Source organism: Anoplopoma fimbria, chromosome 24 (assembly GCF_027596085.1).
Source record: "Anoplopoma fimbria isolate UVic2021 breed Golden Eagle Sablefish chromosome 24, Afim_UVic_2022, whole genome shotgun sequence".
NCBI lineage: Eukaryota > Metazoa > Chordata > Actinopteri > Perciformes > Anoplopomatidae > Anoplopoma > Anoplopoma fimbria.
The window spans coordinates 8,684,843-8,756,931 of NC_072472.1; the positions used below are offsets into that span (position 1 = coordinate 8,684,843).

The 72,089-nt window shown below is 39.1% G+C and overlaps 2 protein-coding genes across 2 annotated transcripts; both read right to left on the minus strand.

The window, feature by feature from the left end:
* Positions 1-2,904: 2,904 nt before the first annotated feature.
* On the minus strand, positions 2,905-38,079 carry sh3pxd2b (SH3 and PX domains 2B). Its single transcript, XM_054625576.1, has 14 exons — positions 37,714-38,079; positions 34,755-34,835; positions 25,840-25,915; positions 19,733-19,809; positions 14,699-14,790; positions 10,578-10,603; positions 10,202-10,237; positions 8,408-8,539; positions 7,924-8,025; positions 5,171-5,288; positions 4,726-4,937; positions 4,577-4,623; positions 4,335-4,460; positions 2,905-4,184 (listed from the first exon to the last, which is right to left on the minus strand). The coding sequence occupies exons 1-14, from the start codon at positions 37,783-37,785 to the stop codon at positions 3,051-3,053; spliced, it is 2,331 nt and encodes a 776-aa protein (XP_054481551.1). The 5' UTR covers positions 37,786-38,079; the 3' UTR covers positions 2,905-3,050.
* A 3,709-nt stretch (positions 38,080-41,788) lies between these two features.
* LOC129113868 (myeloid protein 1-like) lies at positions 41,789-45,135 on the minus strand. The gene is made up of 3 exons (XM_054626351.1): positions 45,023-45,135; positions 43,889-44,037; positions 41,789-41,955 (listed from the first exon to the last, which is right to left on the minus strand). Exons 1-3 carry the CDS (start codon positions 45,133-45,135, stop codon positions 41,789-41,791), a joined length of 429 nt encoding a protein of 142 aa, XP_054482326.1.
* Positions 45,136-72,089: the final 26,954 nt, after the last annotated feature.

Below are 72,089 nucleotides of genomic sequence, written 5' to 3' on the forward strand. Positions count from 1 at the left end.
TGTTGAAAAAGTCATCAAAAAGTCATAGTATAGTATGTCGAAAAATATAGCATGTTGAAGAAAGTCATTAAACAGTCATGGTATAGTATGTTGAAAAAAGTCATCAAAAAGTCATAGTATAGTATGTCGAAAAAAGTCATAAAAAAGTCATAGTATAGTATGTTGAAAAAAGTCATAGTATAGTATGTTGGAAAAAAGTCATAGTATAGCATGTCGAAAAAAGTCATAAAAAAGTCATAGTATAGTATGTCGAAAAAAGTCATAAAAAAGTCATAGTATAGTATGTTGAAAAAAGTCATAGTATAGCATGTTGAAAAAAGTCATTAAACAGTCATGGTATAGTATGTTGAAAAAAGTCATCAAAAAGTCATAGTATAGTATGTTGAAAAAAGTCATATTATAGTATGTTGAAAAAAGACATAGTATAGTATGTCGAAAAAAGTCTTAAAAAGTCATAGTATAGTATGTCGAAAAAAGTCATCAAAAAGTCATAGTATAGCATGTTGAAAAAAGTCATAGTATAGTATGTTGAAAAATGTCATAGTATTGCATGTTGAAAAAAGTCATAGTATTGCATGTTGAAAATAGTCATAGTATAGCATGCTGAAAAAAATCATTAAAAAGTCATAGTATAGTATGTCGAAAAAAGTCATAGTATAGCATGTTGAAAAAAATCATAAAAAAGTCATAGTATAGCATGTCGAAAAAAGTCATAAAAAAGTCATAGTATAGTATGTTGAAAAAAGTCATAGTATAGCATGTTGAAGAAAGTCATTAAACAGTCATGGTATAGTATGTTGAAAAAAGTCATCAAAAAGTCATAGTATAGCATGTCGAAAAAAGTCATAAAAAAGTCATAGTATAGTATGTCGAAAAAAGTCATAAAAAAGTCATAGTATAGTATGTCGAAAAAAGTCATAGTATAGCATGTTGAAAAAAGTCATTAAACAGTCATGGTATAGTATGTTGAAAAAAGTCATCAAAAAGTCATAGTATAGTATGTCGAAAAAAGTCATAAAAAAGTCATAGTATAGTATGTCGAAAAAAGTCATAAAAAAGTCATAGTATAGTATGTCGAAAAAAGTCATAGTTTAGCATGTTGAAAAAAGTCATCAAAAAGTCATAGTATAGTCTGTTGAAAAAAGTCATAGTAAAGCATGTTGAAAAAAGTCATTAAACAGTCATAGTATAGCATGTTGAAAAAAGTCATTAAACAGTCATGGTATGGTATGTTGAAAAAAGTCATCAAAAAGTCATAGTATAGTATGTCGAAAAAAGTCATAAAAAAGTCATAGTATAGTATGTTGAAAAAAGTCATAGTATAGTATGTTGAAAAAAGTCATAGTATAGCATGTCGAAAAAAGTCATAAAAAAGTCATAGTATAGCATGTCGAAAAAAGTCATAAAAAAGTCATAGTATAGTATGTCGAAAAAAGTCATAGTATAGCATGTTGAAAAAAGTCATTAAACAGTCATGGTATAGTATGTTGAAAAAAGTCATCAAAAAGTCATAGTATAGTATGTTGAAAAAAGACATAGTATATTATGTTGAAAAAAGACATAGTATAGTATGTTGAAAAAAATCTTAAAAAGTCATAGTATAGTATGTCGAAAAAAGTCATCAAAAAGTCATAGTATAGCATGTTGAAAAAAGTCATAGTCTAGTATGTTGAAAAATGTCATAGTATTGCATGTTGAAAAAAGTCATAGTATTGCATGTTGAAAATAGTCATAGTATAGCATGCTGAAAAAAATCATTAAAAAGTCATAGTATAGTATGTCAAAAAAAGTCATAGTATAGAATGTTGAAAAAAGTCATCAAAAAGTCATTGTATAGCATGTCGAAAAAAGTCATAAAAAAGTCATAGTATAGTATGTTGAAAAAAGTCATAGTATAGTATGTTGAAAAAAATCATAAAAAAGTCATAGTATAGCATGTCGAAAAAAGTCATAAAAAAGTCATAGTATAGTATGTCGAAAAAAGTCATAAAAAAGTCATAGTATAGTATGTCGTAAAAAGTCATAGTATAGCATGTTGAAAAAAGTCATTAAACAGTCATGGTATAGTATGTTGAAAAAAGTTATAAAAAAGTCATAGTATAGTATGTCGAAAAAAGTCATAAAAAAGTCATAGTATAGTATGTCGAAAAAAGTCATAAAAAAGTCATAGTATAGTATGTTGAAAAAAGTCATAGTTTAGCATGTTGAAAAAAGTCATCAAAAAGTCATAGTATAGTATGTCGAAAAAAGTCATTAAAAAGTCATAGTATAGTATGTTGAAAAAAGTCATAGTATAGCATGTCGAAAAAAGTCATAAAAAAGTCATAGTATAGTATGTCGAAAAAAGTCATAAAAAAGTCATAGTATAGTATGTCGAAAAAAGTCATAGTATAGCATGTTGAAAAAAGTCCTTAAACAGTCATGGTATAGTATGTTGAAAAAAGTTATCAAAAAGTCATAGTATAGTATGTCGAAAAAAGTCATAAAAAAGTCATAGTATAGTATGTCGAAAAAAGTCATAAAAAAGTCATAGTATAGTATGTTGAAAAAAGTCATAGTTTAGCATGTTGAAAAAAGTCATCAAAAAGTCATAGTATAGTATGTCGAAAAAAGTCATAAAAAAGTCATAGTATAGTATGTTGAAAAAAGTCATAGTATAGCATGTTGAAGAAAGTCATTAAACAGTCACTTCTTGTCCTACATTCTTACAGAACCACCAGCCGCTGCTGTTTTTTTCCATCACCTCAAACACTGTGCCAACTTTGAAGCTGGATGTTTGGTCATCCCCTTCAAAGTCCGCCACAGCTAAATACAGATCATCCTTACTGTGCTCCATGAGTAAAGGTGGAAGCTTGTCCTTGGGCGGGCAGGGCTTCTCACTCTTCAACTGGGGCTTGGGAGGAACTGGGATTTTATTCATTTTGGGCTCTTCTTTCTCTTTGTTTGCAGGTGCTTGAACAAACCCTTTGGGTTTAGGAGGAGGGGTCTGCTGAGTTGGGTTGGTGGGCCCTTGGAAATGTCCAGGATATCTTTTAGAGCAGGCGGAGGTTTTAAATCTGTCGGGCTGGATGGGTCGGTCTTCTTTGGAGGAGGAGGTCTCCTTGGGGCCATGGTGGGGGGTCTCTGTGGGGGTTCTTTGTGGGGAGGCACTGCTGGCTTAGCAGGGGGTGAGTCCTCCTGGCTATGACCATTAACGTGTTTTGGGGGGAGTTTCGGTCCGTCGCAGTGCTTACCATTGTTGAGAGTAGGGATATGGATGGGGGAGAGCTGGGGGGTGCACTGGGGTGGGAACTATTTACTGCTGCTGGGGTTTCATTCTGATGGTTCACCTCAGCTGACACAGAGCTTGGATCGGCAGGTTTTGGCGGCCTCAGCTTGCTTCTCAAGTTGGTGATGTCTAATTTGTTGGGTGTCGGAGGATCTGGCTTGGCAGCTGGAACAGGTTTAGGTCGAAGCACTGGCTTTGGCTTCATGAACACTGCTGGGCCAGCTGCCTCTGGTTTCTCCTCCTGCGCTTCTGATTTAGGTTTTGGAGGATGCTTAGGTACGGGTTTCAGATTAAACTTCTTCACCTCTTTGGCAGAGATCTTGTGGCCACATTCTAGACCCATCTCATTCCGAAGGTGAAGAACTTTGCTCTTATCTTCTTTCTTGATCTCTGGTGGTTTGTCCTGTTTGAAGGGGGCTGCTTTGGGTGTGACCAGCGGCATGATGACCCCAGGAGCTAGGGGTTTGGGAGGCAAAGGTTTGGAATGATCAACCCTCGGTTTCTCAGGTACCTCCAATTCAAAGCTCTTATTAATGGACTCCCTCCGAGGTGGAAGAGCTGGTTTCTCCTCGGCTGGAGGGGCTGCTGGAGCCGGAGGTAGAGGCCCAGGGATAGCAGGGACCCCCTTGTTGGCACTGGACTTCCAATCTCTCAGCTTAGGCCGGGCACAGGAGTCAAGGGCTGCGTTTGGCTCATCTGGTAAAGGTTTGGACCAGCTATCATCCGTCCCTGAAACATTTGAAGTTCCACCATCTTCCAGTCTCAGCTTCTCCATCTCATTCGGCAGAGGGGCAAGGAAATTAGGTCGCAGGGCGTTACTGGTCTTCTTGTACTTGTCAATAAAGGTGGCAGGGGCCCATCCCTCTTTGTCATCTATTTGGATGTACCACCAACCACCGTTATTCTTCTCAATCACCTGTTGAGTAAAAAGAAAGACATTTCATTTTACTTCATCGCAATATAATTTATGACAAAAATAAGACAAAAATGTACAAATCGTTATTCAAACCAAAATGTTTCCCTAAAATCTTTATTTTAATACAACTTCAGGAAGTGCCTGACCCACCTCAACTTTGACTCCGGCTTGGAAGCTGATACCATCGGGGATGGTGGTCTGGAAGTCTGATATGGTATAGAACTCCTCCTCAACCTGAGGAGGAATCGGCGGCTTGGGTAGATTTGTACCACGTGGCTGTGAAATGTGAGAGGGACACATAATGGTTAACTCGGTTGAAAACGTTTTGGGAGGAAATTCGAGCAACAGAAATCCACACTGTGTCATATAGAGATTTGAAGTGGATCTCTTACAATGGTAAGATCTCTGCGTGGAGGAGGTCTGTGTCTTGCTCCCACTTCTGCCGAGGGATAAGTCATGAATTAATCAATTATTCTCTTGTACAACCCAACAAAATAGATAAAGAGCAAAAGACAGTTTATTGTATTTGAAATTCACTTACTCATTTTATTGTCAGAAAAAAATGAGAGCCTGTTCTCTTTTTGGCTGTTGTCTCGATTTTCTTTAGCTGCATTGTTTTGCTGGTTCTGTTTAGAGAACCCATCAAGATCATTGGTACTGGCATGAGCAGCACCGCCTGCTGACTGCTTCTGGCCCTGGATGTCAGTCTTCTTCAGGTAGGAGGCCGGAGCCCAGCCCTCAAGACCCTGGTACCTGAGTGGAGTAGAGATTTAAAATCCATGGCTTCAGGTGACAACACTACCTGTAAAGTCTACTCAGTTAGTTTTTTCATTCTATACCATGAAATCCGTCAGTTAAGTATTCGTTTTCCTCATTAGTATCTAAGATCTGATGTTTTAAGCACATTTACTTGTCTCTTTAGTAAATACAGATTTATTTGGTTTATGATATTTCCTTTTCAGAGTTCATGTCATTGATTGTATTACCTGATCTTCCACCAGCCCTCCAGGTTCCTCTGAATCACCTCTACAATCATGCCTCGCTCAAGGTCGATCTCATCCTGATCCCTGGCCGAGTATGGGTAAATGACTGAATATTTCTCTTCTGGAGTCGTATAAAGAAAATATTGTTAGATATAAGAACATAATGTCAGTTTTGACAATTATTGTGTATAGGGTAGCACGAATTAATGCAAATGTAGAGCAATGGCATGGGAGACAAAAACAAAGTGGCACACTTGGATTACAAGAGCTTGTAGCGTTTCCTTTCTCAAATCATAACATCTCTACCTATGTAATTTAGGATGAAATACTTAAATTGGTACAGTAGTGGATTGGCGTCACATTATCTTACTGATTTAAATGAGGCAAGGCTTGAGCAGCATCTTGTGGAGTTAAAAGGTGTAAGACACATACATGTGCAACACACAAAACACACATGTTGACCACAAACAAGACACATTTGTTACTGTGCTAGAAATACATTCATTTCCACTATTCTTATATATATATATTTTTTTACTATTATTACATATTATAGATATTCTATGTAATACTATGGATCGATCAAGTACTGGTTAATTGTAATGCTACATCTTTAATAAGTTTGTATTTCATTTATTTGTATCACACTTTAATCCACCATCAACGTTGCATGCAAGGATTTAATTTACATGCTCGGATCTCTCATGCAACAAACATTTCATGCATTGACATGGACAAACAAACATGCATACGGTTGTGTATGCATGTGCACACACAAACGTATTTGGAATAGAGGGAAAAGAAAGGCGTGCGCTCCACCTTGCCCAAAGCCTGTGCTGAATAGATCCCCTAAAGTTCTTCGACGACCAACGTGCCTTGGCAGTGACCAGAATCTCCGAGGCACTGATATCCCAGCACAGTAAGTGGGGGAAATAGGAAGTGAACATTACATATTCCATCTGGAGGATGTTTTCATCCTAAATGAAAGGCAGTATTTGTGGAATATTTAAATATATCTTTTTTTAAATATTAGTGTTACAGGTTCCATACATGCTAGATTGATTATTTATTTCCCCTTGGATCCCCGTCCCAGTTTAAAACCCTATGTTTGTGATACTACAGCAACATGCTACTGCCACAGAATGTAGCTGTATTTATAACTTATTCTTTAAATAGAAGGTCCATATAGTTCACCGTTAATTAGGATCTGTGGGATGATGTTAGCCCCTAGTTATTGTCTATATGTAATTAAATCTCTTTTATGGAAGAATTGGTGATAGTATAGGGACAACTTAGCAACATTTTAGTATGTACTTGCACAATTGCTAATTCATTTGTTTCCTGTCAGGGGAGTTGGTTGTTAAATGTGAGTGACTCTCTAATTCCAGGGCTCTGAGGATCTAACCTGCCCAACAAACACAGGGAAGCCAGCTCAATGTCCCCTTTTAAACCATATAGTTCTTAGGGTTGCCAAGCGTTGAGATACAGTCTGTAATTTGCATATTGGCTGGCTACCCGTCTTTGCTCAGTAGGGCTCCTACCATGTGCTGTACTGTGTCATTACAGTATCATTCTTTTAAAATCTACATTTTGTGGAATCTCACCCGTATTTATGCCAGTGATAGCTATTTATTTTATTTTTTACAAGCTTTTGTTCAAGTTTAAATGCATTTCTTACATACTGTATATTATGCGTATTAATCTACAGTCTATGGTATTTATGGGTGCTCTATAATTGAGGTATTTAAACACGTTTTGATTACTGATCTGAAAACACTCAACGACAGAATATACCACGTAGGCAACCTCCAGTTATGAAAAGTAAAGCCAATGTGGAAGTGCCTTAAACTTGCATTACTTTTAATGGCCATTAGGGGGCGATTCCTATAGTTGCATAAAGAAGTCAGATTGTATAGAAGTCTATGAGAAAACTTCTCACTGGATTTATGCACTCAGTTAACATTGTAAAAATGAGTTTATGGTCTCAATTGTTAGGGCCAAGTCTTCTTCAATACAGTATGATGTTCATTTAGTAAATTATGGTCCCATTGATAGTAAAATAGACAATGAAGTAGGGTCTGCTTTAGGGCTTGGCTACCTTGTGATTGACAGGTCACTACCACGGCGTTGTCTGGTCTGAGTTGTCCATGTTTTCTTCCTAGAACTTTTACCCTTTCACGGTGTGTTTTCAGTTCATGAAAGTTAATTCTATAATATGTTTTGACTTGATCAGTGTTCACTGTCACTTCTGGTTGTAAAAAAAAATAAAAAAAATGCAGACGAGGTTTGAAAACCGTACTCCACATTCCAGTGGGTGAGGTCATGGGGACTACGTCTACTTCTTACATACAGTCTATGATTATTACACTGAAACATCTGCACACACTGGCAGTGTCTCTCCGTCATCAAACAGCAACTCACCAGAGAAGAATCAATTTGGTCTCATTTGATCCCTCGATCTGCACATCACCAAACTTTTTCTATTCATATTGAATGTCTGTTATGTGCTACAGGGGTCAAATGGTGCATGCCAAATGATATGGCACTTTGCGTGGTGTGTGTAGCTCTTTAGAAGTCAACGGAAAGGCAATAGCACAAAACACTTTGTCATAAAAGTACAGTTTAGCCTCTACTAAGTCATTATTCAAACGGTAAGACATAACATACACATATAGTTGGGTTAAGAGTAAATGCTATATGGCCTCTTTACATCCTAACATTTTAACAATAGCACCTAGGTGGAAAGGTTTTTGTACCTTCTTCCCCTGGAATAGAGAAGTCATCAGGGTCATCCTGAGCCTCAAGGCAGGTGGCAGGGACCCAGCCCTGGGCATCATCTGAGCTAACAAACCACCACCCTAAATGAGAAGAATGTTTCCATTAAAATCTACTTTTCAGAAAATCAGCAAAAGAACATGCAAACAAATGCACAATTTCATCCAAAACTTTTGTGCAAATATTAGGAGCTGGGCACATCAGCTTGGTGGAACTTGATGGAATTATGGTATTTCACAGATACGGGGATTGTAGCGTTTCTATATTCTGTAACAATACATGCAGTGGACATAAATTCCAGAAAAAAGAAAGTTACAATCTCCTCATCAGTCCACACCGTCGAATTAAGCATTTGGGTCAAGAGCACTACAGCTATCAGCTGACGTAACCAATGTTCCCACTATACAAAATATCCAAAGCAATGAATAAAAAGAAAGAGCACACCAGATGCTGTATAGAACTTACCAGATTCATTTTTCTCAATGACCTCCACCACCTGACCCACATGAAGGCTGACCTCGGAGCTCTCCTGCTTCTCATAGTCTGTTACTGCGACATACTGGTCGAGGAGGAGAGGGTCTGCAGAGGTGGAGTCTCCTATTAAGGAGAACGAATCAGAAAACCAGCTTATTTAGCTCTTTTGTCCTCTCTGGTCCTTTGATAGGCAGACTAAGGATGAAATCTCAATAATGTAAAAAGCCTCTACTCATTACCATCTGCTTTTTAGTGAGGATCTTTGGATTTGTTAATGGGATTATGAAATCAATGTCCATGAACATGGAATCATAAGACTGTGTCTGTGTGGCTTTGAGATATTGACCTTTGAAATGGCTTCGATCTCACTGACTTGAAGCATATGACCTTTTGAAATGTCAGATTTTATACTCAGTTAAAGGAACTTTACTGAAAAGCCAGTTTAATAAATGCATTTATTAACCGAACAAGTCATTTTTGCCAAAAAATAATTCCAAGGTAAAACAATTTGCAAGAACTTCTAAAGAAAACATGTAAGTGAGAGGCTTATTTAGAGTATGGAGATTCATCCAGACATGAAGCAGAGGAGGTAGCGGATGTGATTAGAGAATCAGCGTGAGGGAAACTTAGAGAGGAATAATAGGAGACTTGGAGAATGGGAGTTAAAGGAAGGGATTTAGTATAGAGGGTTAAGTCAATCAACATGGCCGTGACTTATACACAAACACAAACCAGCACCACTAAGAACCGCCACCAATGTTAGCACTGAGGAATCCTGAGAAACATCCTGAACACTTGAGGGCTCACAATATAACTAGTAGCACACATTTATAACACTATGGCTCTTTTCTTCTCATTTGTATACTTTAAAAACATGTCTAGACAAAAACATGATGGATCAAATCAACTTGATCTGTAAACATTATTGAAAACAAAATCGCTTTTGTAATTTTATAACCTCTGAATCAAGTGCAGGAATGTGTTCATAACACACTGGCAGAAAGAAAATGTTTGAAATCTGAAAAATATAGATGTGGTCAAATTCTAATTGTGTGGTTCATAAAACAGCTTTAAATACCAAAACTTGCCTTAACATACATCTTTAGAACTGGAATCAACATTAATATTAGGATGAGTTTAATCTTAAGCAAAAGTATAAATAACTTAAATATGTGCAAAATACTTTGGGCATATGATTTAACAAATTGGATGAATAAATATGTCATGCATAGAAATCAATTCATGCCAACAACAAATCTGTGCGCATGTTAACCAGGCTAGTTTTCACTTGGAAGAACATCTGGACTGATAAAATGACCCAAGTGACTCAGGTTGACTTTTAAATCACTAGTTAATCATAGGACTCTCCTAATAAACAAAAGGCTCTTTGGTTTCAACGATTCACATCTAACTTAACCAGTGACAATGATTATGTCTATAGAGCTCTGCACTGAAGAAGTATTTACATGACCTCAATCTCACTGACTTTGCCTGATGTTGAATTGCATCGTCATATCCCTCTCATGTAGGCGCACACTCTAAATTATCCTTAGTCTTTTCTACTGCGCCCCAACTCAACATACTTAAATACCACCAAGAAATGAGCCAAACAGGAAGATGATGAAGAAGATCGCCAATTTAGTATAGTTCCTTTACTGAACCAATGCAAGCCCCAAGCCCTCAACAGAGCCACATCCCACCTGCCCAGGTCAGGGGAGGAGAGGGAGGATCAGGCCGCTAGCAACACGCTTGGTAACACACACAGCACGACCAAGTGTTTACTACCTCGCTTTAGGAAAGAAGTCGCTTTCTCCACAACCCCTAATGGAAAAGAAAACAACTTAAGAATATTAGATGAATGGAGAGAGTAGAGAGAGAATATAAAAAGAAACAGTGAAACGATGGCAAAGTTGGTTTCTATAATAGTCAACTTCAGGAAAAGATTCAAGTCATTTGAGTATAGACAGAATGTGTAAAAACAAGAACATTTGGGCCTAGATTATTATTTTTTTTTTACCTGTGCATAAATCTGTGACCACTAGATGGAGACAATGTCATATTATTCACTACAGATGAATCGTAGAATGCTTGTGGACTGTAATGAGCCAACGCCACTGAACCACATTTTAATTTCAAATACACAAATAAAGCAGTGTCTTACCTGATTTCTTCTTTCCAATGGGTTCCCTGTTAAAGAGAGGAAGTCATCACGTTATACAAGGAAATATCTAATCGTTTTGCAGAGCTAAGGAGATATTCCTGACATACAATTATTATCATCAATATGCACACTAATTCATTTCACCTCATGGATGTCACAAAATGTCTGACAACTTGAAAAAAAAGAAGACATTGGCCTGAATTATAGAATCCAGGCCACTGATATTACTTTTAAAGTGATTTCTTATCCTTTAATCCATACTTTGTAGAGAAGACCTTTCATAAAGAAAGGTGTGGTTTACCTTTGTGTTCCAAGTTATTGGGTTGCTTTGCAAACTGGCAATACTCATACGTTTTAAATCAACTAAGAATTGAATTCATTTGATCAGATTTTGAATTGTTTGATTTGTTACCGGTGCCACTGAACAACAACAACACTGATTACTACAGCAAAGATTTAACTACAATTTCTAACATTATTGTTACCAGTTAGAGCCATCAATATGCTACAGACACATGCAGGAAGGATCTGTCTCTCTGCCTCTATAGCTGATCTCTGAAATTGAGTCTGATGTTAAATTTAATAATCTGCTGTGTCTGGTTTAGACATTAGCCAGATAAATAGACCATCATTCCGCAGCAGCAGTCCGGAGCTTATTCAATGTCCAGATGCCCTGAAAAGTCAGTGGTGACCAATGCTTAGCATTTCAGTCCCTTACTCACACACTGTCTCTTATTCCTTGTTATCTAAATATTACTTTCCTACTTAATGGCCTTCCATCTGCCTTCCTTTTTCCATCTAACATCTTCGATGTCTACTAAACTCACTCCTTCATCTTCCTTGGCAACCACTGCTTGTTCCTATTCTCTGCATCATCATGAATGCTCTCAGCCAAATAAAGCATTGTTCGATCGGCAGAGCTGTTAATTGCAAAGGCTTAAGTCTCAATAAATCTATACCCATAAGCGTGCCCATTAATGTACTATAAAAAGAAAGCCCCGGTCGGAACCAAGTATCAATGGTCTGGTTTGGAACGGAGGTGAAACAAGGGTCACATAACGCATCAGACGTAGCCACAGACTTGGATCCTTGGATCCCTAATATGATTATTTTTACTGTAACTAGTTTAAAGTATCAAATCTAATCTCACACTCATAGATTTCCATGTCAGTCTGAGGCTAGTTATGAAGAAAAACATCGGTCAACTTCAATTTCCACTTTCGTGGGAACACTCACATTATGAATGAGTCATATGGCGGCCATATGATGAATGGGAGAACACATTAGAACTACAGGGGAATCGTGAGAACACACTTTACAGGTTTGACGTTACAGAAGAGAGGTGATGTGACATATTTCCAACCTTCTACTACAGGACATTATGTGGACATATTCCCTATGAGGATTAATTTTTGGAGACCCAATAAAATCAAATCTATCAACCTTCTAAACCTGGAGCCAAACCTTACAGTAAACATGTGTGTACCACAAGGACACATATCGATTGGAATGGTAACTGACATCCCTCCTCTCATAATCCCTCCCCCTCTTCCTCTACTCCTTCTTGCCTCACCTCAACCCGTCCCTTAATCTCCTTCTGTCCTTGTTGTACATTCTTTTCCATCCACCACTTATTACATCTTGATCCACCATCTTATTCTATTTTCTTCCCCTATGATCTCCTCTGCTTTCCCTTTCCTTGAACCGTCCTTGTTCCAACACATCCTCTTTTCAAGAGTCCTTCCCCTTTCTCACCCATCTAATCTGGTTCTGTGACCCTCTATGTCCGCTTTATGTTTTAGTACTCCTTTTCCAGTCCTCTTTAGCTCCTCCTCCCTTTTCTTCCCCTCTTAGTTTGCTGCTCTTAACGAGAAAGTCTAAGATGTTCCTCTCAGTGCAGTAGATTTATAGGCCATGATAAATCTTCTCCCGCAGTGGCTGCTGTGTCTGTGCACCAGCCCTGTTGTCAGTCAGCCAAACAACTGGCTGCACTAGCACAAAGCATTAATCCAATTTCAATAAAGACAAAACAAGGTCTTTCCTATATTCGTCATCCTCAAGCAAATGCTCCCCCTCTTTCCCACCTCTCCCAACGAGGTTAAGTGTCCTTTGCAACATCGTCTGATTTTAATCATACAACTAGTATATAGATAGAGAGCTCTTCTTGGCTGTGACATACTGACTGGATGTGCAAATAACATTGTCTTTGCACTGTTTTATCATATCAGTGGTGAAGGAAGAAGTCAGATAATCTAATGAAGTAATATCAGCACAATCCATAAAGTAAAACAACTCTATTAAGAATGTAAGCAGGAAGACAGACGCAAAGAAAGAAAGACAGAAAGAAAAAGGACTTTCATATTGATTGCACACACATATCTAGAAGTTTCTTTTCATGGGAGAGTTACAAAGGATTATGGTTGTCACACTAGTAAAAATGTTGGGATAAAAGAAACATCTCGGAGTGACACATTCACATAATTATGATGTAATCCTCACATGCCTGAGCAATACAACAAACAGAGAAAACCATCTAACTGCAACAGACCATACATTTCAAATGTGACATGATGTCCATCCACATGACAGATGGCAATAAGCTGAAGCAAGCACCCGTCTCATATTCAATCCCCATAACAGCAATGTGTCCTGTTAAATGTCCTTGAGCAAGAACCCCCAGATGCTCACTCAGTGTAAGTACACCCCCGATAGACATTACCTAATTACCAAGAATATGAATTGAAATAATGTGCTTCTTTCCACAAGATGTGTTGATAATTGCATTACATAATGTTATTTGCTTTACTTTATAAGATTTAAAGATTCGAAATAAAATGTAAAGCCAAAATGTGTAGAATTCGTTTGCTGTGATATCAAAATAAAAGACACAGAGACTTTGGTGCAATGAAGACACATTTCACCAATTGTCACATGGATTGTCTCGCATTAATACAAACAAAAAAAGGAACATTTGGAAGGCTGCTTCACATCACAAAACGTCTACACACAGTGGGGTTTTGTTAGAATGCACTGAGAGCTACAGTATTAAAAAGAAATCAATAAATTGACATTTTGCAATTTCACTACATGTCAAGGTGACCGTGGGGGACCATTGAATTAGGTAATACTTTAAAAAGCAATTTGCTAGTAGTAGTACAACATTCCGAAGTACTTTCCATTCTCTTTCTATAGGAACAGAGTATTGGTGCAAAGTATTGTTATGTTCAAATTTACAGTGCAGTGAAGTATTATAGTATTCATTTTTTAGTAAGGGATTGGGACACAGTGATAGTCTCTCACTTCAAAGACCCAGATTTTGCAACCAAATCTTACAAATTGAACTCTTTACATGCTACCTTACTGCTGGCCCAACATGCACTCCCACCATACATCACACCAATGTTCTGCCGACTTAGGCAACTTCTCCTCAACACATCGCCCGGTGGCACACATCAGTACGTGATGACAGACATGGTTTCACTAATACTAATACCAGCTGACACATGTTGGTGTTAAAACTATCACTATCACCTGGGTCAAAAATATGAGCCCTGCATTATGGTCTCTATGAAAGCAGCCACCCGTCACCTCCACTATCCCTGAAGTTGCCAGTAACCTTACTAACACCACATTTGTAACTGAAGCTCCTGTGTGAAGCTATGTGCTTGTCAACACACGCTTTTTTGTGTGTTGGACCCTGGCATTCATTGCTCGCTGATGTCTTAGTTTTGGCACATAGTGACTGTCAGCGCTGGATATGACGCTAATGTGTTGAGTGAGATTTACAAGAGTCAACACAGCGGGTCTACATGTCTTCAGAGCAACTGTGCAGCCTCAGCTGTCTGGAGCCCGGTGGCTGAACTGAGCTGCAGGTACACGCTTACATGCCAACTCAGCATTTAGTGCATCAAGTGTTTTCTGCTTGAATAACCCATCAGGAAGTCGTGCAACAGTATGACATCATATCCATTACAGGATGTAATGAATGCTCATTACCAGCAGGCTGGGGGTAAATGTTGGCAGGACGTGACAGGACATTACATCAGTTAGTGGAACAATGAGGGGTGTTTTCCATTGTATGTGAGCCTGTGTCTATGTGTGTGCCCATGTGTTGTACTTACTCCTTGGGTGGGTTGATGTCCTCAGGTCTGGTCTCAAAAAACACTCTGACTTCCTCGCACTGGGAGATGTAGACTGGCAGCTGAATGAGGGCCTGCAGGCACAAAGGGTAGCGGAAAACTTAGGTTATCACATAAACGGAGAGGTAAAATCACTTTGGTACACAAAGAAGTCAACCAGAGGTTGTATATAGTGTTCATCTGGCCTCCATAAAGTCACAGAGTGAGCAAAAACTACACCCAGGGGCAAATGGATTGTGTTGCTTTTGCGGCGGCTAAACCTGGACAAATATGACAAAGAAAACCCAGTGTAATTGTTAACGCACCCACAGAGGATGATATGCAGCCCGACCTCCGCTCCCAAACAATTAGTGTCTTTCCGCTCTTAAACTTTGTCGTGTTTGCGGACGTTTAAATGATGTAATATGCATTCATTTGACGCAAAATTGGCCATTTTCTATGCAAATGAACAGCCGCATGCAGTAGCAATGAAATTATTAGCATCTTCAAAGAGTTGATGGAAAGTAAAGTGCACTTATAAGGGGTGTCACGCCTAGATTTTCCAAGCAATCACAGCAGCACTGAGAGACTGGGAGATTAAATCCCAAATACGGTGACTGTCACGTCCTTGCCTGAAGCCTCTGCATCTCGTTGGTCAGGAAATGCAGCTTGCGGTCTGAAAATGTCCTTGTTATTTATAGATATCTTATACATCCTCATTGTTCTACCTACTGTGATCTTGGTACTAAGGCATTTATAACTGTTGCAATTCATGGTACCACAATCTAATATTTGTGAATTTGACCCACAGTATTTAATGGCATTTTCAGATTAGGGACAACTGTTACAGGTTCCTTTGTCAAAAGTGTTTTTAAATAAATGTACCTGTCCATCCTATCAATTACTTCTGTAAAAGCTTCCCTCAAAAAAAAGTTATAGCAAACCATTGTCTTTCCTTAACTTCCCAGGGAGATTATCTGTCAATACGATATCTGACTCCCTTCCAATGTATTGTTTTATAATATGTTAATTCAAATAAAGATGAAAACATTTCCTCTTATTAGAATAACACACTTATTGGATTGTGCAGCCTGGGCAGACATATGTGCCCTCTAGTTTGTAACCTTAATTCTAGTTTCTTATAGTATTATTGTCACCACTGATGTTACATTTTAGGATAAAGAGTAAAAAGTTTAACGATTTCAGAATAAAAGGGCACCAATAAAAAGTAAAACTGTGTTTTTCTTTTTCCCAATAGCACCAGCTGCTACTTCTCTGGTTCTCAGTTCATTGATCCGTCTCAGCTACCTTCCTCCCTCATCTTACATGTATGCCTCTGTGGAGGATCACCAGCAACAAGACAGATGAGCCCTGACAACAAGGCTGGAAGTGAAAGACAAACCGACACATTCGGTTTTCTCTTTATTGGTGAGATCTCTCTCTTGCACGCACGTCTGGTCATGTTATCGTAGCATCTCTGTTTCTGGCCCTTTTTCTTTTTTTGTTCTCTCCTGAGTCTGTGTTTTATCTGCTTCCCCTACTTTCACTCTCTTTCAACCATACCACTAAAGGGCAGCAGTGAAACAGATAATCACCTCAGCAGCTTGATGCCCCAAAACCAGAAGATAGAACAACTGCCGCCAACAACCCCATGGTGACTATCTCTCTCCCAGCAGGAAGCTAAGCCACTCCTTCTCTTTTTGCTGGCAGGCAAAGCTCAATGTGATCCATCAAGCTTCCTCTGCTGGCCTATACCTCTGATTTTAATACTCCTAAGTGTTTCAGTTCTGTCCTCTAAGAGAGCGCAGTCTTTGTCTACCTCTCGTTCTCTCTGACACACTGATATAACGTCAGGGCTGACAGATATGGAATGGAAGCCAAAGAACCAACCAAGGTGCCCTTGTCCCATGTGCCACATTTGCCTTGTCACACTTATGACCATACAGCCAAGCCATCAGCTTGTGTTGAAGGAAAGGAGTGGGACCACTGCCATGGGCCAAGTAGAACTAGTGTTTTCCATTAGCCGCAAAGTCATTCGGAGTGTGCTCACACGTTTGTTGATTAATGGTACATACGATATTGCTACATTACTATGCAACAACATGACCCCAAAATCTCCCTTACAGTAGCACAATGGCTTGTATCTTGAGACTCTGAAGCCAAGTAGCTGATTTAAGAGTCGTGCAGCCCACAACGCTGCACTGTGCCTGAGGTCAAAGTTCTTCCTGAACCGGCTATCCTCTCCTTGGATTTATTCCTCTCCTAGTGTTAGCCTGTGGCCCGTCTGCTCATTGAGATTCTCCCCAGGGAGGAGACGGGAGGGAGGCTCAGGGTACATTACAGCAAATGGACTTTATGGGTGTTCTTTACAGCAGGCAGCATTAAGGTAATTGTGTGTGTGCTTGTGTGTGTGCTTGTGTGTGTGCTTGTGCTTGTGTGTGTGTGTGTGTTTTCTCCAAGGAAAGAAAGGTAATGGAAATGAGAGATGTACTTTTTCCTCTGATTTTTTAACTTTTAACATGAAGAGACATAAAGCAAATGGGGTCTTGACCAACAAAGGAGGTTGATGATTTTAGATTTTTGCATCTGTAACATCCATATAAAAAATCCACTACAAACTGTGCCAATTTTTGAAAAATGAGAAGGGCTGTATTGGAAAAAATATTCAGTTTGGAGCAGCTCCTTTTTCTTTTTTAAATGAGAAAGGCAAATGAAGGATAATGGAAATTGCTTTATGACTTAAATACTTTTTGATGCAGTTCATCAAACTTTGTGACCTTTCTATTCATCCTAGCTCAGCAGTCTTACCCATCGTTTATGCACACAATCCCTGACTCCAGGTCTTTTTTTTTTTCTTTCCTTCTTTCTTCTCTTTGACTATGTTTCCTGACTTGAATAAAAACACAAGACTTTACAACCAGGGAAATTCCATATGACTCAGGTTAAAGCCTCAGCTGTACAACAGAAGGGCTGACTCAGCTCTTCCCCAAGAAAAACATGAAGTTTCACCTTGTCACCCGAGGTGTTTGTGGGGGTGGATGAAAATGCAATTTCTTTGTGGTGAATACAGTTCAGATTCGTTTCAGCAATAAGCATTTGGATCAACATCACCCTAAACTCTTAATGATTTTGACAAAATGTAGCTGTCAATTAAAGACCATTCAACTTCCCAGTTTAACAATCCTAAACAGGTAAATGCAATCTTCAGAACTTTTCAGACATTTCCACAAAAACAACTCCGACGACAGCAACACCACTGGTTTAAAGGTTTCTTAGCTATTCCCATTAACATCCACACCCTTAGAAACAAAGAAACAACTCTACCCATTCCTCCCCCAAAATCTTATTTTTCACATAAGTGTTTAAAGATGTTGCCTACACCAGCTGTACATTCCTCTAACCCCAGACGACACTTAGGAGTAGAGCTGTACAGCCCCTCCAGTCCTCAAAAATTGTTTATAATACATACAACTTTTCTCTTCACTCTGAAACAAAGACCTCTCTACGATATCAGATAGTAATTTGTACAGTGATGGTAACACAAGGCTCTTCATGGAGAACAGAAGTGCTCGCATGATAGAATAATCCAGTTAAAAATAAAAGGAGGCATAAATAAGGGCTAATCTTAAGGGCATCTTCAGGTATTTCTGAATACCAAAGTGACGGTTTCACACCAAAATCATGTGACTTTGTGGCCAAGATATCCGTTTCAAGATCATATGAAGTAATGACCCTGGTTGAAAATGACTCACTCCATCGTTACTGCAGATAAACAGTTGGCAACCTAATAAAGAAAATAATCAAATTTCTAAAAAGTACTGCTTTGAATTTATTTCAAGGACACAAAACTTTGTCTTGTTGCTTAGAAGCTGAGCGTCAATCATATTGTATTCATTTAGGTTGCTGTGGTTACATTTCTGTCAAAGTGTAGCAATTAGTAGTTTGCTATAGGCTGTTTTATGTTTGCAGTTCTGCTACAGTGGAGGCTGAGAATGTACGCTTGTTTTTTTTAACAAGCGTACTAAGTGGCTAAGTGATTAATCTCTTTGGTAAAAAGCCATGTAATGGGCTGGATAATGCAGGTTTTACATTATCTCTGTTTTAACTTAAAGAGCTGCAGTATTTTAAATGGTAAGACAAACTCCACTAATGAATCACCACATACCTCTATACTCTATAAAAGCGGAATTTATCATTTATTTTTTCTGTCACTGACAACAACTTAACTGCATAAAAGTACATGTATAAATACCAGACGGAGTGATCAGGCTTTTTATTGTACATTTGAGAGGTACAAGGACATTTTATTTGCATTTCGCTACACAAAAACAGACTTTAGCCCATATACCACTTTCCATATACGAATTTCTCCACTCGTTTGTCTCTTTAGCTGGGAGGTCAGAGTCAGCTACAGAGCATCTGGGGAGCTTTAAGAACACCTCAGCAGGGTGGATGCCTGCTGTCACAAAGGCCTGCTCCAGGGAGTTTAGCATGGCGCACACCACACAGTGCCAATTTTCAAAGTAAGGGCAATGGCATTATTCATACAGCTGTTCTTGGAACAATGTAATCCCAAGAATCTAGTTGTGATGCAAACCTTGTGGTGTGGCTATGAGCTTAACTTTAATGAATATAACCACGTATTTGAATTTGAATATCTGACGGATGAAACATATGGTTGGTTTTGTGACTTCTATGTCCACAATTTGTATCCAAGACATGTAATCAACCATGAATAAGCTCTTCTGAAATCAGATGGTTCGCTTAGTATACTCTTGAATGTGCTGAAAGAAACTGTGGCTGGTGTTCTCATATATACACAGAGGGCCTGAAAAGAGGATTTTCCATTTTCCTGTACATGACTAAGCTGACACAACATGGGTGGGATCCTTGTTTTTTTCTTTTCCCTAGGCCACTGTGCTCTCTACCTTGTTTTTAGTACTTTGTGCTGAAGATGTAAATGCTCAGTGTAGCTTTCATGACCTACAACATATATGACCATAGGAGATTTCCAGGTTAAAAGGTCAATATACTCACCATGCAGTACTCGTTGATGGGCCTTAGCCTTTTCATGGCCACATCTCTGATATGGCTCCTCCTAAACAGGATCTTCCCTAAGACAATGTAGGACAAACAGACTTAGAATTCACAAAAATCTTATTTTCAGTTAGACAGCTGTATGCATACAAACACTATTTTAAAAATCACATTTTCGATTTTTAGATTATGCGCTTGTCAAGAGCTACATTGAAAAGTTCAGAATCCACTGAGGGACAATAGGGACACAGTGGCTTCTACAAACATAGTTGGTGAATTAGCATGCAGACACAATACAGTCGGGTCATCAATAACCCTGACAGAACAATGAGCTGGGTAAGGCGCTAGGTGAATGGCTGGCCTTTCTAAGTCATGAATAAATGATTTTGGGAAAGCAAATTATGTGTGCATGACAGCTTAAATGCTTTTCACTGCTCTTATCTCCAGGCCCAAATAACCACAGGCACAGACTAGCCCGGTCGCCATAACAATAACAAGAAATGGCTACAAATAGGCCTCTTAAAACACTCCTCCAACTTAACGGCATGTAGGAAGTTTGAGAGCCAGCATCTATTTTCTCCTTGTTTTAGCTGCTAAAGTTTCCCCGATAAATTCCCTGGTACAGCTTTAATGCAAACATATAAACTAGACAGGAAGTCAAGTCTGTAACAAGATCCCTAACTCAGTAAGGGACTTGTTTTGAGAAGTTGCTGTATCACCTCTATCAAAGGGTTATGGGATTTGTTTAAAGAATATTTAAAGCAGACTTGCTGGAACATGAATCTATCTCAGAGATCGCTGCTGAGCAGTGAGCCCCCCTTACAGCTCCAGCCTTTCACCCATGTTACTAAAAATGCTTTTGTGCTTCCTTGACTAATACAGCTTAAAACCACAAATGTTTGTGGTTAAGTGAGTGAATGACATATTGATAAAAAAAATAAAAAAAATACAGGCACACAGAGACAGTGATAAATCATTTTATGCCCATGTGTCCAGACTGCTCGTCTTTTAAATGAAGACTTAAGACAAAACAAGAAAAAATGGATGTGTGGTGACTTCCTCAAAAGACATCAGGTCTCACACGATTTGTACTATAACCACAATCAACAACACCCAACTTTAACAAGATGGGAGTTGTTGATGGGTGTCAACAAAACCCAAACTCTGACTCTCTCTGCCTCAGACTGATTTGAGCCGACTCAGATTTGTGACAAAAGAAAAGGCAAAAAAATACATGAAATCATACTCGTACAATTCCTAATAATGTGTCAAGTGTGTAGCTTATGACAATAGCAAAACAGCCAGAATGTAAATGTTGTCAGTGGGAGCTAAGAAACCTGATTGGTTTGGGGATTCATTTAAACTTATTATAAATAAGCAAGTCAATTTTGAGAGGATAGTCAGATATTCAAAATAATGGATGTTCTCGTAGCTCCTTTTCTGTTGGCTTATGATTTGTTAATTCTATTTTTTCACAGTAAATACCTCAACAGCAATTGGATGGATTTTGAAAAGATATTCATAGTCACCAGAGAAAGAATCCTACCAACTTTTCCTCTCACGCCACCACAAGATTGACCATTTTGAATTTGACTGGACACCTATTGAAAGAGTTTAAATGAAATTTGGTACACATTTTCCCCAGTGGATAAATCCTCATGACTTTATTTAATCGTTATAACTCGAGTGATTCCCCTGCCTCTTCATTTCGCCCCTTCAGCATGTCCAAATTTTCGGTTCAGAGGGAAATGTCAACAGTTATTGGATGGACTGTTAACAACACGATAAACCTATTTGATAAATGTTATGGAAAACCTTTACTCTGAAACCATCCTACTGCCAGTATTTACAATTTAACACTCACAAAACATTGGTCCTCAACCGTTATCCACTTTACAATTTGTAACATGAGCATTACAGCCTCCACAGAGCCACTAGCAGGAGATCATTTTGTTCTTATTCTTTATTCTATTCGGCGCCAAATCACAACAGAAGTTACCTCAGGACGGTGTTCTTGACAACATGGCCTGCATGGCACTGACCAGAATAATTTCACATTACATTTGTGCAGGAGAACAGTAAAGCACTATGCGAGGGAGACTATTAAAAAGGAGATTTACTCAATAAAGAATGAGAGACGACATTCCAAATCTCTAAGGTGTTGGCAAGTGTTAGGTGTTAGCAGCCGAAAGGACGAACTGTTTGGACAGCTCACAAAAACTAAAGAGATTTGAAAGTCGCCTACAGTACTTCCCCTCCTTCCTCTCTCACTCTCTGTCTTTTTCTTCCTCTCCTTTCCTCGTCAGTCCTCAAACAGAAAGCTTTCTTGACAGTTTTCCAAAGCTTTCAGGGGTCAGGCGAGAAACACTGACTCAACACTGCCCACTCTGTATGCAGGGCAGCTCATGGGTGCAGCCGGAAAAAAAAGGGCTTGTTTGGGGAGGAAGGAGGGAGGGAAGGAGAGAGGGAAGGAGAGTTGCTGTCTTGGAGCCATGGCTGAGGCAGGGTAGACTTTATGGCAAATCCCATAGCCAGCAGTGACCAAGGGTATCAAACAACTTCTGTTTCTGGAGAAGAGTGAGGGAGTTCGATGGAGGGAAGAGACAGATAGTCATGGGAACACAGAGAGGGTCTTTGTTACACACTTTTGCATACAGAAAGCTGTTCTCAGCGTTACCTCTTAATCACTACACTCACCACACATGAATTCTTCCTGTTTATTTATCCTATTTTGGCTATTCAGATGGATTTTCAGTAGCTAAAACCTTTACTTAACACCATAACACCAACCTGTAGACTTAAAACATGGATTCTAGTTAGACTTAAATCACAAAAGTGAGGACTTATTTCGTTTTGGACTTGACTGCTGTGATATTTGACTCCTTGGGTTGAGATTTAAGGGAGAGAAAATAGGTTTGCCCTTGTAAAATACAGGAAAAGGGTTTTAATAAGGGGCTTATTTGATATATAATTATTAGGCCTATGTATCGAAAGGACTTTGCCTTTTACAAAACTTGTAGCTGGAAATACTTGCTATTACAATCATGAGACTTGACATGAACATGTTTTGAATAATTTGAGACGACTCGAAAGTTGCATTAAAAAGACTTGACTTGAAGTCCATTGTCAAGTTTTGTACGAGCAAGGCTCAAGTCAATTTGAGAGAAGGCGTGAAACTTGCTGTCATAAAAGTTTACTGACTCGCAATTGTCTTAAATTACTTGAGACTTGCTCGTACAAGAGTTGAAACCTGACTCAACACTCTTTATACGACTTCACTTGGGCTTGTCTCAAGAGACATGCTCCAGTGTTTGGAGCTCTTAAGACTTAGCTGTGTCTGTGTGTTTTAATTACTGTGTTCTTAGGAAAGTTGCTGACTAAGGGCAGTCACAACTCCACAAGTCTGCTATTGGTAAACCACATTCAAGTAGGCAAGAGCTATGATTGCTTTCCCCGACAGACAGGAGATGAACGTGACATGAAAGAGGCATAAGCAACAAGGCCAATGTGTTCATAGTGGACTGACTCCAGAATGTGTTATTCAGACCCGCAGACACATATTTGACCTGCCCACCATACTGTGCCTCCTACTGTGGCAGGCAGAGAGATCACCAGCATAACAAAGTAGCTGCAAAGACTATGTATTGTAATCATTAGGAGGAAAGGGGAAAAAAATCAAAGCAAATATCAAATTCAGAGTCTACTTCTGGGATCAGAGTTCATGAAAGCATATCACCTCTTTTATCATTCAGAGGCCCCAGAAATAACAGACCCACATTCCATACTGGGATTTGACTCAAAGTTTAACAACCCCCAACTTTAGATAATTGGTATCAGCTCTTTTTCAAAGGCTGACTTGCTGGCACTGCCTTAAAGAGCATCGCTAAGGGCTCTAAGGTGAACATCACATTCATCACTTTTATCGTTCATTGTCACGTACAAACATATCAAAAGGAATTTACCAGCATGAATGATCTTCAGATGAAAAATGATCTTTGGATAAAGAAGAACCCATTCACAAGTTGAATGGGTTCAATTGTAACTACTTTTAGACGTTTAGGATAAAATAATAGCTATAAATGTTTTTGTCATCATGTAGATTCTACAGCAAAGGACGAACATGCAGCAGCCAAGCTTTTGATGTATCCATCTGGCAAAAAAGGCAGCATAAATTCTGCACTATCCACAAATGCAGACAAGCCACTTTGCTGATGTGGAGATACCAAAAAAGTAAAAACAGCTTGAGGCCTTGAACAAACCAAACCGTGAAGGGAAAACCACTTCCGTGGCTTGTTAGGTTGGTCTCAGCCAACAGGCCTGACTTTTGCTTTGTAAGTGAAAGATTTTCTGCAAATCAGGCAAATGTTGGCTTGGAATTCATCTCAGAGAGGTGTATGACCTGATCGGGGCCCTGAGATACTCTTAAATCTCAATTTATGCAGGCACTGAATAATGTTCACAAGTACGATTGTGTGACAAAAGCAAACAGTTTCAAAGTGGCATTCCTAGATGGTACCATGTCTGTGTGTCTTTAACATTTGATTTGATTAACATTTGATACGAGCCTTCCTCGTAGCACTTATTGCATTCGTATTAGTTCGCTGCACTTATTGTATTCGTATTCGTTTACTGCACTTATCCTATTCGTAGTAGTTTGTAGCACTTATTATATTCGTATTAGTCTGTTGCAATTATTGTTTTCGTAGTAATTTGCCTCTGCACTATACTTTTGCTCTGGTTTATGCTTTAAGATGCTTGTTTAAGAAAGGAGATGCACTTATGACTTCTGGTGACTAGTAGTTCTCTTGAATACCTATGTTGAATACACTTATTGTAAGTCGCTTTGGATAAAAGCGTCTGCTAAATGACTGTAATGTAATGTAATGTAATCCACAAGAGCAGTTTGGTTCCTTCCTCTGGGGAACTTTCATGCTCATTTTCTGTGAAGTGAACGCCTCCAACAATACTCAGAGCTTCACTGGAAGTAGAAAGATATTAAAGAGAATATCTAGAATTTCAGAGTGTAAATATAAAAGCAGGGAGAAAGTAGACAGTGTGTAATGTTGGTGAGAATAATTATAGTATCCACGGTCAGTAAGCTTTATCTGACATAGATGTGGAAAGCAGGGGATAGAATGAACAGCAGGGTTTTTCTATCTTTCTTCCTTCCTCCTACTCAGAGTCCATCAAACAGTGTGAGTGAGTGTGTGTGTGTGTGTGTGTGTGTGTGTGTGTGTGTGTGTGTGTGTGTGTGTGTGTGTGTGTGTGTGTGTGTGTGTGTGTCTTTTGTATGTGTAATCTCTCAATGAGTTCCAGACCTGCATGGCCACAAAAAAAAAATCCAACCCCCACTCGCCTGGTGGGGGAGATATGGGCGGGGTCTTTGGGTGAGGCTTTCTTCCAAACTCTCATAAAGGATTACTTTCAGCAGGATCTTAATCTCAAACTATTTCAAAAGTTGGTCATGCACACCCAAAGCCCTTATTCCAAACAAAATGCATTGCCACTTGTACTTGTAAGAGAGTAAAGGAAACTAACTAGAAGACAATGTGATGATTCAGCCAGGACAAAAGTGCAGCTAAGCTAAGAAAACAGCTCATCATGAATGTTGTTCATCCAAGGGCTCCAACAATACTCGCAGCAGATCTGAAAAATATTATTGCTTCTCTCGTTCGCAGACTGTGAGTGAGTCATTGTTGTCCTCATTTTAACCCAATGCGTGCAAATCTGTGTCATGGAAAAGTTAAGAATGAGGTAAAGTTGCAACATTACAGCGAGGAAGGAATACAGAGTGATTTAGGTGATGATCCAGGAGTTCAACGTTCTTTAGTATGTGCGTGCCTTATCATAAGTAGGTCTGCCACAAACAATTATTCAGTTTCAAGTATTTGTTCCAGTTCTCGGGATAAGTTGTTTAATCTTTTAATATTACTTTCTGACCAACAGTCCAAAATCCAAAAGGTATTAGTTTAAAAAAGGAGAAAGAAGCAAACCCCGAATTTTCAGAAGAATTTGCATCTATTTTGTTTGTTTACCCTTAACAAGCCATGGTTGTGTGTTTACGTGTGTGAAAGGGCCTTTGGGGACACTGTGTGTTAAACTTTTACCTGGTAGGAAAGGAATGATCCTGCGCTTAGGGTCTTTCTGGCCTCCTTCCACTGGGAATTTGTCCAGCAATTCCATCTGAAACACCATAATTAATGAAGACTTGTTAGGACACAAAGCATTTACACTTGAAATATACATAAACGTGCCCTTTACATTACACACCACAGGATAGCTCAAGCTGGAGAGGAAGGGTTCACATTTTTTTTTTTACAAATCAGCAGTTCCTACAAGGAATTCAGCCATTCAAGGAAGGTCTGCCAATGATTAGGAATGTCCTGAGCAGATGGTATGGTTTTTCCCCTCTGCTTCATATGTTGTTGCAGCAAAGGGGCTGTTAGCGGCAAGGCACCACTGACATCGTGGAACATTTCTGTTTCTATCATTTTCAAGGCCAGAGAGATGTGGTTCCTTAGATCGGCTGGTCACCACTTCTCTTGATCATTCTTTTCCATCCCTTTAAAACTCACTCCGTCTTTTTGAGTCAATCTTTTATTTCTACTTTAACACTTTGAGACTGTCTGATATAAAAGGGACACAGCATTTCTTGAATTTATTCTTCTTTAATTATTTGATTACCGTTTTTAGTTAGCGGTGTCAATCAATGGGCCAAAAAGGATCTGAAAGTTTCCGTCCAACCGAAGACACATCCAGGGCGTTCTCAAAACTAATAATTCCACTCTGTAGTAGCTTTTGGCGTATAGTTTCCTGTCATCAAACAGGACACACACCGCTACAGTGTCTTGTTTTGTTACAGTACCAGGTTTTGACACAAAACAACCAGACATGGTCTCAGGTACTTGAAAGTACTCACTTTTCAACAATGGAGGAGCAACACGTCTCATTTTCCCACTTTTAAGCTAATGCGTCTGAGCTCAAATAATGGCATTGCATACTGAGTCAAATGTGAACACACAGAAGACTTTAGTGTCAATGTTGTCATTCTAAGCAAAGAAGTGACAGTAGAATGAGTCAAATGTCCCATATGTAGACTTCCTCAGTTGAAGTATGTCAAGCTTTAACCAAAATCAGGGCAAACCACACTGAATGATCTTATGTTCCAAACTTAGAAATACAACATTGTTAAGGATAAAGGAGGTCTATAGTTGCAGTTAGAGCCGTCCCATGTGAAGGCTGCTATGACAGGACTATCACATTATGAGATTAACTGCATTACTGACTGTGATCTGTTCAATGCCGACCTGATATAATGATATATATCAAGGCTGTGCTCCATAGAGATATTTAAAGGTCACAACAAATTGGCTATCCAGATTTCAAAGCCAGAGATTATTTTCATTCTCCCCTACTGTTAGATATGACTGTACTTTGCCTGGAATGAGAGATTCATTTCTAGAATATGCAGACCTTACAACATCCCTCAAGAATGTTCCAGAGTTGGAGTTTCCCTTCAATGGCTCAGATCTCACAGTAAACGTATACAGAATGTATCCATAATTTGTCCTTTATGGGCAAAGATGTTGTAACAAAAATATAAAGGTTGGATGTGTGTATGGTAAAGGGAATTTTGTATATTTGATTTGGGTATCCCATCCGTCACAATGAGAAGCATCCTGTCTGCTGTCAACATGAACCCTAACTGACTCAAAATATCAAATCACTCATCAAACTCCTCTGATCCACCTACTCTTGGATCTAAATTTAGACACGTGGGTAATGAAACATGAACATGCGCATCACTGCTAGAGGATGCAAGTTGCAGCAGAGTGCTGCCTTTCATCTACTCACCTGAGATTTTTTTTTTTTGCTTTGATTATTCACTAAAGTTCATTGCTGGGATTTCTGTGATACAATATTGCCCTGATACTGCTAATAGAAGTTATATCTCAGTTTGTTTTCTAGTGTAATCATGTGGTTTCTACAGTAAGTTGTCTCAAAACATAAATGAGTAAAGCTATCACCAAATGTCCTCAGGCAAATTTGAAATAAACAATACGTTCATTCAAAAAAGAAACATATTTTAGTGCCTGGAAAGTTGCATGCATATGGATGGGAGGCACCAGTTGGGAAAAAGAAGGAAACATGATATATGTTCAAGCATCCAAGAGGATATATGTCTTCCAGGTGAATGAATGTCTACAGATCTTTCTTTTCTCTGCTCCATTTTATTTCTTCACAAACTCTTGCTCATGTGTCATTGTATACATTTCAAGAGGTTTTGCAACAGCCTTATTCCATATACAAGGCAGTTTAACAATCTAATTGTATAATCTTCAAGACCCTTTGTCGAACTATACAAGCCCCAAATATTTAATCAGACCAAGAAATAGACACTGGCTTTGGAATCCTGAATCAAATTATTTCCTGATGTGTGAACTCAACTTACTCCCCCACCTCAACTGGCCTTTCTAACTTATAAGGCCTTAAAAGCTGGCCAAATAATAATATCAACTGTGATGAGTCCAATGAAGATTTGAGAAACTAAAAAACAAAGAATCCATTTTAAGCTTTTGTGCCTCACAGACACAAGCTTTGGTCACTTGAGAATCCCAACCAACCAAAGATGTATCAATCACAACTGAGTCTTGGATTTGTTTTGTAAGAAAAAAAAATGCTCTATACTTGAATATCAAGCCAGATACGGCTGCACTTATATGACTTGCCTTTGGCTATGAGTGCTAACGCGCCGTGTTTATTTCCCACTGTTAAACAAAAGACAATAAAAAGAATGGGGGTAGCATAGTGAGCAATGAACCCTCTTTGGTGAGTCAGTCCACTTTATAGTCTTCAGTCTTGTTGTTTCTTAAGAAACTGCAGAAGACTAAAAAGGAATTCAGAAAAAACAAAGCCCTTAACTCACAAACTAACATTCTACTTGGTTTATCAGTCAGATGCTTTATCATTGACACAGTACCACGTTAAGAGGCACAGCTATAAGTACATAGACATGCAGACGGATGGGGGAGAGACAAACACAGAAGAGCCGATACCCCACACACTCTAATTGTTCCCATATGTCCGACTGACTGGGAGTGCAGAGTAGACACACCCAGTCTCTGTGTCTGCTCTAAACCTTGTATCTACTCTGTAATCAGAGACACTCAAACAAGAAAAGGCATCTGGGGAGAGTAAAGATGTCTCTTGAAAATACCAGTTACATCATGCGTCCGACATCAAATATTCATGCTCTACAGGCAGGAGGATGACAGGCCAGGTGGAACACAGTCAAGCGCCACATGACTTTCCAAGGCTATATTCTGAAGTATGTTATTGTAAATGATATCCTGCTGAGGCCATCTCAGTTGGAAAGAAATGTGTGCCATACAAGTACTATAGTAGCAATACATAGTACAATAGTTTAGAAATTATTCATAAATTCTCTCTATGACCTCATCAGCTCTGGATATGTACTAGATCTCTCTACTAGAATATTCAAAACTCAAAAGTTAAGTTCAAACTTCAAAATACCATAAACATTTTTTCACAATTAATTGACTTGACAGTACCACCGGCACATGGACACATTCTCTCATTCACCAAAGCCTGATGAGGAGATCATTTTATTATTTCAAACAATTGTTGAAAGATATCAATATTTCCCACAATAAAAAGAAAACAGGCAGCTAAGCTTTCATCCGCCAGGGAAATGGAAGAATAGAATGAGTGAGCATAAACTGTTACTAATCACACTATAAACAACACATGGTCTCTTAATTGTGATTTGTCAGTTTTCACACTTCAGTCATTGATTGAGTACAGTTAATAAGCCTTTCCATTCTCAACATGTTACATTACTAGTCTGTCATTATGCCCAATAATTGTACTGTACTGTAAACTGTTGTGTACCAAATTGTTGCTGATGCAGAGGCTAACGCAATCTTCTAAGGGGAAATGATTTGTCTAGTCCATATCCGCTTCAACCACACCGTCTTGCTCAAATGAGGCCAGCGAACAATAGCTGCTCTCTTTGCAACATGCCTATCTTAGTAGTCCTCTTGATTCTTTTACTTAGTCCACTGCACATTCATGATGAGGTCATTTTTTAACCCTTTACATGCAACCATACTGTTAACGCAGGCTGAGCTGTTGGTAGACTTTTTAAGTAGTGAGAATAAAGAAATGGTCGAAATAATTATACTTTTAGTTAGTCCCTTTAGGGTCATTATTTTACATATTCACCATCAGAGAGGTCAAAGCAGAAGGTCAGCTTATCAACAGCACCCAGGGTGTCATGTAGAGGCTCAGTGTTAATCAAATATAAAGTGGATTGACCCTGTCTCGGTCTTGTCTGGCCCTTTTTTGTGGTTGTTGTCTTTTCTTTCATTTAATTTGATTGCTCTGTCTTTCAAAGAGGGTTGTATGCTTGTAAAGAAAATAAAGCATTAAACAATAAACTTGACCTTGGATTCTCAATTTGAGGATCTTTTTTATGACGACGTAATGGATGGGCATTGATATATACTGTATATATAAAGTGTATTTAACTTATCATTTGGTTAAAGCTCTGAGCTTGTTGCAGCCAGGTTGGTTCCTATGCAACTTGTGCTTCTTAAATATGTTATTCTCTTCAATCCCAGGTTCATGGCACAGTGCTCATCAGAGGAATTGATTGCCTTCCCAAGGGTGACTATTTAATGTGGTTTGGGCCAATGCCACATTGAAAAAGCCTGTGTTTAATAACGTACAGTATGTCTGGACTCCTCGTCTCTCTAGATACATATGACAATTGTTTTCTAGTGTCATGTACTGTTCCACCACCCCCACACTAATAAAGGCACATTTTCCAACCATCCACCGATTATTACACTAAACTAATAGAATTCTTCTATTCTTGGTCAGCTGGTCTGGAGCCTATCCCAGCATGCCTAAGGACAAGCGGCAGTGTACACACCAGACACGTCACCAGTCTGTCACAATATGTAAAGCACAACTTCCCAATCTCAGTTTTTATCCTACTTCATAGCACAGACAGATGGAGGATCAATCAGTTTCTGCTTGGTTTCTTGCCACTGAAAGTTGAGACATAAGGTGAAAAACAAAAAAGAGCTCCTATTTCACACTGCTGCCTCCACGCTGCTTAGAAACCACTTCCATCCCCAGCAGTCATAATCAAACACATATGAATAAGCAAGTTAAAAAAAAAGTGCTATGGTGATGTTTAGCTTTGGAACTTTGGTCTTCCATTTCACTGAATTATGAAGAATACAGGCCTAGCAATAGATAGTCTTCATCTACAGTACCAAAGGCGTTTCCAGTTCATTAAACACACATAATTGTATCTGACTGATTCAAGAACACAAATACTTTTGATAGTACTTTAATAACGTGTACCTATCTTTCGGCATTCCCTTAGTAAAAACACATGTTGTGAATCTTTGCTCCAGGAACAAATTGCACTGCTTAAGGATGAACATTTTATTCTGAAAATGACTGTGTACAATAAGGAAATGAGCACATTGTTGCTCCTTGGTGGAATGTGCACAACAAGCAGCTCCCACTGCTCTAAGCAAAAAAAAGCAACTGCCCCCCTTCAAAAAAGTTTAGTTTCGTGAATACTGCGGATGGAAAATGTGTGACAGCTGTGCAGCTCTGGATAAGCAAGTAGAGATATTTTGGGTTTTTTCCTACAGCTTTAAAGTAAAAGTTTATCCTGTATCCAAAAAGACTGGGAATGCTGGAAGACTTCGCTTGTGAAGTTGAGTGTACACGTGTGCAGCATGGAAACTGTTCTTGGTGACATGGAAATAAAATTGATGACCCCATGGCAAAAAGTCTCTGCACTTTCCATCCTTCTTAAGCAAGAGATCAGTCTATTTTTGTTCACAATTTAATACACTAAAAAAAATAGAGAGGGAGAAATGCTTCGGTTTTATATAAAAAATGCTATTTGTAAGGTTTGTTCTCTAATCAACAATGATCAATTCCCATCATTGCGTTATGCAGAAATGGATACTAAACTTCCTGATGATAAGTAGCAGAAATAGCTCATAAGAGTGTCCGGATGCTGGTCAAGTATTCTCAGGAAGTAACAACTGTCACATATGCAAGATGTCGTGCACTAGTGTTAAAATTAATGGACTCTTTGTTCCAAAGTAAACAGTGCATTTGATGTGGTGGAGTTAATTCTGTACTAGTTTTGGTTATCAACTCCATCTACAGGTAAATCAATATTTGGCAAAATTATTAGAGCGGAACTTCTTTTAAAACATAAAACAGCAAATAAGTGACACGATTATTATTATTATTATTATTATTTAATTTCCCCTCTGTTTGTGTGTGCTTCAGGATCATCTGCTCAACACAACTACTGTGCCATCTGATTATAAAATATGGTTATATGGATTGGAACAACGAAGTAGGTGTAGAAGAATACAAATTCCCTGAACAATTGTAGAAATCCTTTTGAAGTTACTGAGTGAACAAACACAGTCTGTGGTCAGTGGTCACACAAAAAACACACGTTTCCTTGGTTAAACTACGCCATCAGCTGCTTGGTCCAGCTGTGTTGACAGGATGTGGTGAATAACACTTCCTCTCTGGCTCTGAGGCTTTCGGTATATCAAGTGACCACTTTGTGTCAGTTTTTTTTAACAGCATCCTCTTTTATAAGTTCATATAAACCCATCCTGAATCAAAACACAAAACAACAGCATCAGAGAGAATAAGGTAGACCAGAGCAGACGAGAATCAGGCAAGATAGGGTGGAGAAAAAAGCAAAGGAAGATGACATGAAATGAAGAAATGGTAATGACGGGATCTGCATGACTCAGCCCTATGTCACTATCCTGGCCAGGCACCTGGGATGACGCCTGATAATGTTGAACCGCCGACTTGTATTTCATCACAGTCACCAGTCTAATAGGTCAAAATCATAAAATAGCTCCTGAAAAAGATTACAAAAAACATTGAATAACAATGCTGGCAGATACAAACATGTTTAATCTCTGCATCATGCCATTCAGAGTCGCCACTTTTATGAAAGAAATACCGCAGCCTTAATGTGGCTTATAATATGTCAATGCCAAATGTAACAGGAGATAAGCGATTGGCTTTTAATGTCTCCGGCTGGTTTTATCTATATCACCCTCACAAGTGAGAGGCCACCCACAGGCTGTCAACACAGCAGGAAGCAGCTGCATGGTATGGCCGGGTGAACAGCAGCGTGGAATGCCCCTGCTGAAAATATCTCACATATGCTTAATCTGGTTCGATGCCATTGATCCGACACTGCAGGTCTTTAGCTATGTAACTAGCAGCTCTGTTGTACAATATAGGTGGATGTTTTAAAAGAGGCAACAGGAGAGAGTTTGTTCTTCCTAGCACATACATATTAAAAAGTACGGTCAGTTATTTATTCAGAAACAGTCACTCTTCATCCCCTGCTAGGATTTATGGCTTTGAAAAACTTAAGCTCACTTTCTGGAGACAGAATTATTTGAAGGTTTCCCAATCTCCTCCTCTCACATAGACACACTACAAAGGTCTAAAAAGCTTTCTTCTTGAGCCAAAAACATCAAATGTAAAGCAGGGCGAAGGCCGAATGATCAAACCGAATTTATTCAATTAATGAAGTTGTGAATCTTTCATCAAGCTTAATCAAATTGTGTTGCAATTTTCAAAACATGAATAGATACTTTGAACTTTATAAATATAATATGTAATTGAGAATAGTTATGGAATCCAATGACAGATGTTCAACCATCCTATGCAGCCTGGATTCAAGTGAAAAGTCCAAAATCTTTTACTGGTCATACAGTACTTTATTCAGAACAACAACACACACAGACACACACACACACTCTCACAACCTCCCACCCACACACACTCACACAACCACCCACCCAAACACAAAAAGCCCTAAGATTACACTACACATCTCTCCTCCTCCCTTTCGATCAGCCATCTTTCTTGTCTCTTTAAGAAGAATGCAATTTCAATTACGAGGGTCGACATTTGCACTAAGAATAATGAAAAAGAGTGATGGGTTAAGTCAAGTTCTTCAACTGTAACTCTTCCTGTTTGACAATAGCTCAACTGGGGGCAGGGCATAAAGGAATGAATAGCCCTTTGAAATGTTATCAGTTAAGAGCAAATAGCAGCCCTATATGTGTGTTTAGCCAACATGTGTTGATTACACAACAAGGATTAGTGTTAATAGCTACACATGGACTTATACTTTGGCATGGCCATATCAAAACTATACCATAAGTGTGCTATCAGCTGATTTATAAGTAAGACTGTTGGCCGCTTTTGAAGCCTTAAGTCAAACTAATGATATTAGTATTGAAATAGTTTATATTCTTCTGGTTAAGTTCTTGCAGACTCAGAAAAAACAAAACACGGTGGAGCGTTATAATTCCGGGTTTCATTGCTCATGCTTTGACCATCCTAATCAATTAAAAGGAATTTAATCCAATTACGGTTGACAGTACGCTTGGACTAAATTGACTATGTGCTCATTAAAAGCAGTTCCTCTCTGGGTTTCCTGGAGTCCATGCTCTCTAAGCTCAGACATGGCCAGGGCCTCGGATCCATTACCTTTCGAAAAAATAGGAAGGGAAACTAGGATACTAATGAGATTCCCTCCTTGAGCAACACACACTGCCAGCGTGACGTTGGAGAATGATTCAGGCATTTCTGTGGTCATCAGTGCGGTCGTCGCATTCATCACTGTCCTCTATTAACTTCACTGGGACATTTTCCGACTCCCCTCGCTGAATGTAATCACCAGTGTCGTATGGGTGGAGCAGGGAGCCCTCGGCTAAAGGCGCTACGTCTACAGGGGGACGGTGTTAAATGGAGAGAGTACTTCTATTCACTTCCTGACCTATGCTAGTCACACTCCTTGCCCTCTGAAACATGCAACTGCACACACAACTACAGTATAAAAAAAGAAAAAAAAAATCACATACCAAGACACACTATCACACAGTTACACATGCAGACGCGTACTCACCTGGAGGTCAAAGAACTTGCTGTAGCGTCTGAAAATGATTTCTGTACTGCCATCGCTCCAGGACACTTTGATGATGTAAACCTGCAAAAAAGCAAAAGAGAAAAATATGTTTAAACTAACAAACAGCCATTACAGTCAACCACTTGATACTTCCCATCCCCCTTGGGGCATCACTCCTGACTCATGGTGCCAGTAATTGGCAGTGCTGTGACTCCTACAGGGTAGCGTGAGGAAAGGCAGACAGCACGCTTGTCAGGCGTCAGCCGGCGGACATCATCCGTTCACATGAACGCAATAGGGATATCCGATTATTTCATTTCCCAGTCCTTTTGCATCACTCCCTGCTGAAGAGGAAGTCATTATCCTATATAGATGCAGCAGATTTGGAAATACTGTCTAATCAAATATGGTGCTCTTTATGACATTGTTGTGGAAGCTGTTGCCATAAAGACCCCAGCAGCAAATATCCGCAATGGAGACGTCAGTTCATGGGTTTGATGTGAAGACTTCAATGTGAAATAACATCACATGAAAAATGTCTGCAGACTATCCCAACACAATTACAATACAGAGATACATTGTTGTTACCTTTGTAATAAAATAGACCTCTTGTAGCTAACGTAAACATGTGCAACTGCAAATTCCATCAGCCAGATATTAAGACAGTAGAACAGCACAAAGCATCGAACCCAAAGCATCTAGCTTAATCATTGCAGTCTTCAGGCAGCAGACACAGTTCTTTATTTTGTTCTCTGAAGAGAAAGAAGACGGGAGAGGCAGGGAGGTGATTGGAAACTCCCCGGTGGCTCGCTGTGTCTGGCTGAATGCTGTTGGCCCGGCTCCCAGACCTTCTCTGGACTCGCTCTCTCTTTCAGGGCAGTAAAGTCAGATATAGCCACGGATGGACCAACTACATGAGCTATATAGACCAGCAGGGAGGCTGTCTTCATCAAATAAAAATAGTTATGTCTCAATGTGTGTAAACTCTAACCAGTGGAGGGCCATCTACACAACAACATGAGCTAGAGACGTCTTTTTAGAGCATTGTCTCGGGCCAACATCTATTTGCTTCATTCTCAACAATTAAGGTAGAGAACCATAATGAAAAAGGGTTTTATTTTCTATGCTACAGTCTATAAAAATAATTAAGACAAATAAGCTCTCTTATCTGGAAGTGCATTATCTACAATGCCAAATGAGGATGAGGCCATAGCTCTGAGGGAAAAAAGGGAAAGCTATAACTTTAGCTATAAAAGAACACTTATTCTGGCAATAAAAGGCTTTTATATCTGTAAGTCTCTAAGGAATGTAATTTGCAGGTGAGTTTTTCCATTCTGCATGATAGGTTCAACTCTGATGAGCAGAAGAGGTATAAGCTGCTTTTTGTACAATTAACTGCACCTCCAGGGTTCTGGAAGATTTAGGATGTCCGGCCTGCATGTGTAGAGAGAGTACTAGAGGCACAAAACAACATGGGCAACAAAAAAAAAAGACAGATGGAGAAGACACGGGACCTCGAGAACTCTGTGTCCTTGACCACCAACACTCACAGCGGTATAAGGTCTGTTGGTCCTTCGACCCAGGCGTCATTTTCACACATATATGGATGCCAATCAACATATGCACGCAGGCACACGCCATGTACACGGAACTAACACAAACACCTGCTAGGGCCTTGGCATTGGCTCTCAGTGCTGGCCCTTTAGATCATATGATGACAAATGTGTTACTTTAAAATGGAATGTGTGCACTTTTTGCAGAAAAATTCCACCGCCATCCATCCCCCGGAATGATGAAAGCTCGACTGTCTGAGAATTACAGGAAAGTGAGCAATGGATCTTTGTCTTCTTGACATTCTTGTCTCCCACACCACTTTGCAGCACCAGTGGGGGATGATGGCATTGGAACAGATTCACTAAAGTGGCACAGACACTGCATGCCAATAGAGAGACACTGTATATTAGATTATAATAGCATTATCACTTGAAATTTTTTTATTTTTTTTTTTTTTTACATCTCCATCAACCTAACACAACAGCACTGGAATTATTCTGTGTAAATAATATACAAAAATTTGGCTGAAAACAGACATAAATGAAAGGAAAAACAATGAAACTGGCATAAGGCCCACATAAAAACTATACAATGTGCTATACTAGAAAAAAACTGAACTAATGAAACTACAAATTCCACTGGACATATGGTTTGTTATGTCTAGGCCCTTCCCTTTTTCAAACATTGCCTTGTGTTCACTGGGATGACATTAGGAGCTCTACTTCCTGGTTACCAGTGCCTGTTTATTTCTGAGCAAATTGGAGAGCCTGAGGCATGACAAAGCCGAAGTGCTCAATTTGAACTCTGGGGGGGGGTGATTAGTCTGGGTGTGTTTTTGTAGACTGGACTGATTTGCTTTTTTTAATGTTTTCTGATGGCACACACGTGGCAGCAGGCTTATGAGAAGCACTGGGATTGTGTTTGTCTGTTAGACAGCAGACTCTGGTAGAATCAGCACAATGCTATATATTCACATATATGCATGTGATACAACATAGCAGAACCTATGCAGACTCAGACGGGCTTCAAATGTCACATGAGCCACATCTGGGTGCTTCTTGATGTTATCCAAAAAAACAACAACCACACTGACCATGATCACTTTTAGTAGGAAAAAAAAGTTAGGGGGGTTAAATCTCAGAGCCAGACAAAGAACTCCATACTCCATAATAAGTCATGTATTAAATCAGGACTGCTCTAAACAGTCCACTTCGTCTGGGTTGGTAAACTGTAATTTGATACTCTCTTTGTTTTTACTTTACCCGACAGGAAAAGAGGGAAGAGTTGCAAAATACCCTCGATCTGTTGCTCACTTGAAAGCAGCAACGCTTATTATTGTTGTTATGATAATAATAATAATAATAATAATAACAATAATAATAATAATAATAAAAACCCTGCTTACGTAGTGTTTGTTGGGATTTCTCCGTTTCTGGACGTCTTGCACTATGACTTCTTGCAATGTGCGCCGTGGCATGATGTGTCCTCTTCTTTACGCCTCCGTTAAACAGAATTAAATATATTAAAAAAAAAAAAAAAAAAAAAAAGAAAAAAAAAAAAAAAAAAAAAGATGAATTCCCGGTTGGGTTTGTACGAGCGATCAACACCCCGGTGGAGAAAGTTTGCACGGCGACGCTCCTTTTGTCATCCGCGCCGATCAGATCCTGCGACCACTGAACGCAACAAATGTTTCCTTTTTTCTTTTTTCAGCTGACTACGTCAAATGTCCTGCCCCAGCGTCCAATGGCTCACAAGTTAACAGGCAGCAGGTTTCTTGGTTTCTTCCCCCCCTCTCCTCTCCTCTCTCTCTCTCTCTCTCTCTCTCTCTCTCGGTGCCTTGACCCGTCCCGCTGACGGCTCCAAACCAAACTCCCAGCCTATCCCAGCTCGCCCACTCTCCCCTCCCAATTCGAGCAACTGGGACGCTTCAGTGTTGCTCCGTGGACCAGCCCTCAGGCGTCACAGCAGACCGCAAGGCTGCAGGAGCCACACGGGTTCAATCCGTGCACTTAAAGCTGTATCCACGTTGCTGGGGGAAGAACGTGTATCAATGTCAATGATCCACAATATACACAGATTTAAAGAGTGAAATTAGTTTTATACTGAAGAGAAAATGATGATCCAAAAGTCTTTGAAGGCAGCATCTTGCTTAAGAGCATACTGTATTTAGTTGTGAACTCATTTGACTTAGTTATTTTAAGTATACTCTAGTTATATATCACATCTGTTGCATTCTTTAAGAGCACACGTTACTAATCCACATGTATCAATGTCAATGAGTCACAATATACACATATTTAAAGAGTAAAATTAGTTTTATATTGAAGAGAACAGATTTAAAGAGTGAAATTAGTTTTGAAGGCAGCATATTGAAGAGAAAATGATGATCAAAAGTCTTTGAAGGCAGCATCTTGCTTAAGAGCATACTTTATTTAGTTCTGAACTAATTTGACTTAGTTATTTCAGTATACTCTAGTTATATATCACATCTGTTGCATTCTTTAAGAGCACACGTTACTAATCCACATGTATCAATGTCAATGATCCACAATATACACATATTTAAAGAGTGAAATTAGTTTTATATTGAAGAGAAAATGATGATCAAAAGTCTTTGAAGGCAGCATCTTGCTTAAGAGCATACCTTATTTAGTTCTGAACTAATTTGACTTAGTTATTTTAAGTATACTCTAGTTATATATCACATCTGTTGCATTCTTTAAGAGCACATGTTACTAATCCACATGTATCAATGTCAATGATCCACAATATACACATATTTAAAGAGTGAAATTAGTTTTATATTGAAGAGAAAATGATGATCAGAATCTTTGAAGGCAGCATCTTGCTTAAGAGCATACCTTATTTAGTTGTGAACTAATTTGACTTAGTTATTTTAAGTATACTCTAGTTATATATCACATCTGTTGCATTCTTTAAGAGCACATGTTACTAATCCACATGTATCAATGTCAATGATCCACAATATACACATATTTAAAGAGTGAAATTAGTTTTATATTGAAGAGAAAATGATGATCAAAAGTCTTTGAAGGCAGCATCTTGCTTAAGAGCATACTTTATTTAGTATCAATGTCAATAAGCCACAATATGCACATATTTAAAGAGTGAAATTAGTTTTATATTTCTGAACTAATTTGACTTAGTTATTTTAAGTATACTCTAGTTATATATCACATCTGTTGCATTCTTTAAGAGCACACGTTACTGGGGGAAGAACATTTGAATCCACATGTATCAATGTCAATAAGCGACAGTGTAAACACAGATTTAAAGAGTGAAATTAGTTTTATACTGAAGAGAAAATGATGATCCAAAAGTCTTTGAAGGCAGCATCTTGCTCAAGAGCATACTTTATTTAGTTCTGAACTAATTTGACTTAGTTATTTTAAGTATACTCTAGTTATATATCACATCTGTTGCATTCTTTAAGAGCACAGCACCTTTTTTTTAGTCAGACGTCACTCAACCTACTGTAACCCAAGCCATGTCTGATGAACTCCATGTTGTTCATTTGAATATTATGAACTGGATGTTAACTAATCAAATGTGTAATTTCACATACCTGAACTCAAATGTTTAGTCAGCGCTGGTTCTAACCTGTGTTTTGGTATAATTTGGTTCTACAATGGTTGCCACTCTTCATTTGTGCCATAATTCGGGCCATCATTTTCCTTAAACATTGTATTGTCAAAGCAATTTTTTTTTGTCTTTTGCCACTTTAAACTTTAAACATTTAAAACTAACTTCACCGAAGTCTTCTCTCCTCATTTCTAATAGTTATTTCACACTCTCCATAACCTGTGGTGTTCAGGTGTTATGTCTGGCAGTATGTGAATAGGCTTTTTATTTTTTATCCAAATCATAATTTCTATTTATTTAGATTAGTTAAGTGTTTCACAATCTTTCCAGGAACCTTCTGACAACTGAAGTGGGCTACCCCCTAGCATATGCAGACAAGTATCCCTGGCTTTTAAGCCTAATAAAGCAAAGGCAGCCCAGGTTCAAGTGTCTTGATCCATAATATTGACTATACTCTTTCTATATTGAGTATAACTTATTTTATATGTACACATTACTTATAGTGCAACTATAAGTAATGTGTACTTATTGTTGCACAATTGCTTGTGCATATGGGAAGCAACATGATCTGTTTTTCGACCTAAATCCACCAGATTTGCTGAGGGGGTAATGGAGGAACTGTTCAGTTTGACTCACCGAGATTGCAACTTTGCTTATGTGGTTAATATCTCGCTTTCAGTCATGAGATGATTAAAGCTGGGATGGGTTAAACTGGAAATGTACTAATTTTGTTCCAGAAAAGTACCTTGTAAGTAGGAAGTTGTCATTATTTCCTCCAAATGAATACCTCAGAGTTATGTTATGTATAGAATTTATAGTTTTAGATTTAACTGTGTTTATTTTTTAAGTAAGTCAAAAAAATTGCATGATGATAATTTAATATATAGGTTTAAAAAAAATTAATAAAGAAGGTTTGATTTGACAGTTTTGTTGCTAAACAGCTCCATCTTTTGGTGAGTTGTACTCATTACATTTAAACTGTATTTGTGGCAGTTCTCCCCAACCTGCCAAAACACCGCCCTTGCTGTAGAATGACAGCCGATTGATAATGATGGCTGCATTACTGGGGAAATGTTAGGAGGCCGAATTGTTATAGCAAGTAGTGTATAGTTTTGTGAATATTTAACTCTTTTTTCACAGACAAGTCATTAAATTAGGTGACTCCCAATTTAAATGAATCACATCCTACATTTAATTTCCGACTGGGTTATTGGAAATAGAAACCACTTTAATCAATAGCAGAAATGAACGTAAGACTTAATTGCATTATTCAAATGGGCCTTTAAAGAGATTACGACAAAGGGGTTATATGAGGCCATTGTATGGGAAAGGGAAAAAATGTCAAGTGAACTTCATAAGAATAAACATGGCATTTAGTGGAAAGAGGCTTATAATACAAAAAAAGTCTCCAAAAATGTAAAAAAGGAGATAAAGGATCAACAGTCACACAAAAGTTGTCCATGAAAGAATGATGTAGTTAAATTGTTGTCATTATGTCACATGTAGTTCTCATAATGTGAGACATTGGTTGTTATTAGATAGATCATTGTTTTGTGTGGCTATATTCTATAAAGGATGAAGAATTGGGACCGTTGAATCACAGGCCATATTTTAAATAGGATATAAGTGTTAAAATGCTCATTTTCAGGGCACAGAAAAGTTAGTACTGACATATCTCGTCACATTTATCTTTAGTCATCAGGGGTTATATCTGTGGGGTCACGGGGTCAATGTTAATGGTTTCAAAAGGTAAAACAGGTATCATGAAACCTGACAATCAGAGGTCATACTAAGGGTTATTTGAATTAGTAGCGGACGGATGAAATTTCAAAAAGGTGAAGACTCAAAACGGCATGTAAAAGATGAGAGGGAGGAGGTCATATGAAAGGTGAAGGGTCACTGCCGTCACACATTTGCAGCTCCAGGTGTGAGGTGATGCCGGAGAAGCGATCCTGCAGTGGCAACAGATAGCCTAAAGGTACTCCCTGAGCCACCGGGCCCATGTAACGGTAAGGACGGATGTTGAAGATCTTCACACAGTGCTCTGGATAAGACAGATAGAAAAAATGTTTTGCAATGCCCTGTTATCTTCTGCTTGAACATGTTGAAACTATTTTACCTCAAGTTTCCTTCAACAATTTAACATTTATGACACTTTTGTACTAGAAAGAGATGGTGCTAATTCCAACTGTGACTCAGTTCAGCTCATTGACACAACTATGAATATTTTTGACTAATTTGAAAGTCAGTCAGGTTTTTCTTATTACTTTACCTACACAGGGTCATTTTGTGAAGAATGACTTGAAAGCACATCCCAATAGAAAGCTGTTTCTACACAACAGGGGAATTGATGTGTGAAATAGGGATTAATAGCTCAATAATTAGAAATGATAGTGATAATTGCACTTTTGGAGGGATGTTCTTAATGTAATTCATCAATTGGGGAAGTTGTATTATGATATGTGTTAGTTAAATGTTTAAACCTATTCCTTGTATTGTCTTGCAAAATTTGTGGTATTTTACAATGCATATCTTTAAAGGCCGTTTTCTCAGAATTCGTTTTTGTTTCTCACACTCTGAGCAAGAAATCTCCCCTTCAGTAGCACATATGTACATACACCACACTTTCCAGTTTCTTTGATATATACATATATTAAACTTATATGGTTTTGTCCATATATCATTCAAAGCCTAATTTAGAGAAGATTTTATTGACTGTCCTAAAAACATGACATATTCGATATGATCATAGCTTATTTTCAGAATTCCTAAATTGTACACAATTTGTTCAAATGTATATCACACCTGTGTCTCTGAAAATGTCGTTAAGCCATCCACGAAATATGAAATGTGTAGAAAGCTGGAATTTATTTGCTCATTTATAATTTGGAATGGATCAACGTAGGCTCAGGTCTCACCATCTCCCTCTCACCATTCTTTAGACAAAAACAAGCAAGCTGCCAACTTAGAAACAAACAACCTAAAAGTAGGCTAGTCTACAACACAACACCATCATTAAGAGCTACAAGGCCCTAATGATCACCGTCTCAGCGTTAATGTCATGGCGAGGTAATGCGTCTCTGTGATGTCTAATCATGTCTGTGTTTTACCGTGAGATGAAAGGAGCTGACCGTACATGTGTTCTGATAATGCAGTTCAATCAGTGGTGGAGGCAGGATGAGGACTAATGATGTTTACTCATCACTCCTGTGCCTTATCAGCTCAGGATGCCCTCAAAATACACACACTCACGAATACGCGCGCACAAACGTACTGAACACTGTAGAAGCATGTATTTGCTCCTCTGCCAGGCTCCACTGGCACAAACACACAAACGCTGATGCACTGCTTTGTTCTGTAATGACGCCTTAGTGGGGGTCATTACTCATAGACAGCCTTTGATGGGGTTTCGCATGCAGCTGGGTCCTGGTGTTAGAGGCAACTAAGAGTTCAATGGAGCCCCCCCCTCTCCAACACCTTGACTAATCCCTCTAAATCACTCCTTCTTTTCATCCACACCGAACACCTACGCAATAATAACCTTACACCACCTTTGCCCTAGCCAAGGCCCCATACACTATAGATTACAGGAATTCCCTTGCAGGGGTAACAATACGAGATTACAGTGGCTTAATAAACTCTGCTTTTTCATTAGCGTTTCTGTCGGAGCAAATATCAGTATACATTCAGGATGTGATGTCTAGAGAAATGAGCTGATCTGCACAGCGATTATTAGCCACACTAGCTACGTGGCACTAGGGATGGCAACGTCAGTCAGTCGGTTGGTTGGTCCACCACTTTGACAAAATAAAAATTCAACATCTATTGGATGAATTTATATTCATATTTATATTTCATAATATGCTTATTGCCCAGGGGAGGACTCCAAATGACCTTGGTGGAGTCCCTGGTTTTTCCTCTAGCTTTTTTATTATAATTTAAAATGGTGAATAATGATCTCCAGAAGTCCTCCTTACCATCATTGAGAAATTTGATACCATCATACTGAATCCCAGCCGGCTCTTTCCGACTCACTGGACCCATCAGAGAGCCCGAGAATGGGGCATTGACAATGCCATAGTCATCACACACCAGGTCCACTGCTTTATGTAGGCCATTATCTCTGCTATGGGAGTGACAGAAAAGATTGGAATTACGCAGAAATATGTCAAAAGGCCTGTTTCAATTTGTCATATTTCAGGGAGACAAATTCTAATGTCTCTCTATGGATGAAGTTAGTCCATGTCTGAAATAGTCTGCTCAGCACTCCATCCAGAGAAAGCTGGACTCATCATTTATATAACTTTGGTCCGTCTTGTGCCTTAGTTAATACGCATATTTAGTTGTGAATGAGATGACATCACCCCTTACTAAAGTTATGATACTTAATCCTTGATACTTAATGATGTGGAGCTGTCGTCATGTCAACCACATAACCAGGTTGATGTCAAGACATGTTAGAAGCCACATAGTGAACAGTTTAAGTGAACATGTGACACCAGAAATGCAGAATTACAAACTCATCTGTACTTGGAAGCTCTAGTGTTGCAGCTTGGGTAATCTTTTGAGGTTGAACAATCAGATCAGGAAGAATCACCTGTTGGAGTTGAAAGCTCCACAGCCGTGCCCGTCACATGCCCTCACTCTGTTGTTGGGGTGACCATCACACAGGACACTCCAGGCTGAAACTACAGCGGCAAGTAATATGTTTGTTAAATACATCTCTTCCCAAAATACACCATATTTATAGGTTGCTGCATTTCATTCGAAAACGGCAACATAAAAATTGAATAAAAAAAAGTAACATCTGCTGAGTCACCTTACAGTCTATGTGAAATAAGGCCAATTGCAGCAGAAAGACACTATTCAAATGTAATTTATTCATGTCTCTTATATCAGCGTTGTGCCAGACACTGATACGGCTTCACAACCAATATAACACATTTTTTCGTGACTATCTTTTGAACATTAGTGTGTTTATTTGACTGCCTGTGAAAGAAGCATCCCATTTCTCACCTAGAGTTATTGCCTTTGTCATATATTCATGTATGTGCTGATATGTGTTTGCATTCATTTGTGGCTGAGTCACTATACCTGGCATACAACATTGCCTCGTTTTGTCCCCTGAACACTTGTCTTTCAGGTATCGGCCTTGGCAGATGTATCGGTTAGCTTGGCAGAGGCCTCCCAGTCTGCTGCAGCTGATGTCACTCTTTGGTCTCATGGTGACTCTCTTACTTCCTGTCATTTTAACCTTCCTCCTTGTAGCCACCGCATTAGGTCTCCCATCATTTGCCGTTGTGGAATTTCCCTTCACCTTGACGCTGCTGCCAGCGTTCTTGTCACGGCTTTGGACTTTTTCACCTTTTTTCTTTTCATGCTCAAAAGCACAACTTAACAGGACATCTTCAGGAAAGATGAGGGGAGAGTTAAAGAGGGAAGATTAAAGACGAGTATTTGGCTTGAAACAACTTTCTGGGCGTAAGTACATTACATTACTCAAGTTTTGTGAGCTTGATATTTGGCATTACCTTCAATTTTTTTCCTTTTTGCATTATTATTATTAAAAAATGTTCTCACTGATGAGATAATGCCCCATAAATACTCAAAATAGAGTATGCCAAACATTTATCACAGATAATCTGAGATATAGATCTAAGTGATGTTACTGTCTGTACTCAAATTATCAATTTACACCCAGTAGTTAATTTGCTTAAATTTTGTATCGCATCATACAGAGATATTAAGCCTAACCACTTTAATATAATGGTGTCGACAAAATAATGGAAAGCATAATGTGATACAATTCACAGACCACAGACTGCAGCCCCTAAAATGATAATACAGTTGAATCAACACCTCTCTAAAATAGTGAACATTATAACCTTCATGAAGGTTGGACTTATAACTGCCGGCAACTGAGTGTATGTATCTATTATACACACATTTATCTTCAATTTTATCATTTATATTCATTACAAGTAAATTTAGATAGTGAGAGTATTTAGGAGGGTTTGAGTAAGTGGATTCATTTAAGGGCTCAAAAAACAATCACAAGAAATTCATATGATAAAAAAGAAAGAAAACTAAATTACTATTCACAAAAACATCCTCATGCTGAAGCCAATTTGACACAATTCTGCTGATAGCTTTAAAATGCAATGAAACCCTGTAATATAATAAAAAAAAGCTGAAAAACAAATTGTCTAGACTTGAACAACAGATGGATTTAATGATTTCCCAGATTATTTATATTAAATGCCTTTGTCAGAATTGGTTATTCAGAATTGTTTTCATTTTAAAATAGTCCCTTGGCTCACCTCCTTGGCACACTTGTTGAGAACTGTGTTACTGCTCCATATAGACGGACAGAGTCATAGTTCAGTTATTCATATGCGTTTTCAAACGGACAGAATACTAATTATCCAGCCAAGACATGAGTCTTTGATCTTCATTAACTCTATTAACCTCAGAGGCACAGAATATATTTCAATCACGCTGCCCTGGCACACGAACACATGCTGGGCTCAGTGATTGAAAGAAGCTGCTTATCACTTGAAGGCCTGAATGACTGGGAGAAAAGTCGGGCAGTATATCTGGCCGTGGCATAGAGAAGCAATTTTCCTGAGCATGTGAACTAAAATTAGAAAAAGGACAGAATTTTGCGACAAAGATATAAGAGTGCCTGTTGCCTTAGCAATAGTATGTGGGAGTAGGGTTTTTACTGGTGTTTTGCTACATGGTTGTTAGTGCATTGCTAGGTTGTTGCCACATTATGGGGCTGCTTGAGTGCTATGTATTTTATCTCTGTTTCGGTTGGTTTTTTAGGATGTCCTGATTTTGCTTTATGGGGACTTTGATGTTCTGATTGTTCGGCAGGGTTTGGCTAAATGGTTGCTAGGGTGTTTGTGGTGGTTGTTAGGGCATTCGGAGGGAAATCCACTGAGTTGAAAACCATTTTTCTCCAACCAAGGTGCACTTTAAAACCTAACTTCTTCCTCTGTCTCCCTTTTTGGTCCTGAAACCCTCTAAACCAGACTGTCTTGGTGTCTGTTTTCATAATATGTTAACTGCACCAGACATAGCCAAGACCACATCTGATATTCTTTATGCTATTGTGTGTATAGTTAGTGTGCTTGCCTCGCAACACACTACACTATTATGACATATCTTTAATCGCGTTGTTTGCTGTGGCTAGCCAGAGCAAACAAAGTAACTATAGATTTAGCAAAATTCACAAAGTGTCATAATTACTTTTGAACATTTTCTTTAAAGTGTCTGTCTGAGCTTTCTGAGATTTCTTTATGTCTTTTCAGACAAAGTTGAATAAAAAGGAGTGGGTGAGCACTGTTTGACAGGCAGTGGAAAATAACCTGCTGACTGCGGAAGCTGCATTGTTTCATACTTTTACTTTGATGGCAACATATGCTGGCTGTGGGTAGGTTATTACAGAGAAACATAAATAGAGTTAACCTTTAAAGTAAGGGGATATTCAGTCAGAGAGTACCAACAGAGACATAGATCATTCTCAGTTCTAATTGGCTGGCTTGTGTCCATTAACTCCACTTTACATACAGATTTTTGGGTTCCTCTCACTGAGCTGCAGAGTGACAGTTGTGTCCATTGTGTGGCATGAATCATTTTTACATCTGCAACAAGTTTGCCGACTCATTTCCATGTCTCTTAACAGTCCCTCGGAGTCAGAGTGTGCCTTAAGCCTCGCAGTAAGATGCAATTATGTAATGTCGCATTAAGCATTCAATCGTGCCTTAAATGTCTCATCCACTTGTGCCAACACACAGTCACTTCAGCGATAGGCCCGAGAACCCCCCAAGGTTTGTGTCTACAGGAGTTTACAGTCTCCTAATAGGGCTCGGTTCATGATAATATCCAGGGGCAGGCAGAAATTTATACAGTATTTATTGTTTCTGTAATAGGAATCTTATTAGTGAACTCTGGAATGGCAAATTACTGTCTGTGATTGTGAGTCCACACATGCATGTCTGTCCCCGTGCATGTGCCTCTGTTTTTGTGTTAATACACTTACTTTCCATAAATACTCCAGGCACACTGTATATGTTATGATGCATATTAAAACTTGTATGGTTGACATTTTGCATACAGTAAACAACTTACAGCACACTAGCAGAGCTGCAATGAGACAGCCCCTCAACTGCATTCTCATCATCAGATCAGACTTCAAATATCTGCAGAATAACAAAAAAACAACAACAACCCAGTAAGCTTTTTCCATCTGTGCATCTAAGTGTCATCATATAGGTGTCATTCTCATATGAAACAGTAAGCTAATATGCATATTAAGGTCATTTATACATGCACATTTCACCCCGAGATTTGAATCGTTGACGTATTCTTGCACACTAACTCACTCTATACAGTAGTAAATCTGTCTCAAATGTTGAGTTCCAAACAGAAGCAGATCGATTACACATTTCTGACTGAATGCTGCTCAGATTTTCTGCTGAGAGTAAATGGAATTATAAGCACTATAAGACTTACGGAGAAGTTGTGATGTGGCGTCCGTGCAGTGGGTGGAAACACAAAGCAGGGACTGTTGGAGAACCAGCCTGCTGTGGAAGCTGCAGTCCCTGGACCACGGGATGTTCCCCCACTGTCAATATTGGTACTGGCCTTTCAAACACACACCCATTTACTTGCTTGAAAGGGCTCACTTTGTTGACTTTTTGTTGCTATACTGAAAGTTAAACAGAGTTAGTAAGCGGCCTCTGACGAAAAGCTGCAGAGAGTAAGGCTGGAACAAATGTCCATCTGAAATGAGTTCTGACCAACTGAGCAACAGCATAGACAAACTCATTTCATCTCTTTTTTCTTTACATCGCAATGTTTTGCACATTACAAAATGAATAAGCATGCACTATCACAGTGAGAATTATTCACAAGAATCACTCGGTGATGCAATAATGTGATGTTTATGATATTATAAGGGAAGTATACTTTTTTATTATAATGTTAACCTTGGTGGGGCATGTTATTACAGTTTCTCAAGCCACTTTGTTTCTCAGAAATGATGTTTATGTAGTACCTATTTGATTTCCCAATAACATTGGTGGGCAATGTAATTACTGCCTGGATTATGTTCACATGCATGTCAGGCAGTTGACTACAATGTCAATTGCTATAAAAGCTGCAATGAATAATTATATTACCATTATTTGTGCCAGTCCAGAAATAGAGAATCAGTTTTTCATAATTTCATGGCACCCTTCCATATAAACCCATTAGTATGTGCAGCGCAGTCATCAGGCGGAGGACCGTTGTGTCAAGTCTCACCGCTGTGTGCCCTCACGCTGTCAACTCCGGCTTCTCCCCCTCAACTAGACAAAAAAAGTCATTATTCTCCATGCATGAGCCTGGCATCTATTATGAGATAATTAGCTTTAAGGCCTCACACAATACGATGGAAGTCAATCAATGGTATAAATTTCATCCCCTCCCAGTGGAGGAGTGCAAAGCAGGTACATGGATGAATGCAATAAAGCATGTAGGTGTAGGGTATTTAAGAGTCTGCTTTGTGCAGTTTGTATGGGGTGAAAGCCGAAGACGGCTAATCAGATTTCTTCAAGGTTATGCGGATGCTAATCCAGTTCAAAGCTTGAGGGAACGGCAATCCTTCTGCTTTGCTATGTGTGGTAAAACAATGTTGGAGCCGGTCGAAACTGTCTTTGTTTTAGAAATGCTGCAATATTTACTTTCAATATAGCTTGCAACAAACTAGTCTTAAATTAGTCTTATCAGGAATAAAATGTTACCATAGGTACATGGAATTAAAAAGCAAAAATGAAGGGTTGCTCGATTTTTGTTTGCATATTCAAATTTCTTGTCATCAGTATGTTCAAGTGTAGCTCACTTTATTGATGTATGGTAGTGCGGATGAGGTCACTGTAGGATTGAAATGCTTTTATTCTAATTCAGAGCCTGGTTAGGAGGCTCTCTCTGAATTACAATGCACTGAGTGTAGGGGAATGGGCTCAATAGTGGCCGATGGAGACTTGAGCCTTTTTGCAGCCAGACAGCTTTTGATAATCAAATATCTGGGCAAAGGATTACACTGATGGACCGTATGGCTTGGAATCTAAAAAAGGAGGGAGGGAATTAGGGAACGAGGAAAACCAATAAAAGACAAAGAATAGGGGAGGAATTAATGCTGAACTGAGAGTGAGTGAGTGAGTGAGTGAGTGAGTGAGTGAGTGAGTGAGTGAGTGAGTGAGTGAGTGAGTGAGTGAGTGAGTGAGTGAGTGAGTGAGTGAGTGAGTGAAGGAAGGGGGTGAGGTAGCGAGAAAATAGGCCGGATAAGAAAACAAAGATGAAGAAAGACAGACAGCCAGCCAGGCAGACAGACAGAAGAGGAGGAGGAAAAAAAAAAAAGCAGTAGAAGCTACAGCGAGCTTTCCTGCATCCTAAACACCTTCCGCTCCGGCGGAGGAAAAGGCTTGTGTTGACTCCTTGAGTACCCTTTGATAAACATGGCTACTTATATAGAAACACGCGCCACATTCTTCAAACTCCTGGGAGGATAGGACTGACATTTCACTCCGCCGGCTTCTCTGTCAGTTAGTTCTGGCATTTCAAGGAGACGGGTGGTGTAGGGATGCCACAAGTGTTTCCTAGCAACAGTTCGCTGCAACCCCCACCCCCACCCCCACACCCAAACTCCCTCCTTCCCCGAGATACGAGTTGCAGCAATGCACCACTTGTCTCAGACCTGAAATACATTCTAATTCTCCTGACTCTCCCTCCCTTTCTCCGCCAGGCCTGCATCAAATGACATTCAGGCCCCTGTCATCTGTAAAGGAAAAGCACACAGCGAAGCTTTCCACTGTGAAGGTTGAAGGCACTGCAGCTGAGAACCGTTGGAGAGAACGCAGTGATATTTCATCCTTTTTACAAGCTGAGCGGTTACAGGGTATGAGCCAGACTATTTACTCTTTCTTTTCATTTTTTAAAGCGAGTCTTTCTGCCGCTCAGGTGAAAAGGAACACCTCACAAAAACAGGCTCGTGAAAAGACTCTGTATTGTGTGTCGATGGATCGGATCTGCTCAGTGGATCTAAATCAGCTCTTCTCAGCCGTGTCGTTCCCACTTGGCTCTGTCGATTTGTAAACACATTGGTGGGGTTTGGGGGAGCAGGTGTTTAGCCGGCCCGAGCAGGCAAACAGAGCGCCATAGGGCAGGGGATGAACTCTGCGACGCTGGTGGCAGCAGACAGGGGGCACCAAAGTCTGAATAATTTGCTCCACTAAAAGCATTTCCATGTCTGCCAAGGGAGGGCTTTCAAAGGGCGTTAGTGGATGGACGGAAGTCTGGTCACACGTCTCTGTCTCCCTAAGCGTGCAGGGAGCAAAACAACATCATTTAGGCAGAGCATATCCCTTTAAGATATACAAATGTCAATCCATGTCCTTCATCTCTCTGGTGAATTCCCATGAACGTACAGTACAAGTTAAAAGCCGACCTGAGCAACAAGCAGAGAGACAACAAAGAAGAATGTGACTGGAATCTTAAGGCACATCAGCCTCAAAGGCATGAAAGAGACCAGTTGAAAAGTTATTCCAGAGCACTGAGTCCGATATTATCTAATGGATTTCACACAGTTTGAGATCCACTACACGAGCACAGTTCCCACGTACAAACACAGCATGAAAAGTACAGAGAGAAAGTTATATGATTTGAAAATTGTCTTCATCTATTATCCTATAATTGTTTTATTTTCTGTAATTAAAGTTGGTATTAGGACATTTATTTTTAGCAAATAAGTGTAACTGTAAAGATCCACACAACTGGCTTCATTTGACACTTTAACCTGTAACATTTCCTTCATGTTGCTTCATAACCTTCGTCCTGAGAGAATTAAAAGAGCCCAAGACTCAGCAAATACAGGAGGAGAGAAAATATGACAAAGGAATACGAGCAAAGGAGAGCTTAAATTTCAAGGACCAAAGCCTTTGAACTGTGCAGGAGTGAACAGCGGTGAATGTGATAGGCCAAGACAATGAATGTCACGCATGTCACGGGCGATCGTGTACGGATCAAAGCGTGGTTTCATGACTGATGGATCAGCGCGGAGGAGAGTGAGAATATCAAACACTGCAGGGAGGCTGGCTAAATCACACCCTTCGCTTTGATGAGGAATAAGGCAGAGGTAGGCAGCAGAAGGCGAGGTGGAGCAGGGGAATAAATGAATTAAGAGAGCGAAGCCACTTCTGAAAAAAACATGGCAGTCAGCCTTGTCACCCTCACTTGTGTCTGATCCCAGCTTGGGGGCAAAGGAAGAGAGACGAAGGCCTTTTTTTATTTTATACTGCCACTTTCTTAGAAGAAAGAGTTTGATTTAGGTCCACTCCTTTCATGGAGCCTTTTTATAAGTGTCAAACTTAGCCATGCAGGAACATGAACCACAACATTTCTCACACATTTCAGCCACAAGAGTGCAGAATGATGTCATGGATTTATCTGCAGAAGGTGAAATGAGACCAAGGTATTCTGTTCGGCATGAAGCTCATCCAGAGTGTTAAATATGGCAAAGCGCAGACACAGCAGGCGCTTGATCGATTAGCCTGCAGTGTGAGGTTGCATTGATGAGTGAACCACAGAGATGCCCCCCCCATTTTCACATCAGAGATTGTTGTTGCACACTCACATAGGAGAAACAGACCTGTCTGTAAGTCAGGAGAATACATGAGAAGTAAGTTCAAAAAGTCTCTCTGTCCTATCTAACTCTTGCTCCCATCCAAGCAACATCTCATTTAAAGTCTGTTCATTAGGAAGTACCCAATTACACCAGCATTATCTATAATTACAGTGTTTTTACATCACGCTTCCAAGATAAAACTCCTTCAATGCAGCTTCAATGTATAATTAGCCTTCGTAAGAACCTACTACGCACATAATGAGAGCGAAATTGATACTAATACACCTGTCTACCAAGAAAAGAAAAAAGTAGTATCTACAACGACACAAAATAAACCTTTTCACAGGGATGATTATTGTTTAACTGAATACTAATTTGATCCCCTGCTGGGATAATACTCTGCTGAATAGGGAGGTGTGGGAGCAAAAGAGAGCATCCATGTCATGTTTTGGTTTAATAAAAACAGCCATTGAAAGAAGTTGCCTAGATATTTTCATTGTATGGACAGACAAGGCTCGACACTGTCTTGGGGCCCCCGAATAATTGAAGGGGGTTCCAAGGAATGACTGATTTGACTCCACAGTATTCAGTATTGGCAGCTTGAGCTAAATAGCCTTCATAAAGCCTCTCCTACAATGATGCAAACCTGCAAACATCCACAAAAGGGCCCTGTTTCGCTTTAGTCCATCTGTCCACTGTGAGTTTCTATTGGTTTTGAATGAGAAATTCTTATCCTGACATGAAAAATAAGGAGGTCTCTCTACAGCTGTCACAAAAGCAAAGTGGAAGAGGTGAAGAAAACAAAAACAGGATACTGCTGAGGATTGAGCAGCAACTGAGCAGTAACATGAGGATGGAAAGTTGGCAGGTTTCTTACTTTAACTATGAGACATTTACAACTTGGTACTAGCTTGCTCTAGTAATCTTTTAATAACATTAACAGTTTGCTAATTAAGCTAGATAACTAGTATGTATTCTGTTACAGATACATAAGATATATCAGGCTTTGCCTTTACACAGGAAGCACTTGCTAGTAGGATTTATTCATTGTTGGTTTTGGTGTTTTCATAGGATTTGTTGTTAAAAGGAAAAGTACTGAGACACAGAGGTTTTATCTCCAGCAATATATTATGCCACGCTGCATAAGTAAATTGAATAATAAGTTTGGGAAACCAGCTTGTGCTGTCAAACCTATTTAAATCCATTTTTTGTTTTTAAATGAATGGACATTAATAAATCATTATACTAACTTATTCATTTTAGTTATAAATAGCTATAAAGGGGGGAAACCCAGAGCTGTGTTGATGTTATATAGTTTATATAACTCTGGGCTTTACCTGTTTTGTTACAAGTTCAGGAGTTCCTATTCAGACCCTGATCACCTTTGAAGACAGAGAGACATATTTTTACATGATCACCTGTCTATTACTTGACTCGGCAGTTGGCCGTATTCCTCATTTCAGGAAAACATGGGGGGTGAAAATGACATCTGCTTCCTCTGTGTTGTTTTCATCACTTCAGATGCTCAGGATTTTGTTCGGCCAGAAGAGGGCAGTAATAATCCACCAGAGGAAGCCAACGAGACATGGAGGAGGCACATTGCACCGGCAGGATTCTCATAGGTTAATTACATAGCACTCTCATGCCAGGGAATGTGATCATTCAAAGAGCATCTAACTGGATAGAAGCACAGAGAGAGAGATGCAGAGAGAGATAAGAAGAGAAATTGTGTGAGAGGGAAGGCAAGTAGAGAAAAAAGGAGAGATCTTTTGCTTTGCTTGCTAATAATTGTGTCACTGTGTTTGCTTGCTAATAATCAGCACACATCATCTCATCGTGTCATTACAGTGTTCACTGACTCTTTTTCTATCGCTGTCTGCATAATGACAGGTGGGATAGTTAAAGCAGAATATGATCACTGATCTTAAGAATATAACTTACTCTTCAATATGTGTTGACATACACACACGTACACACACACACACACACACACACACACACACACACACACACACACACACACACACACACACACACACACACACACACACACACACACACACACACACACACATCAAAGACTTATCTAAAATGGTTATTCATGGTACAGCACTAGAGGAGGTTGAGGATTCGGTGCCTTGCTCATGGGGACAGCAGCAGTGACTGTGTGTGACTTAAAGCCATTCTCCAACCAGCTGGTTCAACTTTTTTTTTTATGATGAAGTTATTTTTAAATACAAAAATAAAATACTGGAATGGATGCCGATCATAAGAATTGAGATTTTCATGGCGTTGACTCGAAGATAATGTCCAAGAAATAAAAGAATGCAAATATTTCTAATTCACCATATTTCAAGTATTTGTGCAAAACTGTCAGTTACTAGTTTAAAGGATGTGTTCACATTGTTTTCCACGTTTTAACTTTTGGTGGTAGGAGAAGGCTTTTGTCTGAGGCTGGCCTTACTCTCAAGGTGCTGGAAGCAGCTGGTGAGAGGGAAGTTAACTGGATGGAAAAGGGAATGACAGTTAGTGATCATTAGCTGAGCGGGTCATTGAGAGGAGTGGTACTTTCAAGGTTGCTTGATTAGATAAAATGAACTAATTGAATTTGAGCTCAACTGCAGGACTGAATATGCCGAGACTGACACGGGCTATTGACGTCAATCAGTTGTGTATGGATGGATCCATCGTTTTTTAAGTTCAAGTTCTTCAACGGCTGTAGTTGCAGCTCATAAGTGATTTTAATTTGCACTACCATGCAGTTTATGGCTATTTACATAATATGTTCATATTGCCTCCAGGCAGGTGTAATTCATCAATGCTTTTTGAAGGAGAAAAATATGGTCAGTAAAGAACTCTTATCAATAAACCTAAGCTAACATTGAAGGTAACGACAAGGCATGAGTTGGGGCGATTTAACTACACCTGTTTGTTTAAGGGATGAGTTTTAGTTTAAGTTATCTCTCTGACCTTTACTGCTCTCACACGTTTTTCTGTGAAGTGAAACCATTTCACTCTAAGATGGCGACTTCATGAATATCTAACTCTGCACTGAGCTAGAGAGCACTGCTGGTGCAAGAAATCTTAACAGCTCTCCTGGTGAATCTTTGATAAAACATTGTGATTGCTTAATAAAACTTACTCCACACAGTTCTCAGCCTCTCTATAGATTCAGTCTCTGCAAGCAGCACATATCAATGACGCAAAATAGTTTCAACATGACCTTTCGCCGAAAGCGCACAATAAAACAAATCAAACTTTGCAATGGGGTGACGGACAGGCAGCAAAGCTACAGGGTCACATAGATCTGGTATCTGGTGTCCTTGACTATCAAAATACAAGATTTTAGCCGAGCACATCATTTCAAAGATTCCAAGGTGATGAATACAGAGCCCTGACGGCTTTGGTCTTGTTGAATAAAACTAATATTTATTCAATAACTTAAGAGTCACTAAAACTAATAGAAATTTTCTTTAAAAAAAAAACCAAGATAATAATAAATCAGTGGATTTTTTGCAGAACCTTAGATAAAGCTTTTTATTTCAAAATACAGTATCCAAGAGGCTGTGAAATGTGTAATGATTGATTGATATGATAAACTTTAGTAGTGAATTAAATTGCTAACTGCTGTTGGCTGGATGTTGTTCTTTGCATGAAACCGCTGCAAGGAAATTCTCAATTGGTATTGGCATTTTCCAGTAATTCTGAAACATGTTAATAAAGGGCAAGACAATGTGTCTACATTGTGTTTACATAAACACGAGAAAATATGTTTACATTTCCTGCAGTCAATTCATGGAGCGGAAAATAAGAACAACAATATAAAGGAACAAATATGAATGTGAAAGATTTGTGTACAGGATCAGATGTGGTCATATTATTGTGTGTATGTTTCTATATGTGCATTTGTGTGTCTGTGTATACACTGTACATATCTGGAAAGAGAGACATTTTTTCAAAGAACCACAGAGCTAGGAAGAGAGAGAGAGAGAGCTACAATACGTTCTAATGCGCTTAAAGTCAATAGGAGCTGGAAGCATGGACATTGTTAACAGGAGTCATTAGTGTCACCACAGTCAGACATAAATAGAATAAAGAATGCATAGGGCTGCCTTTTTCCCCATTTAGCACAGACAGCATTGGCCGACTGGGTGGAGAAGTTCAGCGTGTGTGAGAATGTATTCCAATTATGCTGCACTCCCATGGTGGCAATGTTCTTTCCATATACCAATGTAGGAAAATGGTGTTTTGTCACTAGAATCACCTGAGGTTTGAATGTTTCCCAGCATAATATTATTATGTGATACGCAAATATACTGTACACACCGCCTCAATGTCAATGTCACAGACATGGTGTGACACAGGAAGTGCTGTAAATTACAGACCTGCTGCCAGACACAGTGTTAAGTCAAGGGACATTCAAAGGACAATATTGTTTTCATGATGTCTCATAAATGTCTCTTATTTGTCTGTTTGCATTATCCACTCTGCTGCTGTAATCCAGCAAATTTCCCCGCTGTGGGACCAATGAATGATTATTTTATTTTATCTCTTATTTTATCTTATTTCAAACAATCACTTTGCAATCTGAATTGGATATAATATAATTTTTCAAATATAAAGTCCCTCAGGTGTCAAACCTAGCATGAAATTAATTGCTGTCTTAGTTGTTGTAGCAAACAAGTCCCATAGGAAGACATGAATGTTACAAAAACACAAAATATAACGGTTCGATGGAATTCTTTCCTGGTGGAGACTTGTGTGGCTGTAACCTGACTTGCCCTGAGTAAAAGCGAACATAATCACAAAGTACAGTGACAGACAAAAAGATCTGTCCAGTGTTCACATTATGGCCTTAAGTCTGAGTCTTTCTGTGGTCAAAAGAGAGGTTGATAAGAATGAATTATGAACTGTGCAATCAGTTTTTGTTTAACGTACACATCATGTGGCTTACTTTATTAGAACAACACACAGCCACCTCTTGAGCATTTGGCAGACATACCACAAACAATGTAATAGAAGAAGGGAGTTACACATTTGCTATCCCCCTTTTTTCTTGCTCTGTTCCATTTCCCTGAATAGAGTGCTTGTGATGAAGACTGAGTGTTAAATAAAGTAGAGAAAGGCTTTAGAGTTCTTTCTGAGGGGGAGAAAAGTTCAAAGAGACAGGGGAGAAAGGTATGTGACAGGGAAGACAAGGGGATCAGAGAGACCTGAAAGAAAAGTCCCAAAAAAAGAACTCTGCGGTGAAATAACAAAAATGCGAAGGGGCAGGAGTCGCTGTGTGTTGTGCAGTGTGATCCTCCTCACTTAGGAGTGTGCCAGCGGATGGGGTGGCTTGGCGAGAGAGAAGCCCAATAGGGAGTGACACACATCACCCAACACCGCTCTCCTCTGCAGCTATGTCTCCATCTTAGTCTCCCAAACTTTTTTTTTGTTGCTATCACCTATCCAACTTTCCTAAAAAAGTCACCCCGACTCTGAGGACCGTGGTTTCCTTGAGCATCGATTGAAAGGCTCTCAAAACCTAAATGCCCTTTTAAAATGCATCACAACTCTACTCAATCACTTTAAATACCACCTTTCACTCAAAGACAAACTATGAAACCAAAGTACAAACGCACCAAAGTTTGAATTGCTGGATTCACGGAAGACTGCACTGGAAAAGTGCCAGCATGCAGGGCCCCAGAGGGAAAGCGTCCTTGTTGCTAAACCTGCATTGATTGATATTTTTGGCCAATTGAGGGAATTGTGACTTGCTGTAAGTACAACATGGACATATTATTGATTTACAAAGTTGGTTAATGACCAAGGTCCATGGTCACGATAATCCCTCCATGGTTGTTGGGGAGCATGCTGAGAGAAGGTTGAGCTTGTCTGAAGGCAAATAAATCGAAGTTTGCAACTGACCCATAAAAACCTAATAATCCTCCATCTACTAATAAGAAATTCCAGATGGAGCAGCAACGCTTCCTTAATGTAACCTCAGCAAGCAAAAAGACAATGCTTATGATTAAAAAGGGCTTTTCAGCGACACACAAGTGAACCTTCAAGGCCTTTTCCAATCCCCCATAACGTTTCAGATCTGAAGCACATGGTATCGGCATTCCTGCGGATAAAACATGAGGTAACGTTCTCGCTTTCACCATGGAATTAAGACATTTTTAAGACACAGTAATTAATAGTCAAATGTCTGTGAATACTATGACAGTTTGAAGAACTGTGAATGCTCCTTCTTAGTGCTCATTTGACCTCAATCTTTTTTCCCCCCAGTCATCTGAAACTATTAGAAACACACAAAAAGATTGATAACATCAGGCGTACGATAAAATATGCTAAAATCAATTGTTTATTCCTTCTATTTCTTAGACTTATTGCATACACAAAGCAGGGAGATACATGTCACTAGTGCATCTTCCTGCCTCCTGCCTAATGCATTTTGGGAAAGGCTTCAGGCCATGTGGCTGTGACAAGGATTAAGTTGGTATGGGGAAAAAAAAAGAATGAATGAAGAAAATAAAATGATACTGAGATATTGAAAAAAAATGGATTTCAAGCACCATAAGACATCAAATCCTTCACAGGTGTTCCACAGAGGGAATAGTTTGGTTGAGACTACTACACCAGTGGTGAGCACACACACAGAAACACACACTCATTCAGACATGCATGGGTATGATGTACGCACATATAGTGAAAATCTATCATACATTTGTGGTCTTCCACACAAACACACACACACACACACACACACACACACACACACACACACACACACACTGCTACACATGGACACGGAAACATCATATCTCTGATGTTCACCTTGACTTAGCAGAGGGCTGCCTTCATAAATCCCTCCTTATCTCCGGTCTCAAATGCACCCAGATATATGACCGTGGGATCTGACTGAAATATGTAACACTATCAGCAGCGGTGATGGGCACACCTGTCATACACACACAAACGCACACACTCAAACTCAAACACAGGCTGAGGCTAGTGTTAGAAGAGCCAGATTGAAGAGTTGTTAACCAAATTGCCACAGAAAACATTGATCAGGTTAAGATAGTCATGTTCTCCATGTGGTGCTTGTCTTAATAGAACCATTGACAGTGTTGGGAAAGTTACTTGCACAATGTAATCAATTACTCATTATAATTGATGTATTACTCAACAGCAAAAGTAGTTACATTACCATTTTCTTTACTTTTGTTACTCTGCACAGCTCTGCGAATGATCCGTAAACTACTCCAAATTCTCAACGGCACATCTTCTGCATTAAACACATGTAGAAATAGAAAACAAGTCATGCATTATAACCCATTATTCTTAAGCATTCCTCGACCATCACCAGCCATCTTAATCTTGACCCCAGTTGGTTAACGTAACTCCATAAGTAAGTCTTGACCTCACAGTGAAGCTGTGGAGTTCAAATACCCTCTAACTCTAAAGAAGATCATTCATGATTGAAGGCTTATTGCAGGGTAACCTTGGGAAGCCAGCTAAGAGCAAACCCATCACATACTGTAAGTGAAATAACGTTGGCGTTCACCTAGGGACACCTTAGCCAGAGGCTTGTAGCTGTTGGTGCTCACAGCATAAACAGTGAGCAGTTGAGATCTGTGGTTGACTTGAAGATAATATACACCAAGAAATGTATGTGTAAATTATTCTAACTGATCATATTTCAAGTATTTGTCCAAAACTGTTATTGTCTGCATCAATATGTACTATTTTCATTATCAATCTAAATTGCAAATATATTGCACACGAGTTGAAGGTTGTAAATGACTAAGAAACGCAGAATTACTTCATTCATTTCTTAGCGTATCCCATGTTCTTGCGTACATTAGTATACAGACAACCTGTCAGAAAATCAAAAAGACAGTTACACAGGCCTTTCCCTTCAAAATCCTTCTCCCTTAAGACCTGTACTAACAACTCTCTACACAGAAAGGAGAAGATGGAATGAAGAGATGGGCGTGTGAGTGGAACAAGGTTGGTGAAGACACCCGGGAACCCGAACATGTTAGTGCTTGGAGTGCGAACTGGCTGAATGCTAATGCAGTTCCTGCTGAGTTTCTTATACACCAGAGCTACTCTCGGGGGGAAGAGGTAAAAGAAATAGGGTGGAAAGAAGTCTGTGAAGAGGAAGAGTGGAAAAAGGAAGAGAGACAAACTGATAGGAGGAAAGAGTCAGGGAAACCTGAAATGTTTTGGCCTTTGAGAGAGGCAAGAGACTCAGCTGTTTAACTTTTAATTTGAAGTCAGTGCAGCATTTGGTGAAATTTAGAGAAAAATTCCAAGGGCAGGGAAAGAGGTTGTAAGAGTTGGAAAAAGAAAGAAGTGTGAGTCAGATGAGAGCCATCTCAGGGCAGCAGAGCACTGAGGGATAAGAAGAGAAGGAACACGGGTAGAACACTGAGGTTGGAGCCCTGGCATCCAGAGGGACAACCCACCTGCGGAGCAAAGCCATTGGGCATTGACACTGCCCATTCCATGATTAATAGACCTGTCACTTATGACAAATGTAGCACTGTGTACGTGACCTACTTCAAGATAGCAGAAATGCAACATTCCCATTTTGCCTGCTCCTCTTTCTCCCTATGTAAAAAAAAAAATAGGACCAACTACTCCTTCTACAGATGACAACTGTGACTGCAGAGGGACACACAGGGCAGATGTTCTGTGCCAAAGTCAAGCATCTTGTTCCTGATGCCTGACGGGTCAGCAGTAAAGAGTGCATTGAGATAAAAAAAAACAACTTCAAAATTAGAAAGGTTCCAAGCACATACCTGCTACTATCTTAGGAAAATAAAGGACTTTATACATTCTCCCCTTTCTGTGCAATGTGTACGCTTTTCATCTGATGGAATACTACTTAATTTGCTGTGAACAACCCAAAAAAGCAGCTAATCTCAGTGAAATCATCACTCCCTTTTAACATCGCGTTGCATGGTTGTCACACAAAACATTTTATTTTAAACTCACGCATGATGTTTTTCCTAAACCTAACTGAGTGGGTTCGTTGCCTAAACCTTAGATCGGTTTTCTTGTCTAAACGTTCATTTTTTCCATTATGGTGGCACAACAAAATGTGCTGCTAAGAAGTTGTGGTCATTCCATGCATTTCTGTGAGATCCTGTTAGCATAAGGTGAGCTACACAGAGGAAGCAGCTTTCATAAATAGGGCCTATAACTTTTAGGTTTTGTCCCAAGTGGTGACGCTATATGCTGCAGTTCTACATCTATGTTTAGTTTTGACACCTCTCTGGCTCTGTGGAGCCCTCTGAGTTCAATATCCCCTCAGGGTCTGTAAGCCTGCATGGAACAAAATCTTAGTATGCTGCTTGTACTCTTTATATAGTTCAATTCCTAAAATCTGGACCACATGGGTCATTGTTAGAGGGATTTGTTATGTAGTCATAATTTATGTATTTCTTTATTTTCCCTCCTTATGCTTGTATCATTTTAGAAAAATTGGAGATGGAGAAAAGCCAGCTCTGTTCAAGCGGTGTGTGTATCTTTGTAGTTTTAGGAAACTCAGCACACCTTGGAACACACAGGCAGCCTCAATGGAACAAGCTGATTGATTGGTGAACACCTCGTATGTATTCCCGGGAGCAGCAGAGAAATGATGGAGGTGGTGAAAAGGAGAGCACAGTCAGCTTGTTGTAATAGTCCATTTAGTCTACTTGTTACAGTCTCTCCAGGGATTTGCTACATTAAAGGTTAGATTCATGCAAATTGTCCCTTTTCACCTGGATTACTCACTTAAGCAGAAATAACTTCATCAGGCTTTTTATCCTGTGACCTCCCCATTCAAAGATGCAATATGGAAATTATTTGACCGTGAAAGTCCCGAGTCCTCGTTGTGTTACAGTGTCTCCTTACTGTGTGAGTGAAGCATTGATTGCAATGCAATTGCCGATAACAGCATTATTCATTAATATGAGTGTGACCCAAAATGTCTCTTTGTAGCAGCTGTAGGATTGTTGCTCATAGATTGAATAAAACCATTCACACTAGGTATCAGGATCTGCACGTTTATTGTACAAAAGTAGCACGGGGCACAGTCAATACACGCACAGTGGCAGACTCTCTCCCGGCCCCCGGCACAATAGCTGTCCAACCTTTTGTTTTGTATCAAAATCTATGAATAACAAAATAATGCTATAAATAAAAAATGTGCCCAGAATACAAAAGTATGCCCTTAGAGCGGTTTCTCATGTGTATTTGAAATCAGTAAATGAAACAAAGCTAAAAGTAAAGCAAGCAGTGAGGAAAATGTATATCCATATAAACAAAATATCATGTTTCTGCTAAATGTCATCCTCTACTTCACACGGAAATATAGGCTTTTTATAAGAAGAAAAGTAAAAGTGCACATTACTTAAGAAACTTATTTTCACTACTTGTTTAATGTAGTGTACACTACATTAAACAAGTAGTATGTGACAGAGCATGTCAAAGGAGAATTGTGGTTTATTACAATTTTGGTCTTATTTTCTACCTGGCCTCCTTGATTCCAAGTTCCACATAGCATATGAGGAAAAATCTAATAAAGAAGTAAATGAGAGAAGAATCAAAGGTGAATTTTAAACAGATTTGAATTAAATTAAAAAGGCAGATGCACATCAAATTCTTCTTATTCCTTTCACTCCAAATTCAGACTGCACAATAATGGCCTGACCTGAAAGACACGGAATGTGTAGAATAAAAGTAAATGTCATGCAGTCATTTTCTTACTCATTGTATCCGTGCAGTATGTCATAGTGGAAGACAATCCAAGCAATATCTAGGATGCCTCTCCAGTGATGTTGACCCGCTGTAACACACTGTAACGCCTTAACGCACTTACAAAAGTAGCATGGGGCACAGTCGATATGCACACAGTGGCAGGCTCTCTCCCCTACAGCGAGTCAGGAAATAACACGAGGGAAAATCTCTCTGACTGATTTAAAATAAATAATGGCCGTTATTGATTAACAAAACCAATGGCAAAACTCATAAACACATTAGCAATAATATATCGCTACATTTCCATGCAGCTTAAATCTGAATAAAACTACTCTTATACATGCTAGCTTGACCAAAGGAAAGAAAACAACACCACATCACCAGCACAATAGCTTGGGATTGTCAGCTACCTCACTCATGTGCATTTTGTGTGTGATTGATTAGAGCCCCCCATATATATTCACTCAATAAAAGATTGGCAAAACACAGAAATTTGGACTTAATAGCTAAATATATTACACAGTTTTTGAGAATGTTCACCAAAAAAAAAAATGACATGAACAATATATTGACTCAGCTACATCTCCAAAGGAAGAAAAATGACAATGTGAGTCACAGACTGTTATACAACTCAGAGATGTACTTTCTCTACAGGTGTGCTTAAACTGATGTGATACGCATTGTAGAGGTGACATTGCACACACACACTCATAAAAAGAGGAGCAGACACTGTGGGCAAAGGCACGCAAGTTGAAATAGTCCCAACTTGTCCAAACTGAAAAATGTATCCTTTTCATGTATAGCTCGACTTGAGGGTGTGAGAATCTGGAGGACAATAACGCAACTAGAGTCAAAAAAATGATTCGATTTGTTATCAGTAAACACACGACTGACATGACAAAGTCCTTAAAAAAGGTTGTATTACCCCATTTGACGATGGCGTCATTAACAGCTAAGACATCAAGGTCAGTCTGGTTAATTCCTCTCTTTGGATTGTGCCTGGGCAAGACAGGAAGGATACACCAGAGGACATGCTGGAGGTTGGAACAAATCATTTTTTGGACACGCTACGACCTGACAGTGTTGGCTTTTCTGTAAAAAAAAGTAAGCTTGGTTGGATGAATGTCACTTCTGTCCAGGAAAAAGTCAACTGAGCTCTCTCGCTCTTTTCCCGTTACACCCTTCTTCACATTCATCATAAGCCTAGTGACAGAATATGGCGTGAATGTTCACCAGTCAAAACAAGCCTGACTTTGTGTCCCAAGAATGTCTTGAATGGAGCCATCTGTCAGTCAGCGACCTCACTGTCTACCTACCTTCTAATTCCATCCCATGCCATGTTTGTATGTGCATGTATCTGTGCGTTGAAGTCTTCACGATACCTCCACGCACCCCTGTCAGTGTGTCTGCTTGCATTGCGTCACGTGTGAATGTCTGCAGATACAAATGTGCATCCTTGAGTTGTGTGTATGTCCCTCTTTGTGACTCGTTGATCCTTGAGGTGTTTGTGAGCTCTTACGGAGGAGTGTGTGCAGAAATGGGGGGGGGGGTTAGAGTGACAGCTCATGTCACCCCTCTCGCCAGACAGTGGGGAAGATCAAAGAAAACAAGAAGACAGGGAACCCTTCGCCTTGGCCTGCTCACTGGAGGCTGCCTGGAGCATGATAAGTCCATTCACACGTCCTAGAAAGGAATCAAAAAAAGATAGAAGGGTACAAACTCAATGCACACACTCACACACACACACACCAAGGGATGCACTGATAGATATACAGGCACTTCAAGCAATTCCTTTTAATCACCTTAATTTTCTAATCCAACACCAGGGCATAACTTCCACTAGGGATGAGGGCAACACATGGCTACAGTTGGGAATGTGTAATTACAATATTCTTAAAAGATGTGAGATTTAAACATCAGTCAAAGATCAGGCAGAAAAACTATTTTTAACTTAAGATATATTTTTTGAAAAGACAAAAAATGGTAGTTTGACATGAAGATTTTAAAATTTTAAGAGGAAACCTCTTCCTTGTATGTGTAGTAATAACTATGACAATAAGTCATCAAAAATAAATGAATGATACATACACACATGCACGTTCACACTCATGGTGCAGAATCACCAAGTCACAAACACTTCCTGCATATTTTTCAATCCAAGGACGGTCACAAACAGTAATTGGGTAACATTCTGACATAACCAGACATTTATGCACCTGCGCACAAATTTATCGATTTGACAGTGGACATTGGGGACGTGTCATCATGGCTGTAAAATTGAAATTACTTTCATCACTTGCTGAGGACACAGAGCATGAGGGATTTGGCTCCCTTTACTTTTCTTAGTTTACACATTTATTTGGTCACTCACTTCCATCTCTATATATCTTTCTCCTATCACCTTTGTTCTCTTCTCTAATGCTCAGTCATGTGTCTTTACTCCATTTAGGTTTTCACTTTTGTTATGTCCTTTCTGCTAACAACCCCTTATTTCTGCTCTCTATCTTTGACTTCTATCACCCTGTCCTTTTTCTTCTTTAACCTATAATCCCTCATTTACAAATCTGTTCCCATTTAATCTTATGTATGCTGTAATCGGGTATTTATCATCCACAATCGTCCACAATGTCATAGTACCAGAGTTTGACCTTTTCATGAGTGACTTTTGCATTCATTTGTGACTCTACAGTTGAAAGGAGAAGAATACCGGTACAGAGATACAGTTTAATATAATAAATAACAGCGTGGTACATTAGGAAAAAAAAAGAGAAAGAGTGTAATGTTGATAAATTATTAATTATCTAACAGTAAAACTATGCATCAATGTGCTTCGCCACATTCACAGTTGTGTGCAAAGAGCACTCTGTGCTCCCGCGGGTCAACGTCACTGGAGAGGCATCCTAGATATTGCTTGGATTGTCTTCCACTATGACATACTGCACGGATACAATGAGTAAGAAAATGACTGCATGACATTTGCTTTTATTCTACACATTCCGTGTCTTTCAGGTCAGGCCATTATTGTGCAGTCTGAATTTGGAGTGAAAGGAATAAGAATAATTTGATGTGCATCTGCCTTTTTAATTTAATTCAAATCTGTTTAAAATTCCCTTTGATTCTTCTCTCATTTACTTCTTTATTAGATTTTTCCTCATATGCTATGTGGAACTTGGAATCAAGGAGGCCAGGTAGAAAATAAGACCAAAATTGTAATAAACCACAATTCTCCTTTGACATGCTCTGTCACATCACACAACATAAACATCAGGTTATTCAATAATTTCAGTAAAGTGCATTGTCACATTCCTTGTCGTAAGGGCGCATGTGTGGTTCTGTATTTTTGTTATATCTCTCAAGCGAGAGGCTGAGAGCTTTAACCAGCAACGTAAGATTGATACCATGATGGAGAGTCCAATATCTCACCAATTTCCTCAAATGAAATCACAGTCAAACACAGTCAAACACAAGTCCATAAACTTCTCTCTAAGAGAAAGAAAAATGTCCCTATGACCAACACTCCTTCATGCCTCGACGTGTATGGCTGGTGTGACATACAGACTTGTGATGTTCAAAATGTTTTTCCCCTTCCCATGTTTTTTTTAACAGATAGAGAACTGAGAAAAACTCCATCTCTGTCTCTCTGTATCTGTTGTCTCACATCATCTCTCTCTCTCTCTCTCTGCTCCTTTGCCCTAGCACCTCCTCACCTCCTTCAGTCTCATATCACAGGGAACATTTTCCAGAGCAGACGGGGTAAGCTGTCATGATGCATCTTAAGAGACATATTGCAATGAGCACTGCTTCTGACACAGTAAGTGGGTTTAACAAAGCCCCAAGGAGAGACTGTTGAGCGATTATAATTGACTAGCATCAGGACCAAGAAATGTGACATCGGTTGACAGTTAACTTACGACATATACTGTGGGATTGTATGCACATAAGAGGGCAAATTAAATGAATTAGATTGGACAGGAAACATACAGTGTACACTCAAGTTCTAAACAAGAGATTCCGTTATGGAGAAAATATATTGCTGAAAGCAAATGTTGACAGACTGTTTTAGATGTTCCTAATCTGACTGCTCAGCATGACAATGTGAATTTGAAAGGGCAAAGTGAGGCTGCATAAAAGAGCCGAGGGTTTATGCAGTCTTTACTCCTTTGTTGCTATGGATACGATTGGTGTAAAATCTCAAAAAGCAAGCAGTCATCAAATATGCAGGAAAAATTCACCACATTGACCTCATTATACAGGTAAAACTCACTTGTGGCCAGAACATTTTGAGTATGGGTTAGAAATTTGCAAGTATTCAGCACCTGATTTATTTAGCAAGTTGTTTCGAAACGAGCTCCCTGTCTGCACCTGGAACTGACAAGGTCTTAACATGAACCAGTAGTAATACAATAAACAATAGGTATATATATTTCCATGTCCACAGGTAGTGAAAGGAAAGTCTTCACAACAAACATCCACATTAGTATTTTTTTTAGCCCATCAGATGTTTCAAAAAATTCAACCAAAATAGAACCCTGTTTTGGAAACACTTACTCATCACACAGCCGACTAAACATTTAAATGCACCACTCTGGTCCATTCCAACTAATTTACACATAACACCTGCAAACTACGGTCCAATAAATGCTGCAGTGATTACCATTATGTTGTGTCTGTGTGTGAAGGATGTGGACCAAAAAGAGAGTATTACAAAAACAGTTTTTGGCAAGCTTTTATTCATGAATTCTATTCAGTGTTCTGGGAAACTGATTCGCTTTGAGGCATCAGAGTTTCACCTGCTTTGTCAGCAAAGTGTTTGCTTGAAAGCTCGGCGGAGATGAAGTGGAAACAATGCTCGGAGCAACATGACATTCAACTGTCCTGCCTAGAAAAACAAATTATGCCAAAATTTTATTTCACAGGTTCTATCCTCTCATCTGACCCCCACAGTGAGTTAAGCGATAGTTTGAGAGCATACTCTGGAAGATTAAATTCCCCTCTAGCTTAATATCCTTGGGTCCTATTTGATTGTTGAGGCAGAAAAGAGAACGACATAATAATAATTTACAATTAGTATTTCTTTTTATTCAATTTTCAATCATCTCCCATGAGCATTTGCATTCTTATCTATTTATACATTTAGCAGAAATGGAGCAACATTAGCATTCACTAGCCGTGTTTCCATTCAACTGTGAAGCCAATTTTAAACAAACTTTTCAAATGTCACAAAATAAAAAGAAATTTGAATTCCATCAGCTGTTTGGAGCAAATCAAACTCGATAGTTCTTTCAGAAGTTGTGCTTCTGCTGTGCTATGCCAGTAAATAGTAGAGAAAGTAGAGGTTGTGAGACAAAACAAATCAAAGCCCCTCTGTGGGAGAAAAAATTAGAGAGGTCTTTAGGAATTAGTTTTAATTGGGCAAGTTTCAAATGTTCTTTCATGTCAGGTAGTACTAGGCAAGTTTTCAAATCCCATTTAGAGCATTAACTCTTCTTCCACAAAGGTAAAAACTTATGTGAATGGAAACACAGCTACTGCTTATATTTAAACAGAGCTAAACATATTTAGCTTTTTAGCTGCTTAGTGTTTCATTATTTTATCCAGTTAGACTTCTCTTGAATACCTATGTTGAATACACTTCCTGTAAGTCGCTTTGGATAAAAGCGTCTGCTAAATGACTGTAATGTAATGTAATGTAATGTAGTCTCTATCATTGTTTGTCAGCCAGCTGTTGCTGGGTAGATTATGTAAAGTGGGCTTTTCAGAGCTTTCTTTTGCTAAAAACAATGTTAATGAGGGCATTAAAAGAGAAACAAAACCAAAAAAGTTGAAATACACAACCCACACTCTCTAGAGATTTACATTCTCATGATGATTTTCTGTTGGTTTGTAATTATGAGTAACTTCATTGATATTACACATATAAATTCAATCTATTGTTCATTTAAAGACATTGATTGGATTGCCTTTAAAGATGAAATTGGAATTGAGAACACAAAATCAATTACTATAAAGACTAAGCTAATATTACAAAAAAGGTTATCAAAAGCTGACTTATTGCTTGGATGGGTAAATATATCCAAAACCCAAGGATTTAAAAATAAACACCTACATCACCTTCTGCTGCTTCTGTTACAACACTATACGGTACTAACTGTGGGAAGATGTCAAAGTGGGACTAATCCTAGTTGCTCAGCTAAACCACTAACCGTGTATTTTCCTCTGTCTTCAAGAATTAAATATTAGCTGTGTTCATCAGTCATTTCAGAGATCATTAACTTCTAAGAAGATTATAGTTACACCTGTCCACAGCGCATCTGAGGAAGTGTTGCAATTAGGTAGAAAAAGAGAGAAAAGCATTCTCACATGGTTCCATCAAAATAAATCAACACCAGCATTCCATCTGTCTTTTTAGTTTGCACAAAGCCATTTCACCAAGAGCTGGTTATAAAGGGAGCAGATCTTACTTTTAGCAGCAATAGATAATGTTGCACCATCTGCACAGACAGATTTTGAGCTCACTCTATGTGTCAGTGTGAATGCTATCACGTGTTACTTAAAATATGCCTTTCATTTTGTTGTGTTCTAATGCAAGATCACATTTACTGTTGGCTACATCTGTAAAAATCAGAGACATCAAATGGTTTCTGACAATGCTCATGCAATGTTCTGTGTAAATTGTTGATTCATATCCCTTCAGAGGCAATTTGCCTTCAGCGTCCTTCAAATCCAGCAAAACATCTGAGATTAACTACACTCAGGGATATATCAAAATCCCTCTACATAATACATTCTGTTGCCTTGCCTTAAGTTAGACCTGACATTGGGCCTCTGCAATGAAACAGCCCCTGGTCACAATCCTCCCCAGTAATCAGCTAACAAAAGAGCTGAAAAGGAGGATCAATGTGAGTAAGTGTTATCTTCCTTACTGCCTGCAGCACGCCACACAGGGAGAAAATGTCAGTAAGGTAAACTGATTCACATTCAGTGTTGGATCATGGCTGTGACTTGGAGACTGAGTACATGCAGTTCTGAGAAGGATTCAGTTATGTACTGTCTGAATGAGTTAGCCTCCATATAGAAATATGATTTTTTTTTTTTGTTTAATGTTATCAGTGTTTGGCTAAGCAAGGTAGGTCAGATGTCCCCAGGAACATCCTCCAGCTCTTCCTGGACCCTAAAGTATTCCCTGGCCAGGCATGATATGTTATCCCTCACTAGTGTTGTGGGTATACCCTATGGTTGTTGGATACCACACATGCGTCCTGAATGCATAATTCAGGATACATAATTGCAGACCTGAGCTGTGACCAGCAACAGTTGCTGGTGGGCGTACTGGCAGTTGGCAGATATGTTCAGGTATCAGGCTGTAATACAAAACACAGTAATGTGCACTAATCAATGTTTTCAGCAGAGAGACAAAGTTAGGGACAAGCTGATGAACATAGTGGAGCATTAAGCAACTGCAGAGATAGATCATTTCATAAAGACCTGGTGGAGACCAAACCAGAGGTAAAAGGAGATTGAATATTGGACCTAAATTTGACTTTGCATGAATGACAATGTGGCTCTGTGTCACTTAATGCATAAAAAGACAACTGTTAAGGTTGTTCACAGTAACATTTTTAAAAAGTTGCTGTTAATATTTTGATACCCCCAAAAAACTTTCAATGCTGAATCAACAGCAGATAATTATAAGATGTATTACATTAAAAAAGTTAAGTTTGCACTATTGTAGCATGAATTAAAAATGTCAGTGAAGCAACCCTTAAAAATATATGAATGGCTGAGATGATGAAAACAATACATAGGCCTACCACACATGGTGACTACAATCTTTAAACATCTTCCATACAACATCAACTTCTCCTCTGTTGCTCAGCTTTCTCCTCTGGTTCGAACAGAGCGTCTGTTCATTAATGACTTACCACCTGCTTGACTAATTACCTGCCCACTTCAAATCAACTGAGCACGCATGATAGACAGATAGGGGATATGGTTGGTTATACGAAATGCCTGTCATACAAACAATTACACCAACATTAGTTAACAGGATTTTTTTCTTTAATGTGTTTGTACACTAAATATACAGAACTCTGTTTAAATGTGGGGGATTTGAGAGAAAATCCTATACACTGTGTTGCATCTGCTTGCTAAAACAGAGCACCCGTGTCATTGATCATTTCGATAGATTTACTGAAGCACAGAATGGCAGACGTTTATGTGGCTTAGTGGAGCTATATAATCAAAGCCACCATTGATAGCCCATATAGGGAAAATGTATTACAAGCAGTAAAATCAGATACTGGATGGACATCTGCTTATTCACATCCATCCATTGATGAACACATAAGGGTCACATTTAAAAGGGAAATATATAACTTGACACGCAGTTATCTTTGTCCTTTGAAATAAATAAATAAATACATTTATTTTGTACTCCAAAGTACACAGAAGATAATCCTATAACACAGACTTGACTTTCTACAAGAGGAAATATTAAAGCATAGAGTAAGGCTTTGGAGAGCTGAGTAACTTCTCCCTTCTTTCAGCTCTACTTCTTCTAACACATCGTTGGAGGGGTGAATGCTTTGTATTATTGAGCGCTTTTGACATTTTAAGCACCCCTCAGACATCAAAACATAAAGAGATGTGAAGAGCAGCTTGCGAATGTGATTCAAGTCACCACTTTCCACTGCAGCACCGACACTTGAGAATGGAAATTTGTTCATGGATGATGTATATGTGCTCCTGTGTGTGCATGTGTGTGTATT

Excerpts from the sequence above, each read along its gene's own strand:
- sh3pxd2b (XM_054625576.1), bottom strand. The coding sequence starts at position 37,785 with ATGCCACGGCGCACATTGCAAGAAGTCATAGTGCAAGACGTCCAGAAA. Across the intron at positions 14,791-19,732 it reads CCATCAACGAGTACTGCATG|GCCCTCATTCAGCTGCCAGT; the intron begins GTGAGTATATTG and ends TTGTGCCTGCAG. Across the intron at positions 4,624-4,725 it reads TTTTTCTGACAATAAAATGA|AAGTGGGAGCAAGACACAGA; the intron begins GTAAGTGAATTT and ends ATCCCTCGGCAG.
- LOC129113868 (XM_054626351.1), bottom strand. The coding sequence starts at position 45,135 with ATGAGACCAAAGAGTGACATCAGCTGCAGCAGACTGGGAGGCCTCTGC. Across the intron at positions 44,038-45,022 it reads TGTTCAGGGGACAAAACGAG|CAGAGATAATGGCCTACATA; the intron begins GCAATGTTGTAT and ends TCACTCCCATAG. Across the intron at positions 41,956-43,888 it reads TATCAAATTTCTCAATGATG|AGCACTGTGTGAAGATCTTC; the intron begins GTAAGGAGGACT and ends TGTCTTATCCAG.